Source organism: Salvia hispanica, chromosome 3 (genome assembly GCF_023119035.1).
Source record: "Salvia hispanica cultivar TCC Black 2014 chromosome 3, UniMelb_Shisp_WGS_1.0, whole genome shotgun sequence".
Lineage (NCBI taxonomy): Eukaryota > Viridiplantae > Streptophyta > Magnoliopsida > Lamiales > Lamiaceae > Salvia > Salvia hispanica.
Genome location: NC_062967.1, coordinates 47,933,477 through 48,004,385, shown reverse-complemented (window position 1 = coordinate 48,004,385; position 70,909 = coordinate 47,933,477). Strand labels below are relative to the sequence as shown.

Sequence of the window (70,909 nt, the reverse complement as noted above, 5' to 3'; positions counted from 1 at the left end):
CAAAGACATCTGCAACGTACAATTTCTTCTTCTTTCAAGTTTAACCGTGTTAACAGTACTGTCACAGATCAAACTCTTAGTACACCTTTTTGAAGAGGCATCTGCACAATCATTCAATAGTATAAGTTAAGTTCTTATATTCTATTTAAAATAAAGAAACACATTCACCTACAGATTTAATAACAAAATATTGCTCAGCACTTAAGGAGCGTATTTAGAGACTTTATATGAGAAATGGTTTAGGAGATAGTGATATAGGGAACCTAAGAAACACTTTATTTTTTCAAACTTTTCAACTTATACAAAATTATACAATCCACCTCTATTTATAGACACTCACTTACTCTAGAATTCTTTACTCTTTTCCTTTATATTCTATACCTATTTATATTAGAACATCTAGATATTCTATTACTTAATCTAGAGAATTCTAAAATATCTTGATATCTGTATCATATTTATATACTCCCTCCGTCCCTAGATCTGCCCAAGTTTTACCGAAATCGTAACCGTCGGTTACGGTTTCGAACCGAAACCGTGAGAATTTATCCGAACCGAAATCGTCGATTTTTGAACAGTGGTTCGGTTCAGGGTTCAAAATTTTTTGAACCGAAACCGTGCCGGAACCGCTGGTTCCAAACCGGAACCGCGAAAAACCGCCGAAAAACCATGAAACCATACCGGAACCGCAAAAAACCGACGGTTTGGAACCGTGAAAAACCGTAAAAATACCGCTGGAAAACCGCTGGTTTGAAACCGAAACCGGCGGTTTTGGAACCGGAACCGTAACTGCGAAACACCCTCGCGGTTCGGTTCTGGTTCGGCAATTTCCAAAACCGGAACTGGCGGTTCCGAACTGTAACCGCCGGTTCCGGAACCGTAGGCACCTCTATCCGTCCCACAAAGTTTGTCTCAGTTTGACCCAGCCCGAGTTTTAAAAAATTGTATAATTTTGTATTAAATGGAGGTGTGTAGTGGAATAAGAGTCCTACATTGAGTAGAGTGAGGGGTGTATTTAATGTCTATTTTTGGAAAGATTTCAATTGTGACAAACTTTGTGGGACATGCGAAAATGGTGAAATGTGACAAACTTTGTGGGACGAATGGAGTAGTTCTACAACAAAATTCAAATTATTTTATATCAATTAGGGATAACTGAAAGACGAAGAGTGTCACAAAATACAAATATTCTCACAAACAATCACCGAAAGACAAAGAAAGCACTTTGTTTTCATCACCGGGATATACAATGTGATTTAATTCATAGGAATCAAGATCCACAAACCAAAAATAACACTTTGTTTTTGTCACCGAGATATATGAATGTGCTTTAATTAATAGGAATCAAGATCCACAAACCAAATTTCACTCGTGTCTTTTCTAATCCAATGAGGCATACCACTATAGCAAAGCAAGCTATCATTGTTGCATATACTCCTAGATTCTCTAGAGTGAGCAATAGCTTTCCAAACTTTATCCCTAACAGAATGAATTTTCAATACACAAGAAGCTATCATTGTTGCATATACTCTTAAATTCTCTAGAGTGGGCAATAGCTTTCCAAACTTTATCCCTAAAAGAATGGATTGTCAATGCACCAAAAACTACAAACTTCTCATCGATTCTAAAACTTTTCTAGCAAAAATGCCTAAAAGGATGATGAGAACGAGGAGGGAGGTATCATCAAACACTCTCTTGATATGGATTACATGGGTCAAATGCTTCCACTTTACCTAATACTCTCTTGTTCTATTCAAGATGTTCACCTTTCTTTTTTAATTTGTCATACTCAAGATGTCCTTCTATATTTAGAAATAAATCTCTCTCATTTTTCTCATTAAAATATTCAACCATTTTTTTTTTTTACTTACTCCACCTAACAATTAATCTTAAAATATTGTGACACTCAAGATGTGTGACAGAGGGAAGGGAGAATATAGCCACCATATGAGTTTTAGATAGGCATATAGAATTTCATTGCAAGATTAATTCCCGACGTAGGCCTAAAATATTGCTGATCGGAAAAATCATCGTACAGAACTACAAATATATCCATTTGGTATTCCATTAAATATTTACTTCATCTTAAATCACATATCGAAATTATAACTCCAGGAACTGACTAACTTATGGATTTGCTTTGACTTACTGGACAAGCTTTAACATGGTTGGGAGAAGTAAGGATGTCTCCCCAACCCTTGCAGATACTTCTGTAATATGCATGGGTGACAGAATCGAGACGGGCAAAAACATTCAACAACAAATCAGTAGGTAGATTTTTGATTGATATTTTGACACATCTCTTCTTCAAATGCCCGATGATAAAAATCCTACGTCGGCACTTAATGATTAGATTGTAAAAACAGTTAAACATTCAATATGAGAATAGTCATCAACTAAAAACATTCTAAATAGTTCATCAATCACAATATGGGCTATGCACAAAAATAGGCTATAACTAAACCAAAAATAACTGAGCATTTCAAAGATATGTGTAATATGATATTCGAGGTCCAAACATGGACTGTATAAAACGACATAAGCCTTATTGTGTTAACAGTAGACTTAGAAATTAGAGATGGTATTGATCTCTAAAATGTAAGGAATGCTTATAAATATGGATGAGTTGTACCTAGGGGTATGTATAAATACCAAAAAACGTTATATCTATTGTATCGTACGAAAATGTACCGAATTTTCACTATACCATAATTTTCAATACGGTACGATATTGTACCTTACCACAAGTTTTCGATATGGTAATGATATGAATTTTCTTATACCGTGGTATACCGACAATATTACCGGTATATACCGATATAACGAATATTACCAAACTCATTTCCAAGTTATATTATGACACATTAATAGACCGAGGTGTGATCCGTTGCTAACTTGCTAACTCATCAATGCAATGCATTAAAAATGTCAACACTATGATATTGAAATGTCAACATAAACTTAAGTTGATATTTTAATAAATTATGTTGACATTGATATTTAAATGTCAACACAAATATGTGTTGACTTTTTAATGTCATCGTGTAATACACTACGTTGATGAGTTAACAAGTTAGCAATTAAGGAAGTTAGCATTTTAATACGCCCCATAATTGACCTTTGTAAATATATTTGTCTCTAGATTCAACATCAATAATAAAATAAGTTACTTATCCATCCTATATTTCTCTCTTTTCTTCTGTCAATCTCACATCGAGTTCTGCACGTCTCCCCTTTTCATGTTGTTCGATCGTTATGAAGAATCTTCATATCTTGGGTGTCTGAAAAATGTAATACGGTCCGGAAAAAAAAAATCAAATTGAATTGATAAGATGTAGAAAATCATAACCTTTGCTATGGAGCTATATTTTTATCAATTTGAACACATTTAATTTGACAACTATGGAATGGAGTAATGCTGTGAAGCAGCTGGATCCCTTTTAAATTAATGATGAGTATCTATAATTCAATTTTTCAAAATTTAATTCTGTAAAATTCTAATTCCAGTTAAATTTCAACCCTCGTGTATTGAAAAAAGGCCCAACAGTATTAATATTACACTAAATGTGGCCCATCTCTTTCCGGCCTTCTTCCCCTAAACCCTAAACCCTTTCTATCTCAAATTCCTTTTCTTCTTCTCAAAATTTCCGGTTAAACTACGACCGCCTCAGCCCCTTTTCTTCTTAATTCTCCGCCGCCTGAGCAAGCTCCCCGCTGCTGCCGCCGTGAATTTGTGAATTCAATTCTCTTGCCGAAGAAATTAACCAAGTACTCACATGCTATGGAGCAGCGGTTGGCCAATTCGTGGCGGATGACCGTCAATGAGAAGAACTTCATTCAAACAGCCCTGCTCTCTGACCTCCGAATCGACGGCCGTGGCCCTTTTGATTACCGGAACCTGACTATTCAGTTCGGAAGGTAAGATATCATCTTCGATTTTACCAAAGTAGATATTATAACTTGTGATTGTAGTTGGCTACAACTATACATCTTAGTAAGGTTAATCGTGTAATCTCTTGATTAGACTACTTTAGTTTAGAACTCACGTCTCACGCTAAATCTATTTATGCTGAGTTTTATACTGGAAAGGTTCTTGGATAAGTGTTTAAGTGATCTTTTATTTGTTTTCCCTGTGATAAATCACTAACTATGAAAAAACTAGAACTTTAAATTTCCACCATTGGGAGCTTTTATCACTCTGCTTTATTCTCTTTTTTATCGCTGGCATCTCCTTGACAGTTTGTTCATTGCTTCAAGAATGGGTAAAATTAAGGATAGTGGTAGTAGTTTTTTTTTGTAAATTTTTCATGATAAGGTTCATTGATGCCTGGACTTTCTTAAGCAGCGAATATTTTTTACCACTTGTGGATAACTATATTCGATGTTGAAATGTGTAAAACGTTTGAGTTGTTGTTTCTTATATAGTTCTCTTTGTGCTCTTCAATTTTAATTTAAATTATGTTCATGATTTAGAGATAATTTTGATTGTGGGAGTTGAAATAAAATTGCCAGCTTTTTGGTGTCTGAACAGTGAAGATGGCTCATCAGAAGTCCAGCTGGGCCAGACTCGCGTAATGGGGTTTGTAACATCACAGCTAGTGCAACCTTACCGCGATCGCCCTAATGAAGGTACTCTTGCCATATTTACTGAGTTCTCACCAATGGCAGATCCTTCTTTTGAAATTGGTCGTCCTGGGGAATCTGCTGTTGAGTTGGGACGGATAGTTGATCGTGGGTTAAGGTAATTTTATAACTCAGCATTTTCCATTTAATTGACGAACTTAATCATCTGGAGTTATTTAATGAAGCATAAATGATATTGTTATGACTAGCAGATAGTGTGAAATTTGATATGAGGTTTCATGCTGAAACATGAAATGTGTTTCACAGGGAAAGCAGGGCCATTGACACTGAATCACTTTGTGTTGTTGCCGGGAAATGGGTGTGGTCCATCCGTATTGATCTTCACATTCTAGACAATAGCGGGTAAGCTGCACATCTATGCCTTACTCAAATGGACGATCTACGTGCTTCTGCTGGCCATCATAGACTATTTTATTGGCATCTCTGTTTTCCTTGAAAATAGGAATCTTGTTGATGCTGCCAATATTGCAGCCTTGGCTGCGCTCTTGACATTCAGAAGGCCAGAGTGCACACTGGGAGGGGAAGATGGTCAGGAAGTTATAATACATCCACCAGAAGTTTGTTCTCTCCTCTTTATAGATGATCTCTAAATATTTTGCACCCCCTCAACTGTTTGCAATTTTGTCCTGCTAGCACGTTTCATGTTTTATTTAGGCCATGCAATAAATTTGTTTTTAAGTCAATAGCTTTGTCACCTTGCCCCTCTTACTAATATAAGGTGAGTTTTGGTGGGTGCTGAACTGTTTATTTTGCCTGGATGGCCTGTGTAAAAAGGAGATTATAGATATTGAACTTCAAATTTTGTTTTTGTGCTATGGCAGGTCAGGGAACCCTTAGCATTGATTGTACACCATCTCCCAATAGCAGTAACATTTGCATTTATTGGAAATGAGAGCAGAGTGGTAAGCTTATCATGAACGTGACTTTTCTCCCCGAGTTCACATGTTTGTTGTCTCACATTGATTCGTTAGATTTCTGATACACTACTCCCCACATATGTTGCTAGGTTATTGATCCATCGCACTTTGAAGAAGCTGTTATGGGTGGAAAACTGACTGCTACTTTGAACACAAATGGTGATGTCTGTGCTATTCAAAAAGCTGGAGGAGAAGGTGTAATGCAAAGCGTTGTTATGCAATGCTTGCGGATAGCATCGGTGAAGGCTGCTGATATTACTGGAAAAATAAAAAAAGCTGTCAGTACACATGATTCAGCAGTTGCTGGCACTTAACTAAGTTTATTCTTTTGTTTCTATCTCATAATATATTATATAACCTGGCTTAGTGAAATATTTTGCAATTATTTACTTGTTCTGCAGGTTGAATCATATAAAACAAAAAGAGATTTAAAAAAAATCAAAAGACACCCTGATTCAGTAGATATCAGCAATATATCAAAGGACATGGAGAAGTCTAAACTGGAACTTGAGAAAGGTCAAAGTGATGACATGGAAATTGAGGGCCACTCATCAAAGAAAGATGAAAGCAGTTTGAGACACAGCAAGCATAAAGCCAGCATTAGTGGACCTTCTAGTTGGTAAACTTATTCTACTGACTTTGTCAGTGAAGGAAATTATTCTTACTGTGAAAAGCCTTTTTATGTTCACTTATTGTTTGTATGAGTTTGTTTGAGCATGTTTATTATATCTGAATATGTCAACATATGTGTTTCACTTCACAATGAACTGGAATGTTTTGTTTGCACGTGCAATTTTTTTTATCGTGGAATACATCATGGTCTGAGTAGTATTACTGATGTGATTATGTGCCTATGTCATCATTGGTCCAATTGGATGAATGCCTGCACGGACTGCAAAATCGTCAAATTATTTAATATGGTGGTCTATTTATTGTTGCTATCAAGGAATCTATGCATCCAAGTCTTCAAAATACATCACCATATTCCTGGTCTGAATTGTTTATTACAGACATATTCTTGATGTATATTATATGTGCTTGCAGGGATCCATACTCAAAGATTGCAGATGCAGATGAATTAAAAGCAACTCTAGCTTCACGAGGTATTCTATTGGTAGTTCTGTCATCTTTGTGTTTGTTTCCGTAGACCAGATTGACCAATGATGGCATAGGCAGATAATCATTCACAAACTCTCCACAGAATTTCAAGCCACAACATAAACTGTCAAAAGATCTTGGGATGATTAGTCTTTTATTAACAGTTTGTGCATTTGATGAAAGGAGTGATGAAACTCTATTATTAGCTCTGAAAGTTAGATAGTAAATAAATTTATTTCAAGATCTGTCTTGCATTTACTTTTTTTATTGCTATTACTTTTTAAATATTGGCATTCTAGGTTTTAGACTCTAAGAAATAAGAATTTCCCCTAGTACGAATTCTTGCTGGTTTGTAATTCTCTTCCTGATGCCATCTTACTCCCTCCCAGAAGGAATTACTCTTGATCTTTTGTTCAATGAATATATTTTCATGCAATTTGTGTCATATTTCTTGTTGTTCAGAACCATGATTTTTCTTATATTTGGACACCCAAGTGCCTCGCTCTCTGAAATCAACTATATCTGATTCTTAATCATCAAGTCCCTCTGTTTTATTCCTTCAATTGTTTGTGGTTCTATATTTTCAGAATCTGGTAATTTTTATATACTGTATGTAGTTTTGGTAGTTTTATATTTTCAACTGGGCATGAGCTAACTCTTAGATGCTTCCAATCTACTTCTTTCACAAGAACCAGTCTCCGTCCTTAATTGATATTCATATTACTTTCCAGCATATTTAAGCATGTGCACTATATGGATTTAGATCCATAGCAGCTCGGATCTATTTGGTTTCGCTAGTTCTGTAGATAGAGATATAAATCATTTCATATCTTGCAGCTGTAGCAACACCAAATCTGAAGATGGATGTAATGCCACCTGAAAAGCAACAGTTGAATGTAAAGGATGAATCCCATAGAGATGCAGATCCATCACCTCCGTTATTGGTGGCAGCTGAAGCTAGAGAGGAGAAAAACAAAGCCAAGACATTATTGGACGCTGTGAAACCTAAGCATAAGAGAAAGAAGAAGAATGCATCAAATTCTAATGGAAGTTAAAACATGGGTTTCTAAAGAATTCCCTTTTGACTTGGTGAATGCAGTCTTGAGATCTTCTACCTAAGATCAAAACTTCATGTAGCATACTCGTGAAAAGGTTCTCCAATGATAATTTATGGCGCAAAGACATGCTACCCTTGGCAGCATCCAGAAAGGAAGTTGACATGGCTTAACTGCTAATGATTTGATGACGAGGTTGTTGACTTGTAATGTACCATTTACTTTCTGGAATTGGAACTAGGAGCAGCATCTCCTCTTATATCTGGTTAACATTATGCCCCTTGTAGGATTGGGCGACATAGTTAGGTTTTATGAAGAATTTCTGCTTTTTAGATCAGTTTTCATGAGCAGATATGGACTGCTGCTAGAATCGGCATGTAGTTTGGGTATTGATTTTGCTTTGTTGTAAAAAATTTAAATCGGAAAAACTTAGCTCTTCTTATTACTCCTTCCGTCCTGGATAATTCGGGTCACTTTGACCGGGCACGGGTTTTAAGAATTGTAATGAAAAGTTGGTTGAAAAAGTTAGTGGAATGTGGGTCCTACCTTTATATATTAGTTTTATAATAAAATGTGAGTATGAATGAGTTAGTGGAATATGAGGTCCACTACTAAAAATGGTAAAAGTGAAGTGGGACAAATTATGCGGGACGGACCAAAATGGAAAATTGGGACGAATTATCTGGGGCGGAGGAAGTACTATTTTGATTGGATTGTCTCTGTTGTGACAGAAATTTGAAATGTTGATGTAACAACTTAACAATGGGTTTTTTATTGAAAGTTTTGAACTAAATTGTGAATGTGGGTTGTTACTTCCTTTTCGTCCCAAATGAGGTATGGGGATTTCAAATTTCGCTGAGGATTTAGAGAATCAGATTTTGGTTGTATTTTACTGACAATGAAAGAAGCATCTTTAATATGGTGGATATAAAGACCAAAGTTCTTCGACTCAAAATATAAACATGATCAATTAATAATCAATATTCTATTTATAGTTAATTAACAGAATTTGAGCACTATATATACTAATGAATTGATTTAATAAAATAAAAAAGAATTGATTTAATAAAATCTTAAATATTCTATTAGAACTACATAATGCATCTATCATTTTCCAATCAAATGCTAGGCATAACGACACTTTTTTTATTTTTTAACTAAGAAAACAGTTGATCAATGATTGTTATAATTTCAACAAACTTTGTTCAACACTAATTAAAATTTTAGCCAACCCCTACAATGGTTTCTCCCTTATTTCTCCCTTATTTCTCCCTAACTCAACATTTCATTTTTACATCATCACTAATTTAATTGTTTTATTTTTATATATAATAAAGCTAGCTTATTTAATTTATAAAGATAAATCAAATAAATAGTAATAAAGTTCGTTGTATTAAACACGGGTACACATTACAACGAAGAAAATTAAAAAAAAAAAAAAAGTACACGAATGGAAATAAAAAATCAAAAAAAAATTCAAAGAAAAAAAAATTCAAGGGCGGTGGGCGCGGTTTCTATTTGCCCACAATTCTTCGATGATATCGTGTTGTAGTGCTTGATGGGCCTCCTTCTGGTGTATGTCCATGAACGCCTGGAACCGTTCATGTTCGTTGTGCGGTACACCCTGGCGGGCGGACTCGGTTGAGACACCGTGACTCGATGATGCAACACTTGGGTCGTTGGTGACGTCGAGGACGCCTTCGTGTTCATCTTCGATGATCATGTTATGCATGATGATGCACGCATACATGATATCGGCAATATCCCCCTGGTAGAAAAAGCGCGTCGGACCCTTTACCAGTGCAAATCGCGATTGGAGCACCCCAAATGCCCTCTCCACATCCTTGCGCGCAGACTCTTGCGCTCGGGCAAAATACCTTCTTCTATCTCCGAGTGGGCATCTGATCGTCTTCAGAAACACGGGCCATTGCGGATAGATGCCGTCAGCCAGGTAGTACCCCATGTTATGCACATTGCCATTGGCCGTGAATTCGATGGAGGGGCCTAATCCGTTGATCCGCTCGTTGAAAAGGGGCGAGGAATTGAGAACATTTAGGTCGTTGTTCGACCCGGCTATACCAAAATAAGCATGCCAAATCCAAAGCCGTTGGTCGGCAACGGCTTCAAGAATGATGGTGGGATGCGTACCTTTGTAGCCGGTAGTAAACTGGCCTCGCCACGCGGTTGGGCAGTTCTTCCACTGCCAGTGCATACAGTCGATGCTGCCGAGCATCCCCGGAAAGCCGTGGGTCCTCCAGTGCCAATCCAGGTAGGAACTGGCAGTCAGCTGCGTCCGGCGAGCGAAGGTAGTGCTCCCCAAATATCTCTCGCACGCCCTGACAGAAATTCTTCAGGCACTCGTTGCCCGTCGTCTCGCCGCATTGCAGATACTCATCGAACATGTCGGCGGACCCTCCATATGCCAAGTTTGCCGGATGGCAACGGTGCATTGCAGCGTAGGGGCGATAGTCAGGCTTCCCTGCTGCGTCTCGCTTGAGGCGGAACTCGGGGTAACGTAGCGGACAACGCATTAACAATGCGCGAGGAAGAGGGAGCGGCGCATTCCGAACCGGCGACGAAATACATCTGCCGGATAACGTGGTTCCTCCGCGCGAAATAATCGGCGAAGCAAGCCGATCGTGCGCACCCGATGTGGTTGCGAGGATGTATCGCGCCGCCGGCGGATTGGCCGTTGGGGGTGGGCTGCCTGCATTCGAGCGATCTCGCTTTGTATGCGACGCGGGAGATATAGTTGTTGATTGGGTTGTTGGCGAAACCCGCTACATCCCATCCGGTGGGAGCGGGAGGTACCTCTTCTTCGGAAGAAGAATGTGATATTTCCTCGTCGGACTGAGCACGAGACGATGAATCAGAACTCATTTAATAAAGATGGAGAGAAAAAAGATTGAAAATTTGTGTGAATGAAGTTTGTGGGTGATGAATGGAGGAAGAGGATGAAATATTTATAGGGGTGGGATAAAATAGCCGTTCGGCCAAAAAAAAAAAAAAAAATTTTAAAAATCGCCGATTATCGCCGAGCGTCGCCCACAGTGGCCGGCGATCGCTCGGCGATAATCCGGCGATAAATCGCCACTCGGCGAAGCAACGGTAACATTATCGCCGAATTGATTTAATAAAATCTTAAATATTCTATTAGAACTACATAATGCATCTATCATTTTCCAATCAAATGCTAGGCATAACGACACTTTTTTTATTTTTTAACTAAGAAAACAGTTGATCAATGATTGTTATAATTTCAACAAACTTTGTTCAACACTAATTAAAATTTATAGTACAAAATATAAATGACTAGCACTATATACTCTGTGAGACTTGAGTGGAGGAATGGTGAGTGCCTGAGTGGTGGGGGGATTGAATTATACGATTGGGTATTCCAAAGAGAAATCGAAATCGTCACTGCAACCAATTTTCTGGTGATGAAAAAAATTTGATAAAAGAATCCTAAATGAATTCCTCAGAAAAAACATGCTACTAGTAAATATCTCAAAACAGCTTTATATGAAACAATATGACAAGCGATTTTAAATTTCTCCGGCAAAGTAAGGGTAGAATGAAAGTGAAATTAATTAAGAAGTAGGAGTATATGATAGTATGTTTTTGTATGGCAAGCAAGGTCCTTGCTCTCACCGACTAGTCGTCGTCTTTGTCTTCATCTTCGTTTTCATTTCCTGATACTCTCACCGCTGGTGCCTGCTATCGGCTCCGCTGAATCAACTCGCTTCTTCATATATTTTAAATCAGGTTGGAGATTTCTTACTCTGCGCGCCACCAAGCTTTGGAGGGCATCAACAAAAATATTGTGCAACTCCGGAGACCAACAACGCCTTTGTTTCTTCTGATCTTCCATCGTCGCTCAAATCAGCCTCACTCTTTTCATTCATTGCTCTCTTGAATGGCGAAAATGCCCCTCCTTCGTTCCTCACCAAACTCATTCCTATTGCCCAGCCCTTCCGCGAATCTCTGAAATCCTAACCTATTTTAAACAATGCAAAACCAATAAAAATGAATGACAAATATGGAAGAAAATTTTACTGATTTCAGGGGAAAAACAGAGGCTTGATCACTTGACATCGGTGTGCAGATCTGAACAGAAGTCCTCCAATCTTCATTTGACGCTTGTACCCTTCCATCTCTTCCGCTCTCTCTGCCTTCAACCTTTCAATCACTGCAAAATTAATAAAATCAAAACAAATGTAAACTAATGAGAGAAAGAGACCATGTTTGAGCAGGTGCATGCTGTGAGGAAGTTCACATTTGAAAGCTTCAATCTTAGAGCATCCGCAGCGGGCTCTTGTCCGTCTGTGCCAGCGGCACGGCACTGCTCTTAAATAAGAGCACATCCGTGCCGCTGAGAAGCCTTATGTGTCATGCTGTGATTGGCCAACGGCTGGCAAATTTTATTTTTTCTTTTTTAAAAAAAAATAAAATCAAAATTAATTAAAAAAACGTTTTTAAATAAAAAAATATTTTCCCACTTCCCAATAAATTATATCCGTTTTCTACATACTTTTAATTTATTTTTCAATTTATTTTTCCCAAAATTCACATTTTCATCTATAAATACTCTCACTTCAACAAAAAAAATTCACATTTATTTTATTAGTATGAAATATGCTTGTCTCTATAAAAAAAAATACAAAAGTACTGATTTAGAGACATAATGTCTCTATGTCATAATGCCCCTATGTCACTTTGTCATACACTTAATTTAAATATGGACTAATATACCCTTATAGTATTATTTTGGAAAGATATATCTTAGTTATGATAATTAAATTAAAATATGCTTATTATGCACATTTATTGTATTCATGATTTTATTTAAAGTATTTGTAGTTATAATTAGAGTATTTTTGTACATACTATTTAAAAATGATTATTCTTATAAAAATATTACCTAGTTTATTAATAAGATTTATAAATCTTGTGAATAAAAGCTATTAATATTATTTCAACTAATAAAATTTACTGTATTCTTTTATTAATAAAATTTATTATCTTAATAAATAAAATATATTGTTATTTTTAAAAAAGTTACTCCCTCCGTCCCGCTTTAGCAGTCCCACTGACTTTTCTGCACTCGTTTTATAAAAATGATAATAAATAGTTAAAATGGAGAAATAATAAAGTAAAAAAAAGAATAATGTAGAGAAGAGTCTTATCTACATTATTCTCTTTTTTACTTTATTATTTCTCCACTTTAACTATTTATTATCATTTTTACAAAACGAGTGCAGAAAAGTCAATAAGACTGCTAAAATTATTATTATTCAAAATAAAATTTGTTGCTATTTTGAATAAAATAATTGTTTTTAAAATTAAAGTTGGAGAGGAAGGACGACGTTTCTGGGACAATGCGGATGTTTGGACGAAGCACTGCGTGTTTTCAAGAACTCAGCTGCGTGGAACGCTGTGATCGCAGCTCATGTGCAGAACAACAGATTTCATGATGCCATTGACGAAGCCTCCGCTGCCGCAGCCTCGAGCATCAATTCGCCATTGACGAGGGAGTACACATCAAACTACTTTTTATCTCAAAAGTGTATTTTTATGAGTTGAGGGTTAGTTAATCTAGTTCCTTTTCTGGAAACTGGTATCACTGTACAGAGAAACAAGACAAGAAAATCTGTCTCATCATCTAGAATATTGTCTTATCTTGCCAACACACATCCAAAAACTCTTCTTCTCTGATCCAAAAACTTTGATTTTTTGATTTTCTTTATCTGACCGCATCAAACTTTCTTTTGTTACTGATGCAATATTTTCTGTATGAAAACAAAAACACAAAAATTTAAAAAGCAAACACAGACAAAAAAAGGGAAACACCACGGAAATACAAGTCTTTTTCCTCAATGCCTGACCGTTTCCACGCTCAGCTCAAAGCAGATAACTTTGAAACAGTCTACAATTTGACCAAAATCTAGAAGAATATTATGTTTGCAATGACAAAGAATCAACCATGAAATGAAGAGCCAAGATTTTATCCCTCTGCCTTACTGTTTTCTTGAATAGCTTAGCATACACATTTTTCAACAAACATATCCATAATAAAAGGGCACATTCACAATCTGCAAGACATGGTTATGGAAAAATTGAAATGTCAATTGAACATATAGATGAAAAATAATAAAGTGTACATGAGGCAACCTACATAACTTTGCAAATTCTACAACACTATCTGCTTACCTACTGCAGCTTCATCTAAGCACTAGAGTTGGCTTTGGAATCTCTACTCAATCATCTAAAGACTAGACAGTAGCTGTTACATAGTTTGCAATACAAAGAAGACAAAGTTGTGTGAGCAAATAAAAACCAAAAAAAAAAAAAAAAGTAAAGAGGAAGAGTACAAAGGCTTGAAACATTTTCAAGATTAAGTCTTGTATTGCAGTCCACATCATGATCCCTGAAGGAGAAGCTGTGCTCGAGTCTCGACTAAACCGTTATTGGTTCCTCCATCTTGGACTGGGTACAGGGAAGAAACCCGAAGGGGACAAAGGAAATCCGTAACCAGGGGAGGGAGGTGGATGAGGTCCGGGACCTAAAATTCCAGAGAACGAGAAATTGGGTGAGATCGGGGGAAAGTCAAACCCTGGAGAAAGCAACGGATAAGGTGATCTCGGAGATAACAAGTTTACGAAGCCTGTAGGCGAAGGTAAGAGGAACTGCGAAGTTGGGGAGGGTAAAAGGGGCGGAGGTCCGTTTGCCCTTGGTGAAGGAAGAGGGGGCATTGGCCCATTCATACGAGGCGATGGAAGAAGGGGTGGAGGACCATTGAAACGAGGGGATGGGAGATTCGTGGGAGGTCCATTTCCTCTCGGAGGCATGGCCGGGTTAGGAAATGCATGAGGCTGTGGTTGATTTTGTGCAGGAACTTGATGCTGCATTTGGCCTTGTGGGTAAGGATGGGGTTGTCTGGGACCTGAATCAATGATCGAGTTTTGAAGGTATCTCATGTAGGCAGAAATGGGAGACTCAGCAGTGTTTCCCCATACATCAGGAGGAGGGGATGGTAGCAACATGTTGGGGGAACGCTGATCAAACTGGGCCGGGGGTGGAGGTCTCCCTAGGTTATTCGGGTAAGGCATGGGAGCTTGTGCAGGCATTCGCATTGGGGGCTGAGGATGAAAGGGGAGCTGAGGCCTACCGGTCGATGCCAGGGGTGGGGGGCGGACTCTCTGTAACCGGTTATTGGGGGGTTTCGGGTGGGTTTGGGGAGGCCTAGGGGGCTGGTCGCGTAATGGTGAACCGGTGAGCTGCTGAACTATGTCGCGAAAATCGTTCTTGTTGATATTGTAGACTTGGGGCTGAGGCTGCTGCCTTCCAGCAGCACTAGCAAAATTAGGCTGATGCAAGGGGCTTTTCTTGATGTTTTTCCCAATCTTGTTCACACCTAAATGATCAGTTTGCCTATTCGAAGGTGGCTGATTTGGATCCATTTTTTCAAGACTAGAAACTCCACTTTTTCCTCAGCAAAAACCTAACTACTTTTCCTTCTTCTTCAACAAAAAAACCCCAAATTTCAGTAATCAATAATTCCAAAACCTCAAGGGTTAAATTCAAAAATCTCAATTCTTCCACCGACAAAGCAAAATCCCTAGATCTTCTTGTCAAGCCTCAAACCCAAGAAGCACTAACAAGACAGATAAATCCTGAATCTATCTGCTGAAATCCAGAACCTTGATTCTTTCACCCAGAGAAACAAAATGACAACTTTCCTCGTTGGGACCTCAAAAAACTCACAACTCCTCAATCTTTCCCTCAAATCCCCAGATAAAAAGGACCAGACCTTATGGAAATGGAAAACAAAAAAAGGAAACGAAATTGAGACCTTGAACTGCGGGAGAATGGTGTGGAGCACGAGCAATTTCTTTCTGCAGCTGAAGAATCGCCGGTGAAACCTTTTGGTTGGTCAACGCGAAAGTAAGAAATGATTAAATTAAGACAGTTTTATTGAGAATTGAAGGCAGCGTTTGACAATCACCAATTTAATTCCATTCAGTTACTGTCACTGTTAAATGATTAAGCAGCTGGATCCATATAATCAGCAATAGATTACAGATATTTGTGTTTTGAAATTTCAGTTTTATAACTTGCTTAGTTCAAAAGTCAAAACATTATTCAAAATGAAATTTCAGTTTTCTCTTAAATTAAACATTTTAAATTCTATCCAAGTTTGTATTTTTTACTGTATTCATTAATAAATTTTGCAGTTTTGTGGTATTAATCACTTTTATAAATTATAAGTATGATTCACTTGAATCTGATCGGTAACATTTAAAATTATCGTGAAATGAAAGTAATCTCCTTATTTTAAAAATAAGGACTCGTTTCATCTTAATTCATCTCTTAGATATAGAAGCTTTCAAGCTTTCTATTTTAGGAAATCTTTGAACTCCTAGATATCAATTTCTTTACCACTTATATCGCTACAATTAAGTGATCCCACGATCCACTAACATTAACTTCATTATTTTTTCTCTTTCCTTTCTTATTTTATAAAATTTCTCTATTTTTTTTACTTTATCAATTTTTCTCTTATTTTCTCTTACTTTACCAATCATATATTAAAACTTATATTGTTTTAAAAGTTTTTATTTTTAAAATATGCAGATAGTATACTATTCACGGTCCATAATTTTTAGCCTAATCTCAATAAGGCAACGGCCTGAATAAGAGCATCTGTAATGGGCGGACTTCCCCGACGCCCTTCCCAAATACACCTCCTGCCACATCATACGAACTTCTCACCCTCCTGCCACGTCATAAGGACTTCTCACTGCACAATCCGCCCTTCTCATCGCCCTTCCCGCAATTAAAAAAATTCACAAATTCACAAATATTCAATTTACGTTACAAAATTAAAATTTCGATATGGAATCGTTACGAGAAAAATTTCGATATGAAGTTCAACGGACCGTATATATAGAGCTTTAAAAAAAAAAATTAAAATACGGGACATCCGCGGCGGACGTCCGCGCCTCGCCACATTGGCGGACGTCCGCCCACCCTTTCCGCGAAGGCCGTGCCCTTCCCGTGTCTTCACGGGACGTCCGCGTCCTCCTCTCCGTGCCACAATGGCGCCCTTCCCCCGACGAACTTCCGAAAGCCTCTCCGAAGGGCGACGGGAAGTCCGCCATTGAAGATGCTCTAAGTCCAATTAGTTGGCGGCCATTGTACATGTATACCTTCGATCAAGATTATTTGAATCCTAAATTTGTTTCTAGATTCTTTCAAAACATTAGTTTGAAGAACACTTTAACCAACCTCAAATTTAACAATGAATCCTAAAATGGGAATGCCAATAGTATTAATGTTACAAAAATCAGAACATCAATCGAAGTAATGGAACTATTAGTTCACAATTTAATCTATGAATCGATGGAACTTCTAATCAAACTAAATTGGAGTAGGCTGAGTGCATGGTCTTTCATCAACGGCGAGCTCGTTGTGTGTCGAGCTGACAGCATGAGCTGCTTTTAGCTAAGAGCATCCATCGTGGATGCTCTAATGATATTTTTATATAAAAAAATACTTCCTCTGTTCCACATTTGGAGTCACATTTAGTTATGACACGGATTTTAAGAAATTGGTAGAGTTTGTAATGAATGGAGTGAGATGGTGGAGTGAGATGGTGGAGTGTGTAATAAATGAAGTGAGTTGGTTGAATGTGAGTCCTTTTTTTGACTTTTTGGTTTTTTATTTTTGTTTTGGTTTATTTTAATGTAGATAATGACATTTTGACGTAATTTTGATAAACAATGGGTAAAATTGTATGACCAAACATGAAAAATTCTAAATATGACTCTAAAACTGGGATGGACTTTTATGACAAAATGTGACTCCAAAACTGGGACGGAGGGAGTAGCTCAAATGATATTAAATCGAAGTTGACGAACATATTTTCAAATGTTATAAACCAAAAATGAAAATTTGACAAAGTTTGCGGATCCCTTTTTAATTTATACTCCATCCGTCCCTGAAAATTTGTCACCTATTTCATTTTTCGTCCGTCCCTAAAAATTTGTCACCTTTCACTTTTACCATTTTTGGTAGTGGACCCCATATTCCACTAATTCATTCCTACTCACATTTTATTATAAAACTAATATATAAACGTAGGACTCACGTACCACCAACTTTTTCAACTCACTTTCTATTACATTTCTTAAAATCCGTGCCGGGTCAAATGGTGACAAATTATGGGGGACGAGGGAGTATATCAATATCAAGTAGTTATATCATACCTAAACACAGTTATCAATAAATTTTTTTTATCCTATACCGGTAGTAGGAGTAATTTATATAGGGTTGGCACGGTACGGTATACCGCACGGTATATGCAAAATCCATATCTTTACCGTACCTTAATCTACCGGTAAGGTATCATACCGTACCGAAAAGTGCGGTATACCAAAAATTCGTATTTTCGGTATTTTTTCGATATGATAAGTGCGGTATTTCGGTACGTTTTGCCAGCCCTAAATTTATAACAAATCGAAGGTTATCTTTAAACAACAAAAGTTGGTGAGAAAGTAAGATTACCATAGAGTCGCCTAAATTAAAATGAATTTGTTATTTTTAGGGGAAGTTTGACTATATCAAATTATGAACCCAAGAAATTCTCCGTAAAGCAACTGAAATTAGCTTTGCCCAACACCAATCCCATTTCTCGATCGTCCATCTCCTCTTCTTCAATCTTCCGGCTTAGCTACGGCGGTCTGTTCATGGTGTTTCCTGGTAGCTGTTTTTTTCACCGGGGAATCTTCAACCAGGTAAATTTTTCTCTTTTTTTTTTGTGCAGGCGTGGTTGTAGAATTAGGGTGTTTTGTGATTTCTATATACGCAATGCATAGATATGTAATCTCGATTGATTACTAAATTTGTTGCTTGATATGTATATGTATACCTCCTGAACGGATTTTGCTGTGAGATCATGACTAAGATTTTTATCTCTGTGAAATGGGGAATCTGAGCTTTTATTGTTGATTAACACATTTCTTTGCTAATTCATTAATTTATTATGCTTATCGCCTGGCTTTATGTATTCATTTGAAAATAATTAAAGTAGGGAATTGATGAAGAAAGTCTCAGGAAAATGACAATTTACATGATATATCAAATAAGAGAAACTTAGGTAAGAAAGTGCTGTTGTAACATGTGTCTTAACTAAACTGGAAATAAATGGCTCGAAATAGATCATAACAGAGATCTAATAACTTCATATCTGTGAAAGGGTAGGGCCCGGTGCGAGCTCTGATGATTTCGTGATTTTGATTATTGGAAAATACTACTGTAGAATGCATGCAAGTTAAGATCATCAAAGGAGACGTCGTTAGATTGTGTTCCAGCCTGAGCAGTAATGCTAAAATGGTAAAAACAAAGCTCATTTAGCTGTCTTCAGTCTTTAATTAATTTTTAATAATGCATGACTTCAACTCCTCTAGCAATTCCCTCATAGAAACTGTGATGGATCTTGTGAAGGTGATGTGTTTGATAATTTCTCGTCTCTGGCTCTCTCTGAATTTGTTATTTGGTGACTATTGGTGGTTTTGAACAAGCATCGATGTTGAATAGTAGTATAAGTTTATCTGTCCCTGTTAGACAAAATATACAGTTATGTTTTGTTTCTTGATCAATCTAATAAGAGAAATCATCTAGGGATCAATGATTAATTCATGTGTGGAGGAGCCATTATAAACTAGTTTTTGATGCACATTTAATTAATCCTGATAGTCTGATACAGAAAACTCCTATATGAAGAATTGGAAATTTTAATCACTGTCAGTTATATTCCCCTAAGTTGTGGTGTGGTTATTCAAAGACTTCCACAGAGGACTAGAAATCTTCTTGTATCCATAACTTCTAAATTATGATACATGTGTGGCATGAGGCGACAGGGTGCTGGCCTCACTATTCGGGCGCACTTACAGTTCCAAAAATCAGTTACTCTGCACTAGAAAGAGAAAATCCTGTGTGGAAGTCACTGGGATTAATTAAGAAGACACTTACCAAAAGTTGCAGGTGGAATTCGGAAACAAAAACAAAAGTAACCTTAGAAATATAAACAAAAGTCACAGGTGGAATTCGAAACATGACTCAATTTCGACTGGATTGTTTCCATTTCTGGAAATATTCTGGGAGAATGTGAGTCGAATTGAGGAAGGATTTGAAAATTTTCAGTCGAACTCGAAGAACAAGGAGGAATTTGAGTAGAAGAAGAATGCTGAATATGAGCCGAGCCGTATTCAGAATTGTGGATGTGACAATGTGCTGTATTGTGGAACATTCATTGTTTTTAAAGGAATGTTAGAGATTATTTTTGGAGATTTGAAGGGATTCTGTCAGATTTCAATATGTTCTTTGTATTTAGGAAAAAGAGATTTATGACATTTGAGGGTTTTAATGCTTAAAGATTTGAAAGGTCACAACCGCCCCAGATTCGCCCAGCAGTTCCTGGCTCGCTCTGGCTACCTTGGGGCAGTTCCAGCCAAGCGGCGTGCACCCTGCGCCCCAGGCTCGTTTTTGACAACATCGTGTGTGATGCTAACAGTCTGGGCATTCACACATGCAAGTTGCAACGCATACTTATGGTGTTGTTAATACTCCCTCCGTCCTTCAAAAGTGTAGCACAATTACTATGATTGGCATTCACACATGCAAGTCAAATGTGCTATACCTGTGAGGGATGAAGGGAGTATCGTTTGTGAAAAAACTAGAATCAGTGAATCAAGTGGCTAACATTAAGTCAATAGCACTTGGGAACTAAAAGAAGAAATAGGATATCTTCCACTGAGTTAATTCTCTTCAGCTGTACTAACAACCTGTCTGAAAAATAATAAGGCAGTGATATATGGAATTCTATAGCTTATAGTATCATTTAAACCTCTGAAGGGTTCATTTACAATAATTAAATGCAAACCCAGGTGATTCTTACCTTATGATTTTCTGTTTTTTCAGAAATCTTGATTTTAGCCCCTTTGTTGCTGAAAATTCCGAACTCTAGCTCCCCTTAAGTCAAGATATATTTCTAGCACTGCCTCTGATACGTACCACCAATTGAACTAACTATTGGAGTTATTCCAGTCCACCATGAATAGGTTCCAGGCCATCATTGAGAAAGTTGCAAGAAAGAGTGAGAAGGAGGCTCTGCATAGTTTAAGATAGCAAGAATGATATAATCATCTTAAGAGCTGCCCGGGTAAAAAATTACTAGTGAAAGTTTCCCCTAAAAGCGGTTGTTTAAAATATGATGCTAGTGCTACCATCAGTTTTAGTGTATCTTCAAGCCATATCTACTGCTACCTACCTTTTAGTGGTTTATTTCTTTCTTGCTCAATAATATCTCTTGTCAACTGAATATGTCTACTGCCGAGCTGCATTGCTAAAAGTGTTCCATAAAGATTTATCAGCCAATGACCACCTTCATTGTACCCTCTTTTCTAACTGTAAACTTTACCTTTTGGTGGATTTAAAGTACTGGGTCATCTATATTTGTGTTGTAGCTATTGCAATTTTGCATGTGAAGTGTACATGTGGTCTGCTTTGCTGTTTCTTATAGGCTCAAACATACTTTATTAAAAGATAAGGAGCTTTGGAAAAATTCTCTCTTTTAAGTGCCTACCCTCCCTAGCTGGTCAGATGAGTTGTAAATATTGTGTATGAGTTCCTTAGTAGAAGCTATAATTCTTCATCTTTCAAGGAGAAAATCTGATCTACATTTTGTTGTTGAATACATCTCAGGTTCAAATTTAAAGGATTTCCAAAGTATATTCGCCATGGAACTAACTTTGGTTATTAATTTAGACATGCATCCAAACTCTCATTCTCTCAGAAACTACAAACTTATATGTTCCTATATGAGAGGATCTCCTAGTCTCCATTACACCTATATATTGTTCCTCTAATTGGAACAGTTTTTACGTTTCTGTGCCTTTTATCCCTTTACGCGTGGTGACTGCTTACAGACAAATAAACCCAGTTTATTTGTTCATTGCTGAATTAAAATTTTATTGAAAATCAATATGGATGAAGTAAATTGTGCAATCAAGAGTCAACCTGGTTGAAATCCCTGCACTGAAGGATACTTTCTTCAAAAGGCTTGGGTTATAGAGAAAGCTGTTTTGGGCTGGAAATTACTTGATGTTCTTTTGAAACACATGTCTTACTAACCTGTATTTTACTTGTGGTTATTCCAGGATGGATGGTTCTCTGTTGTTACATCATGATGAAAAAGAAGCTGCTAGAAGTCCTGATGACATTTCGGTTCGTCGTTTGAAGAATAGGGAGAGGCAACGTAGATATAGAGCTCGTAAGCGTCAAGAAGCTGATCTAAGGAAGGCGTCAAGTATTGATCAATCAACACCTATGCATTATCAGCAGCTGCATACTGAGTTTCTATCTGTACCTCTGGAAGTTGATATTTCAGTAAGCGGAATTGCCCCAGATTACTTGACCCGTATTCATTGTCAGAGAGATTGGAAGAAAGATGCCAGGACAGCCCATATGCACAAGAACTCAGACACATGTCCTTTGAATAATGGTGGCACTGTAATTTCAAGCGGAAGTTCAGCAACCTTTGTGGATGGTGGCGGCCATCAAGAAAATCCACTATTAAATCCTTCAAATACTCAAAATTCGGATAATAGTGCAGCAAATGGATCCAGCCGAAGGCATTGGAAAGCAGAGGCAAGAAACAAGAGAATTTCTGAGTAAAGAAGACCAAAGAAGTGGGTATGTCTTGCATATCATATCTTGTTGGTTGCAGCAAACTCGTATATTTCCAGAAATCAATCAGACCTGTTGCTGATAAAGTTAGTTATCGATGAAGGTTTATTATTCTAGCGTTATGATTAACTTTCAGTTGTTGCTTTTGCAGAGCTGCATTTTTTGTTCAATACAGAGGAAATACTTGTAGAAGTATCCAGTATCCAGTATCCAAAGCACTTGGATTAGAGAGGATTACTGGTGAGTGATGTACAAACATTTGATACCTTTATAGGGTGGAGAGTTGTAGCAGAGTTAGGTTAGTGGTTTTGTTTCATCTATACACATTGCTTTAGTTGGTATAAAACCTGCATCATTCTCGACAGGTCATTCGAGTAATGTTAATTATATCAAGTTCCAATAACTAACAAATTTATCCAGAGTCATGATAAGAGTTCGCCTTCTTGCTGTTTTCATTTTGATTTCATAAGTCTACTTTTCATTCAGTCGTAAGCTACTTTATCGGTCTAAAGTTATACCGTAACCTGTACCTTTGTTTTTCTGGCTATAATCTGCAATGAGACCCTTAATGTTTCTTGCAACTAACAAAAGTCTGAAATTTTGATTTATGTAGCAATCACAAATACGGAAGGTCATTGTCAGATAGCACGGAGTTCATTATTACTCCCTCCGTCCCGGCTAAGATGACACATTGCTTAGCCGGCACGGGGTTTTAGGAATTATTGGTTAAAGTGTTTAATTGGAGAGAGAAGGTGGGTGTAAGTATTAAACTAGAGAGATAAAGAAAGATGAATATTTTAATAGGAGTGAGAAAAAGTGGTTGAGTCATGAGTGTATTAATTGGAGAGAGGAAGTTACCAAAAAAGGAAATGTGATATTATAGTTGAGACAAACTAAAAAGGAAAACGTGTCATCTTAAGTGGGACGGAGGGCGGGACGGAGGGAGTAGTTTGTTTTTAGTTCATTAATTATTTCGTATGCAATATGTTTGATACTCACAAGATAGATGAACCATAACACAAAATTTTCGTGTTATCTAGCAATGATTATGGTTATGCATTTTCCATTTAAAACTAGTTTTACAGTTATAACATAACCCAAAATGGGAGTTTGACAATAAAATGAGATTTTTCTACCACTAACTTTTATTTTTTATAGTCAAATAATTTCTAAAAATAAGCATCAAGCCAAAATGAAATTTTAAATTGTGGACAGATAAAATATCAATATTTTAAGAGAATGATCCTGAGGGGATAAGATACAATGAAGTTTCAATATTTTTAGAGAATGAGTAATAATTGGGAGGAAAAGATACAATGAAATCTGAATAAATACTGGTGATATTTTGGGAGACTGAGTTTGTGTACAATGTTTATTTTGTTTTCTTCATGAAATGCGACGAGTGAGTAGCGACGACTCAGTAAGTGAAAGTCCTGTTTACGGCATTTTATACAAATATAAATTGAAAATTATTAAAAGTAATATTAAAATTCTGCTTAATTCTACACACCGCGTTGATATAATATAAGATCATCTATTGACCTATATATTGTCTTTATTTAAGGTCAACTATTGACCGACATAGTCTTTTTTTATATAAGTAACTTTTGACCTACATATTGATTTTATAAAATTGTTTCGTTGTTAAATCGCATGCATGCAATATTCGCCACCCAACTTGTCTGAATTTGGTCTACCTAATTTCTTCCCCTTCCCATTCCCAATTTTAAAACCAAACTCAAACAACAATGAGTAGTCAAATATGTCTCCTCTTGATCCTGGCCATCCTCACCAACCTCTCCGCCTCCGTAACAGCCCAAAACTACGGCTGCTTCGGCGGCAACTACACCGCCAACGGCACATACAGCGCCAACCTCATCTCCCTCATTTCATCCCTCCCACCAAACATCACCGACAACGGTTACTACAACGCCACCGCCGGCCAAGCCCCGGACCGAGCCTACGCCAGCGCACTCTGCCGAACCGACTTCCAGCTAGAGGAATGCCGCAGCTGCCTCCGAGGAGCCATCGCCCCACTTCTCCAGTCTCTCTGCCCCAACCGGAGACAGGGAATCCTCTTCCGACAAATGTGCACGCTGCGCTACTCCGACGAGCCCATATCCGGCGGCGTCGGAGCTCAATCATACAGTGTCCTTTCCGGGAGCGTCCGGAACATGAGCAGCCCCGAGCAGTTCAACCAGCAGCTGCGCGTGCTGCTCAGGGAGCTTCGAGGCCAGGCGGCCGCGGGAGGGCCGCTGATGAAGATCGCAGCGGGGAACGAGACAGCCCCGGATTTTCAGACGATGTTCGCGATGGTGCAGTGCGTGCCGGACCTCTCGGCAGCGGGCTGCTCCAATTGCCTGATCAGGGCGGAGCAATTGCTCTGTTGTGGTAACAATGCACGGATTGCTTTGTATATGCCAGGCTGTTATCTTGAATATTCCATCCAACCCTTTTACAATATTAGTCGGATTGAGCAAGTTCGAGCGATGATAACAGCGCCCTTGTCTCCTCCGGTGACACGGTCATCGTCGAGTAATGCATCGATTAACTCAGTTTAATACTCTCTCCGTCTGCCATCAAAATGTCTCAGTTTTCCCCTTTTAGCCCGTCCACCAATAAATGTCTTATAATGACAATTTTGCCTGTATGTAAAGCAGTTTGTAATGTGGATTTTGCAGGCAACGACGATGGTAATAGCACTCGAACCGTGACCATTATTCTTGTTCCAATTGTTGCGTCTCTGCTTATTGCTGCTTGTGTTGGCACTTATGTCAGAAACAGACTGAAGAAGAAAACAGAGCACATTACATTACAAAGTAATCCAATTATTTTTGTTTATTTTTAAATCATCATGTGACTATGATGCATGCTAGTTTCTGACATATATTTACATTTTAAATAGGGTTAGATGAGGAGGAGGATGTAAGCGCAGAGCAGTCCCTCATTTTCGATTTTGAAGAGCTTGTAGCTGCCACCAACAATTTCTCCAATAGGCTTAAAATTGGTCAAGGAGGATTTGGTGCAGTTTATAAGGTACGTAAATATGAATACCATTAATCTAGAGGCAAAATTTGGGATTAATCATCTTATAATAGATAGTTTAAACTTTAAACCAAATTTTCATATTCAAGAGAATTATGGAAAACTGCAATAGTGCATAGTTTGATATACGCATGAATTCTATAGGGAAAACTTCGGAGTGGCCAACGAATTGCAGTCAAAAGGTTATCAATGAGCTCAAAGCAAGGTGAATTGGAGTTCAAGAACGAAGTGGTGTTGATGGTCAAGCTTCAGCATATAAATTTAGTAAGGTTGTTGGGATTCTCACTACGAGGAGCGGAGAGGCTTCTCGTATATGAATTTGTTCAAAATGGAAGCCTAGATTGCTCTGTTTTTGGTAATTTCCTCTTTCATTTTGGCCACTTGATAAAAAACATCCTAATTCTGCTAACTAAAAAATTGATGTATATATATATGCACTTATATTGTTGAGAAATAGATCCGATGAAGCGTTTGGCTATTAATTGGGACAGCCGATACAAGATCATAAAGGGCATCGCCAAGGGACTTGTTTATCTGCACGAAGAGGCTCGTCTTCGTGTAATTCATCGTGATCTTAAAGCGAGCAACATACTCCTAGATGAAGACTACAACCCTAAAATCTCAGATTTCGGTATGGCAAGATTGTTCACAGAGGATGAAACACGGGCCAAAACGCGCAGAATAGCTGGAACCTAGTAAGTTATAAATGTTCTTTTATAGTGCCTTCTTTTCGGTAGCTTGAAAATATATCATATGTACATTTGGCAGCGGGTACATGGCACCAGAATATGCACGAAACGGGCATTTTTCGATGAAATCCGACGTGTTTAGCTTTGGAGTGCTGGTGTTGGAAATCATCAGCGGACAGAGTAATAGCTCTTTCAAGAATGTAGAAAATGGAGAGAATGTAGACTACATGCTTAGCTTTGTAAGTTCAAGTATTCTCATTGATTAGGAGTGGTTAAAACATCAATAAAGATTTGGTAAAATCATGAGTATTTTTATAGGCTTGGAGAAATTGGCGTGCCGGAACCGCGAAGAAGATGATCGATCCGGCATTGATGTCTGCTTCGGCCTCTCGGAATGATATGCTGAGATGCATTCATATCGGTTTGTTGTGTGTTCAAGAAAATGCAAGTGATCGGCCGACGATGGCTTCGGTTGTGGTGATGCTTCACAGCTTGTCTTACACTTTCCCGGTGCCTTTGCAGCCGGGGTTTTTCGTGCCTAGTAGCGACGACGAGAACAAAGCAATTGAGTTTTCCAGAAATGAAGCAACGATCAGTGAGTTGTATCCGCGTTAAACATGTGTGAACACACGTGTTTCAAACACAAATTTAGTTTTGTTGCTTCATTCATTTCTTTTATTGTTTCACTGATACATTGTAAAATTTGTGAATCTCATTTTGTTAGAAGGGAAAAGAGTATCATGCTATGAATGTCAATTTAAACTATTGTGATTTGTGAATGCCAACCAGCAAAACATACAAGTAGGAGATATAATAGCACCATAACCTTTCCAGACGATTAATCTTTGCTTTTTACTGAATTTGGAACAATTGTGGGAAGCTAATCATAGGAAAATTTTCCAATTCAAGGTCAAAATGGGGAAAGTGAAGTAGTATAATTTTGTGAAGACAGTGGCATTTGTTTAATTATGGAAAGTTGACCCTGACTCGTTACTCATATACATCAATTTATTTAAAACTTATACCATTATGACCCTCAGTTACAACTCATTGAACATTAACAATAATGTGAATCTCACTATCCACTAACACTATTTTTAACTAACTTTCTTCTCATCTCTCTTACTTTTCCAATTATGCATTAATTCTCATGTCATTTCAAATACACATATTTTTATGGGACGGAATATGTGTTTTAACTATCCCATATTGATTTTAGAGCCCTCATATATTTAGAGGTTAAATTGTTTCATGTAATAATTAAAGTGGACAAAAGATGAGTGGTAAAGCTCACGCGCACGCCACTACCTTGCCTCACCTTGCGGATGCAGAGGCCGAGGTCGTGAGCCGTGGTCCATGGTCAGAGATGGCCGCTTCGCCAACATAACAAGGTGAAGCAAACGTGACTGACATATAGAAGTCCTCATCTGTGAACGAATCTAGACGTGAGGTACGTCTGTCCAGGTTCAACTCGAGCACGCGTCCCTGAGTGGCGCGTGTAATGTCTGTAACCCCCGGTGGAGTAATTTCACTCTAGCAATCATGACAGACTTAAGTTGTGTTAATATCAATTGCCTCATGCAGGGGATTACACCTATTAATATGGTTGTCAAGTCCATGCATACAAAACACCAAAATCTCTTCATTCACAATATTCAAGTTGTCAAGCTCTCTCTCTCAGTGCCTAGTCTTTTGTTGAAATTATGCCTTTATCCAGTTCGATGGTATTTTGTCGCTAGCAGTGCTGCATCTTTATTTTTTGTGGAAACCCACATTCATTACTTCAGCTGAGTACATAATACATTCTCGTTCAAGTGTAATAGCATGCAAAGCCTAAACATCTTTGTTGGGTGTTACTCCTCCCGTCACATTTTAAGTGAGACATATTTGTTTTTAGGCCGTCCCACTATAAGTGAGACATTTCCTTTTGTGACAAAAAGTAACGTTCTATCTCTTTCTTACTTTAATCTCTCTCCTACTTTTTGTCTTTACTTTTTTTTTCACTCCTAAAAACCTGCGTCCGAAAGAAATATCTCACATGGAATGAGACGGATGGAATAGTTTATAGGGACAAGATGCGTAAATATCTTTCGTTCTTTTTTTCACATGGCTTGAATGCCTTTCATGGTTATAGACAGTGGTTCACAAATCACAAGTACACTAGGTGCAAAATTCCAAAACCCCCCAATGTGCAATGACCAATAACATGCGCCATACTTTTTTTTGCTAATAAGAGCATCCGCAACGCTGCCTCGTTGCGGTCTCGGTCTCGTCTCGACGAGACGAGACGGCATCGAGACAGCGTTGCGGCTCCCGTCTCGTCTCGACGAGACGAGATGTCTCGACGCCCGACGCGTCCCGGCGAGGCAAGCCTCGAGCTGGCGAGACACGCGCCCGGCGCCACGTGGTGCGCGCGGGCGGCTGGCATGACGCCCACTCGCCGACCCGCGAGTGGGCGTCGGATTTATGACGTCATAATTCAATTTTTTTTAAAAAAAAATCAGATTTTTCAAAAAATTAAAAAAATTTTTTTTTAAAAAAAACGGTAATATGACCGTTGAACGGTCATATTTTTAATTTTTTTTTTTTTTTTATATTCTATATATACTCTTCTCCATTCTCCATTTTACACACAAACACACATCTATTCTCTCATCTCTCTTTCTTTCCTCTCCAATCACTTCTATAAAATCATTCCTTTATTTTTTTCTTCTCCTAAATTTAATCAATTATGGATCCATTTGAGCAAATGCGTCGAATAATGGAAGAATCGCTAGAAGAAGATCGACGTAGGGAGGAGGAAGCCGCCGCGCCTCCTAGGCGACGCCGGACATACATCCACCGTAACCGGGAGGAAGCCGCCGCAAGGTTGGAACGTGATTACTTCAGTCCGAACCCGGTGTGAGGAGATATCTACTTCCATCGCCGTTTCCGTATGTCATGCCCGCTATTTTTGCATATCGCGAGTACATTGGCGGCACGAGAAGAGTTCTTCAGAGAAGGGTTCGACGCTGTTGGCCGTCCTAGCCACACGACGCTCCAGAAATGTATTGCGGGGATCCGTCAGCTTGCTACTGGACAAACGGCGGATGCGTTCGACGAATACCTGCACGTCGGAGAATCCACTGGGCGACTTTGTTTGTTGAACTTCTCGCAAAGGCGTCCGGGCAGCCTTCACCGCCGAATTTCTGAAGAAGCCAACCACCGTAGATTGTCAGTTTCTGCTCCGTCTTCACGAACAAGTGTACGGATTCCCCGGGATGCTCGGGAGTGTCGATTGCATGCATTGGCAATGGAAGAATTGCCCTGTGGCGTTGAGGGGGTCATACACGAGCGGCCACAAAGGCACCCACCCCACCGTTATACTCGAGGCCGTCGCCGACTACCGGCTATGGATTTGGCATGCGTATTTCGGGTCCCCGGCTCGAACAACGACGTCAATGTGCTCAACAACTCCGACCTCTTCAATGAAGTTCTGAATGGTAAAGCGTCGGCCATCAACTTCGTCGCTAACAATCGCCAGTATAAAATGGGGTACTATCTTGCCGACGACATCTATCCGAAGTGGCCAACCTTCGTGAAGACGTTCAACAGGCCTGTGGACGAAAAGCAGTCTCTTTTTGCGTAGAAGCAAGAGTTTGCTCGCAAGGATGTGGAGAGAGCGTTCGGGGTTCTCCAAGCTCGATGGAACATTATCAAAGCCCCGGCTCGACAGTGGTTTATGGAGAACATGGTCGACATCATGTATACGTGCATAATCTTGCACAATATGATTGTCGCCGACGAAGGACCTGAGGCGGGAAATTGGTTTGACCCTGAAACCCCGGGAAGCTCAACCGCAAGTAGTCCGCCTCGAACGGGAGTGCGTTCGTCTTTGCAAGAGCGGTTGTCTATTCGGGCAAGGACACGTGATTCTACCGCCCACGCCCAACTCCAGGAGGATCTAATGGAGCACATTTGGGCAAAATTTGGCAACCGTTAGATGATCGTCACTAGAGAACTCCTTCTTCTGCTTCTTTGCCTCCATTTTTTTTTATTTGAGTTTAAGTGTGCAATTTGTAATTTCTAGTTTTTTAATTATGTCTTTTTTATTTTTTTAGGTATTTAAATTGTAATTTTATTTTATTTATAATGAAGTGTGTTTTTTATTAATTGAATTTGTTGGAATTAAAAATAAAAAATGAAATTGAATGAATAGTTAAGAGATGGTTAAGAGATGGAGGGATGCAGGTGTTGTCTCTTAGTTAAGAGATGAGATGAAAAGTACAGTGGAGCCCATGAATAGTAAAGAGATAAGACGGTTAAGAGACGGATAAAAGATAGCGTTGCGGATGCCCTAATGTGCAATGAGACCCTCGATGTTTCTTGCAACTAGCAAAAATCTGAAATTACACCCACACATTGAGTGTTTGTTGACATCCTTTTACAACTATAGTTTCACTATCACATTCCTATATAGCATAATCTATTGCTAGCAGTTGCATAGACTAAAATGGTGTTTGGTTGAGCTAGAAGCTAATTTGGGCATCAGCAATGCGGAAGTTTCGTCACGTCCTATGGGTGGGGACACACGGGGGAGGGAGTTGATATGTTATTCTAAAGTGAGAATAAATCTCAGCTTTTCTTTTCTGAAAGCCTTTTAATTTTAATATTTCAAGTGAACTATATAAAAAGTCTCTAATATTTCCGTTTTTGTCACTGCATGCTCCTAATAAAAACCAAATATCGCCAGACAACCCTAACCTTAAACATAATCACATATCGTATATTTGTAGCCATATTTTGGACCAAAATGCCCAAATACCTTCAGGGACATTTTAGTCAACTTACCAAAACCTGTACACCTACACTGCAGACCTCCAATGCCTTGTACTATATTCGTCAATAAAAGAATTATTGTAATAAAAAGTGTTTCTTTAAATTGAAAGTTATAATTCTAAGAAATAAAAATTATTACTCCAATAAATAAAAGTTTTTATGCTTGTAAATAAACTCTATTATTCTTGTAAATAAAATTACTACTTTTTTCGAGTAAAATACTGTTATTGTAAATAAAATTTAGTAATATTATTTTCTAACAAAAGTGACTATAAGTTTAATAGATAAAAGTTAGTATTATTTTAATTAATTAATTTTGTTCTATTGGATGGTGTTATTTTTTTGAATAGAAGTTGTGAACGAAAATTAACTTTTTTGCGAATGAATAAAGTTATTCCACAATTCTAGTGAATACAAGTTTGTGTGAATAAAAATCTAATTTTGTGATTTTTTTTTAATTTTATGCATAAAAGTTGTAATAATTAAAATTCGTTGCTTTTGCAAATAAATTTTTTTTGTGATTTTTGTGAAAAACGTTTACGTTCTTATAGATAAAAAAATTTGATCATAATGGAGTATAAAAAAGTTATTGTTCTTATAGACAAATAAAGTGTGATAACTAATATTGATTAAATAGCTTAGATGCTTAATATAAATTTAAATTACCCTAATTAATCAATTAGTATAAACTAATAACAGTTTTTATCCCTCCGTCCTCCATAATTTGTCACCATTTGACATGGCACAGGTTTTAAAAAATGTACTCGAGTTGATAAAGTTAGTGGCATGTGGGTCCTACTTTTATGTATTAGTTTTATAATAAAATGTGAGTGAGAATGAGTTAGTGGAATATGAGGTCCACTACCAAAAATTATAAAAGTGAAAGGTGACAAATTTTTAGGGACGGACGAAAAAGGAAATAGGTGACAAATTTTCAGAGGCGGAGAGAGTAATATTGGAGAGAAAAATCAATTTTTTTTTGTAAATAGTGAAAAAAATCAAATAGAAAGTGAAAAAAATAGAGCACACTAAAAACTATTTTTATATTAAATTATTTTCACTAAAATTTATAAAGACTAATTTGATTTAGAACTCATGTATGTTAATATATAAAGACAACAAAATTATACTAATATTTTATATTTAAATATGTCCAATCGTCAACCATCACTTGTGTCATGAACAGTAGAAGTCGCAGCATGCAGGCCGCCATTGTCAGGCGGTTCACTGAAACGACTAGAATGCCCTTTTAGGGCTTAAGAACTATATAGTCAGAAAAAACACGATATGTGATTATGTTTAAGGTTACGGTTGCGATGTTTTTTTTTGTTAGGGGCCTGCAGTGACACAAAGAGAAACGTAAGAGACTTTTTACGTAGTTCACTCTAATTTTTATTCTAGAAATATCACGATTTAATAAATACTCTATATATTAAACTGAAAATTATTTATAACTTTCAATAAGCAGCAAAACTATTTAAATATTAGTAGTATTATTTACAATTGATTATAGTAAGATTAAAGTGGAAACTAACTTTAGAGAGAGTAAATATAAATTATTGGCAAATACTCCTTTCGTCCCCGATTAATTGTTACTCTTTTCCATTTCGGTTCATCCCTCAATAATTGTCACACTTCATTTTTACCATAAATGGTATATAGGTTCCACATTCCACTAACTCATTTCACTCACATTTTATTATAAAACCAATATAAATAAGTGGATCTTTTCCAACTAACTTTTCTTTACATTTCGTAAAATCCGTGTCCGGTCAAAGAGTGAGAATTAATCGGGGATGGAGGGAGTAGTATGCAAATGTTAATTCTGCAATGTTAATTCTACTTAATTCTCCGCACCAATCAGTTATGGGCTACATATAGTTTTCTACTATTAGAAGGATATTTCGTCGTTACATCGCATGCATACTTTTATGCCACTAGCTCTTATAAAAAACCCTAATTGTCTGAGCTAGGTCTACTTAATTTATTCCCATTCCCAAATTTAAAACCAAACTCAAACGACAATGAGTAGTCAAACATGTCTCCCCTTGATCCTGGCAATCATCCTCAGCAACCTCTCCGCCGCCGTAACAGCCCAGAGCTACGGCTGCTTCGGCAGCAACTACACCGCCAACAGCACATACAGCGCCAACCTCATCTCACTCGTTTCGTCCCTTCCAGCAAACATCACCGACATAGGTTACCACAACGCCATCGCGGGCCAATTCCCGAACCGAGCCTTCGCTAGCGCGCTCTGCCGAACCGACTTCCAGTTAGAGGAATGCCGCAGCTGCCTCCGAGGATCCATCGACCGGCTTCTCCAGTCGCTCTGCCCCAACCGGAGACAGGGAATCTTATTCCGAGAAGCGTGCACTCTGCGCTACTCTGACAAGCCCATATCCGGCGACGTCGGAGCTCAGCCATACGTTGTCCGTTCCAGGGGCATCCGGAATTTAAGCAACCCCGAGCAGTTCAACCAGCAGCTGCAGGTGCTGCTCAGGGAGCTTCGCGGCCAGGCGGCTGCGGGAGGCCCGTTGGTGAAGATCGCGGCGGGGAATGGGTCAGCCCCGGATTTTCAAACGATGTTCGCGATGGTGCAGTGCGCGCCGGATCTATCGATGGAGATCTGCGCCGATTGCTTGATCAGGGCGGAGCAATCCATCTGTTGTGATTACAGGGTACGGATTGTTGTGAATATGCCGGGCTGTTATCTTGAATATACTATCTACCCCTTTTATAATATTAGTCGGATCGAGCAAGTTCGAGCGATGATAGCAGCTCCCCTGTCTCCTCCGCTGCAGACTCCCACCACACGATCATCGCCAGGTAAATAATACTCCGTCATTCGGTCATTAACAGTCTCATTTCACCTTTATAGTTTAAATGTCGCATTTCAATTTTTACTAATTTTGGCAAGTGGCCTCACATTCCTCTAATTCAATTCATTCACATATATTTGGGACGGGGAAGTACATAGTTTTGAAATAGTGCCATGTATTTGAGTTTTTGCTACACTTATGCTCTAAAAATAAGGGTTATGGTTGATTTTGTCCTGAGGCGTGTACTGCAAAAAATGTACCACTGATTGGGTAATTACTACTTATCACTTAGTACTCATCATTTTATTTTAGCAAAAGGTTTTAGTGATTGTAACACTTTTATCCCAAAGATGTCACGAATTCACGATAGGTACTAAATGACAATTTTTCCTACATGTAAAGGAGTTTGTAATGTGGATTTTGCAGGAAACGACGATGGTAATAGCACTCGAACAGTGATCATTATTCTTGTTCCAATTGTTGCGTCTCTGCTTATTGCTGCTTGTGTTGGCAATTATGTCAGAAAGAGATTGAAGAAGAAAACAATGCACATCACATTACAAAGTAATCCAGTTATTTTCATTTATTTATTCATCTTGTGATGCGTATTACTCCAGTTTCTAACATATTCTATTTCATTTATCTGGTTTAACTATTTTAAATAGGATTTTTTATAACTATTTTAAATAGGATTAGATGAGGAGGAAGATGTAAGCACCCTCATTTTCGATTTTGAAGAGCTTGTAGCTGCCACCAACAATTTCTCCAATAGTAATAAAATTGGACAAGGTGGATTTGGTGCAGTTTATAAGGTAAATATTGTAACCTACTTGTTATATATAGCGCCAAAATTAGTCTGTCGTTATAAATTGTGAAATCAAATTTTAGCCATCAATTTAAAATTACCTGCATTGTTTCAGTATGACCGGTATAAGCAATCTATGTTCGCCACGACTAGAACGAATAGTTCTTATTCATATAAGTTGCAACAAGTTTAAATTTAAGTCTCTTCGTATTGAAATTACCTAAAATTCACGAAAATTAAGGAGGTAGCTAGGCATTAGATTTCCAACATCTAAAATGTACTACTATCTCTTACTAATCAATTATCAATTTGTAAAGATAAAAGATAACAAACTTCATTCTTTTAGTTTTACCCATGTTATTATAATTTGATTTATGCAAGAATTTATTTTAGGGAAAACTTCGGAATGGCCAACAAATTGCAGTGAAAAGGTTATCAAGAAACTCAGATCAAGGAGAATTGGAGTTCGAGAACGAAGTGGTGTTGATGGCCAAGCTTCAGCATAGAAATTTAGTAAGGTTGTTGGGATTTTCACTACAAAGAGCGGAGAGGCTTCTCGCATATGAATTTGTTCAAAATGGGAGCCTAGATTGCTCTGTTTTTGGTGATTCCTTCTTTCATTTTGGCCACTTAATCAAAACATCCTAATTCTGTTAACTAAAAATTGATGTATATATATGAATATTGTTGAGGAATAGATCCGATGAAGCGTTTGGCTATTAACTGGGACAGCCGATACAAGATCATAAAGGGCATCTCCAAAGGACTTGTTTATCTGCATGAAGACTCTCGGCTTCGTGTAATTCATCGTGATCTTAAAGCGAGCAACGTACTCCTAGATGAAGATAACAACCCTAAAATCTCAGATTTTGGTATGGCAAGATTGTTCGCACAAGATGAAACACGAGCCAATACACGCAGAATAGTTGGAACCTAGTAAGTCCACTCATCATGTTAAACTATTTACTTAAAATTGTTCTTTTATTATGCCATCTTTTTGGCAGCGGGTACATGGCACCAGAATATGCACGAAACGGGCATTTTTCGATGAAGTCAGACGTGTTTAGCTTTGGAGTGTTGGTGTTGGAGATTATCAGTGGACAGAGTATCAACTCTTTCAAGGATGTGGAGAATGGAGAGAACGTGGAATACATGCTTAGCTTTGTAAGTTGAAAATTTCTCATTCATTTTAGTAGTTAAAATGTCAACATAGATTTGGTAATATCATTAGTATTTTACAGGCATGGAGAAATTGGCTTGCGGGAACAGCGAAGAAGATGATTGATCCGGCAATGATGTCTGCTTCAGCCTGTCAGAATGATATGCTGAGATGCATTCATATCGGTTTGCTGTGTGTTCAAGAAAATGCAAGTGATCGGCCAACGATGGCTTCGGTTGCGATGATGCTTCACAACTTGTCTTCCACTTCCCCGATGCCTTTGCAGCCGGGGTTTCGTGCCTAGAGGCAACGACGATATCAAAGCAACTGGGTTTTCCAGAAATGAAGCAACGATCAGTGAGTTGTATCCGCGTTAAATTGTTTCGAGCACAAATTTAATTTTGTTGCTTCATTCATTTATGTTTCTCTTTTCTGTTAGCACCATAATCTTTCCCAACTATTAATCTTTGCTTTTTACAGAATTTGGAATATAATTGTCGGAAGCTAATCACAGGAAAATTTTCCAGTTCAAGGTTAAAATGGGGAAAGTGAATTACTAGTGTAATTTTGTGAAGATAGTGGCATTTGTTTCATTATGGAAAGTTGTCCCCAACTCATTACCATATGGCCATATTTATTAATTTATTTAAAACTTATACCACTAAGCAATTACAATATATTAAACATTAACAATAATGTGGATCTCACTATCCACTAACAATACTTTTAACTACTCTTCTTAATTATTCGTTTTCTTATTTTTTTCAATTGTGCATTAATTCACAGACGGAGGTAGTACGTGTATTAACTATCCCACATTGATTTTAGAGCCTTCATTAATCTTATATTTAAGAGGCTAAATTATTACATATAATAATTAAAATGGACAAAGATGGGCGGTAAACCTCACACGCATGCCGCTGCCTCGCCTCGCCTCGTGGATGCAGAGGTCGAGGTTGTGAGCCTTGGTCCGTAGTCAGAGGTGGCCACATCGCCAATATAACGAGGTGAAGCAAACGTGGTCATTTCACTCCAGCAATGATGACAGACTTAAGTTTTGTTAACCTCAATAACCTCATGCAGTTGATTACACCTATTAAATGGTTGTCAAGTCCATGCATACAAGATACCAAAATCTCTACATTCACAATATTCAAGTTGTCAAGCTTTCTCTCTTCCTAGTCTTTTGTTGAAATTTTGCTTTGTCCAGTTTGCGGGAGCTCTGACGCTAGCGGTGTTACATCTTTATATTTTATGAAAACCCACCCACATCCACTACTTCATGAGTACATAATACATTCTCGTTCATGTGTAAGAACATGCAAAGCCTAAACATCTTTGTTGGGTGTTATTTTATAGGGACAAGATGCGCAAATATCTTTCATTCTTTTTTTCAGAAGGCTTGAATGCCTTTCATTGTTATAGACTTAGAGCATCTCCAATGGCTTTAGGCCAGCCATAGGCTAGCTACAGGCTAGCCACTCTCTCTCTCTGTCACGTCATCAGCACTAAAAATCCACCTGACACATCATCATTTTAATCAAAATTCGTTATTTAACATGCGTTATTTTATTTTTTGCTAATAATTTGCAATTACACCCACATCTTGACTGTTTGTTGACATCCTTTTACAATTATATTTTCACTATCACATTCCTAACATAATCTATTGCTAGCAGTTGATAGACTAAAAGGGTGTTTGGTTGAGGTAGAAGCTAATAAGGCATCCACAATGTGGAAGATTCCGTAGAAAATAGATAATTTGAGAGTCTCAAGATCGTGGGAAAGAGTACCTTTAGGGTATAATTATTATGGTAGACTCACAAGTTCATAAGTCCCTAGGCACATTTACTTCTCTAGTCCTATAAATAAATAGGAATGTATAATGTATTTCAAACAATTCAAGCCATTCGATATATTATTCTAAAGTGAGAATAAATCTCAGCTTTTGTGAAAGCATATTAATTTTTTTTCTAGAAATATCACAATTTAATAAATACTCCATATTAAACTGAAAATTATTTAGGCCCAAATTTTGTTTGGAACATATATGACTTTCAATAAGCAGCGAAACTATGTAAATCTAGTGGAGTATCATTTACAATTAATTGATTACAATAGTATTAAGATTAAATGGAAACTAACTTTACAGAGAATAAATATAAATTATTGGCAAATAGCATGTAAAGGTTAATTCTACTTAATTCTCCGCACCAAGTTGTAAGTTGTAACATCAGTTATGGGCTACATATAGTTTTTATATTAGAAGGATATTTCGTTGTTACATCGCATGCATGCATTTCTGCCACTAGCCCTTATATAAACCAACTTGTCTGCTATTGGTCTATTTATTTCTTCCCATTCCCAATTTTAAAACAAATCTCAAACGACAATGAGTAGTCAAACATGTCTCCTCTTGATTCTGGCCATCCTCACCAACCTCTCCGCCGCTGTAACAGCCCAGATCTACGGCTGCTTCGGCAGCAACTACACCGCCAACAGCACATACAGCGCCAACCTCATCTCCCTCGTCTCGTCCCTCCCACCAAACATCACCGACAACGGTTACTACAACGCCACCGCCGGCCAAGCCCCGGACCGAGTCTACGCCACCGCGCTCTGCCGAACCGACTTCCAGTTAGAGGAATGCCGCAGCTGCCTCCGAGGAGCCATCGACCCACTTCTCCAGTCTCTCTGCCCCAACCGTAGACAGGGGATCTTCTTCCGTCAAGCGTGCACTCTTCGCTACTCCGACCAGCCCATATCCGCCGGCGCCGGAGCTCAGTCATACTATGTCCGCTCCTTGGGCGTCCAGAACTTGAGCAGCCCCGAGCAGTTCAACCAGCAGCTGCGCGTGCTGCTCAGGGAGCTTCGCGGCCAGGCGGCCGCGGGAGGGCCGCTGATGAAGATCGCGGCAGGGAATGGGACGGCGCCAGATTTTCTGACGATGTTCGCGATGGTGCAGTGCGTGCCGGACCTCTCGGCGCCGGGCTGCTCCAATTGCCTGATCAGGGCGGAGCAATTGCTCTGTTGTGATAACAGGGTACGGATGGTTGTGAATATGCCCGGCTGTTATCTTGAATATACTATTGCTCTCTCTCCCTTTTATAATATTAGTCGGATCGAGCAAGTTCGAGCGATGATAGCTGCGCCCCTGTCTCCTCCGCTGCAGGCTCCCGCCACACAGTCATCGCCAGGTAATTTGTCGATAAGCTCAGTTTATTACTCTCTCCGTCAGTCATTAAATGTCTCAGTTTTTTCTTTTAAAATAAGTTGGATCCACTTTACATTAACCTTTTCTATATTATTAATTTTCTTTTACATAGTCAAACAATTTTTTTGAAATCCGATTATACAAGTACATAGTTTTGAAATAATCCATGTATACGAGTTTTTTGTTTCACTTATGTGATAAAAATAAGGGTAATGGTTGATTTTGCCCTGTCGTTTTAGGAGTGTATTGGAAAATGTTTTAGTGATTAGATAAATACTAGTATCACTTAGTGCTCGTCATTTTATTTCAGCAAAAAGTTTCGGTGATTGGATCACTTTAATTCAAGAATGTAACGATATGTATTGTATGAAAATTTTGCCTATATGTAAAGGAGTTTGTAACGTGGATTTTGCAGGAAACGACGACGGTAATAGCACCCGAACCGTGATGATTATTCTTGTTCCAATTGTTGCGTCTCTGCTTATTGCTGCTTGTGTTGGCACTTATGTCAAAAAGAGACTGAAGAAGAAAACAGAGCACATCACATTAGAAAGTAATCCAATTATTTTGGTTTAATTTTTAATCAATCTTGTGATGCGTATTACTACAGTTTCTAACATATAATTACATTTTAACACATTTATGTGGTTTAACTATTTTATATAGGATTAGATGAGGAGGAGGATGTAAGCGCAGAAGAGTCCCTTATTTTCGATTTTGAAGATCTTGTAACTGCCACCAATAATTTCTCCGATACTCATAAAATTGGACAAGGTGGATTTGGTGCAGTTTATAAGGTAAATACTAAAACCTACTTGTATTATATAACTCCAAAATTAGACGGTATAAATTGAAAATCAAATATTAGCCATCAAATTAAAATCACTCTTAGTTTTATGCAGTTTTCCCTGTTAGCATATAGATCCAATTTAGTTGGTAAGAAAAAGAATTATTCATACCAAACTACCAATAGTAACCTGCACTGTTTTTGTATGATTGTATAAGCAATCTCAGTTCGTATCAGAATATCAGGTGTACTATGCTCGAGTTGTAACAAGTTCAAAATGACATTTAAGTCTCTTTGTATCGAAATTACCCTAAATTCATTAAATATAGCTAGGCATTTGATTTCCAATATCTATACCATTGACTCTATAATATACTAGAATCTCTTATTAACCAATTATCCATTTGTAACGATAAAAGATACTAGCAAACTATTCATTCTTTTAGTTTTACACATGTTATTATAATTTTATGTAGGGAACACTTCGGAAAGGCCAACAAATTGCAGTGAAAAGGTTATCAAGAAACTCAGAGCAAGGAGAATTGGAGTTCAAGAACGAAGTGGTGTTGATGGCCAAGCTTCAGCACAGAAATTTAGTAAGATTGTTGGGATTTTCACTACGAGGTGCGGAGAGGCTTCTCGTATATGAATTTGTCCAAAATGGGAGCCTAGATTGCTCTGTTTTTGGTAATTCCCTCATTCATTTTAGCCACATGATAAAAAACATCCTAATTCTGTTAACTAAAAATTGTTGTATGTATAATATGTATATTGTTGAGAAATAGATCCAATGAAGCGTTTGGCTATTAACTGGGACAACCGATTCAAGATCATAAAGGGCATCGCCAAAGGACTTGTTTATCTGCATGAAGACTCTCGGCTTCGTGTAATTCATCGTGATCTTAAAGCGAGCAACGTGCTCCTAGATGAAGACAACAACCCTAAAATCTCAGATTTCGGTATGGCAAGATTATTCACACAGGATGAAACACGAGCCAATACACGCAGAATAGTTGGAACCTAGTAAGTCCACTCATCATGTTAAACAATCAAGTTAAAATTGCTCTTTTATTATGCCTTCTTTTTGGCAGTGGGTACATGGCACCAGAATATGCAAGAAACGGACATTTTTCAATGAAGTCGGATGTGTTTAGCTTTGGAGTGCTGGTGTTGGAGATTATCAGCGGACAGAGCAACAACTCTTTCAAGGATGTAGAAAATGGAGAGAATGTAGAATACATGCTTAGCTTTGTAAGTTGAAAATTTCTCATAGATTATAGTAGTTAAAACATCAACATAGATTTGGTAAAATCATTAGTAATTTTCAGGCTTGGAGAAATTGGCGTGCGGGGACAGCGAATAAGATGATCGATCCGACATTGATGTCTGCTTCGGCCTCTCGGAATGATATGCTGAGATGCATTCATATCGGTTTGTTGTGTGTTCAAGAAAATGCAAGTGATCGGCCGACGATGGCTTCGGTTGTGGTGATGCTTCAAAGCTTGTCTTCCACTTTCCCGGTGCCTTTGCAACCGGGGTTTTTCGTGCCTAGTAGCGACGATGAGATCAAAGCAACTGAGTTTTCCAGAAATGAAGCAACGATCAGTGATTTGTATCCGCGTTAAATTGTAAACACAAAGTAATTTTTTTCCTTCATTCATTTCATTTACTGTTTTTATTGATATATAGTGTATACTAAAATTTGTGAATCTCATTTTGCTTACAACGGAATAGACTATAATAGTCTAATGCTGTGAATGTGAAACATCTGAAATTCTGAATCCAACCAAACATACAAGTAGGAGATATATATGGAAACAGAAGAGTAAATCTGACCTTAGTAACCTATAGCTAGCAAGATGAATAAGGGCATCCGCATCGCTGCGCGATGCGGTCTCGATCTCGTCGAGACGAGACGAGACGGCATCGAGACAGTGATGCGGGATCCGTCTTGTCCCGACGAGACGGGCTGTGTCTCGACGCGTGACGCGTCCCGGCAAGACACGCGCCCGACGCCACGTGGCGCGCGCGGGCGGCTGGCGTGATGCCCACTCGCCGACCCACGAGTGGGCGTCGGAATTATGACGTCATAATTCATTTTTTTATAAAAAAATATTAATTTTTCGAAAAAAAAAAATTAAAAAAAAACAAGTAATATGACCATTCAACGGTCATATTTTAATTTTTTTTTTAATTCTATAAATACTCTTCTCCATTCTCCATTTTACACACAAACACACATCTATTCTCTCATCTCTCTTTCTTTCCACTCCAATCACTTCTATAAAATCATTTCTTTATTTTTTTCTTCTTCCAAATTTAATCCATTATGGATCCATTTGAGCAAATGCATCGAATAATGGAAGAATCGCTAGAAGAAGATCGACATAGGGAGGAGGAAGCCGTCGCGCCTCCTCAAAGGTGACGCCGAACTTACATCCATCGTAACCGGGAGGAAGCCGCCGCAAGGTTGGAACGTGATTACTTCAGTCCGAACCCGGTATGGGGAGATATCTACTTCCGTCGCCGTTTCCGTATGTCACGCGCGCTATTTTTTCATATCGCGAATACATTGGCGGGATGGGAAGAGTACTTCAGAGAAGGGTTCGACGCTGTTGGTCGTCCTAGCCACACGATGCTCTAGAAATGTACTGCGGCGATCCGTAAGCTTGCTACTGGACAAACGGCGGATTCGTTCGACGAATACCTGCATGTCGGAGAATCCACTAGGAGACTTTGTTTGTTGAACTTCTGCAAAGGCGTCCGGGCAGCCTTCATCGACAAATTTCTGAAGAAGCCAACCACCGCAGATTGTCAGTTTCTGCTCCGACTTCACGAACAAGTGCACGGATTCCCCGGGATGCTCGGGAGTGTTGATTGCATGCATTGGCAATGGAAGAATTGCCCTGTGGCGTTGAGGGGGTCATATACGAGCGGCCACAAAGGCACCCACCCCACCGTTATACTCGAGGCCGTCGCCGACTACCGGCTATGGATTTGGCATGCGTATTTCGGGGTCCCCGGCTCGAACAACAACGTCAACGTGCTCAACAACTCCGACCTCTTCGCTGAAGTTCTGAATGTTAAAGCGTCGACCATCAACTTCATCGCTAACAATCGCCAGTATAAAATGGGGTACTATCTTGCGCAGAAGCAAGAGGCTGCTCGCAAGGATGTGGAGAGAGCGTTCGGGGTTCTCCAAGCTTGATTCAACATTATAAAAGTCCCGGCTCGACAGTGGTTTATGGAGAATATGGTCGACATCATGTATACGTGCATAATCTTGCACAACATGATCGTCGCCGACGAAGGACATGAGGCGGGAAATTGGTTCGACCCTGAAACCCCGGGAAGCTCAACCGCAAGTAGTCCGCCTCGAACGAGAGTGCATCCTTCTTTGCAAGAGCGGTTGTCTATTCGGGCAAGGACACATGATTCTACCGCCCACGCCCAACTCCAGGAGGATCTAATGGAGCACATTTGGGTAAAATTTGGCAACCGTTAGATGATCGTCACTAGAGAACTCCTTCTTCTGCTTCTTTGCCTCCATTTTTTTTATTTGAGTTTAAGTGTGCAATTTGTAATTTCTAGTTTTTGAAATTATGTCTTTTTTATTTTTTTAGGTATTTAAATTGTTATTTTATTTTATTTAATGAAGTGTGTTTTTATTAATTGAATTTGTTGGAATTAAAAATATAAAATGAAATTGAATGAATAGTTAAGAGATGGTTAAGAGATGGAGGGATGCAGGTGTTGTCTCTTAGTTAAGAGATGAGCTGAAAAGTACAGTGGAGTCATGAATAGTTAAGAGATGAGACGGTTAAGAGACGGATAAGAGACAGGGATACAGATAGTCTTAAGCCATATTAAAGAGACAATGAAATGTACGCTGAAGTTATATAATGTCAATAATTGTGGTAAATTCCTTAATTTCTATTACTCTTTTAACCTAAAAATCGCATCATATCCAAATTATAAATTATTGGAAGCTAATCACAGGAAAATTCCCAATTCAAGGTCAATATGTGGAAAGTGAAGTATAATTACGTGAAGACAGTGGATTTTGTTTCATTATTGTGAATTTGTAGATTATATTTCTCCTTTGCCTCAAAATGCCAAGGATAGATATATTATTCACTTTGAAACAGGTAAAACTTTAGGACCGAAAAGGTTCTTTTGTGCAAAATTTTGGGGCAAAAATGGACTCTTATGTAAGATTTGACAGTTTTCGGAGCCATTTAATAATTTACTTCTTAAGTTGAACAAATTAAATTTCTGTAATCATTATGAATTGCTAATTAATTTATAGTGAACTAAATCAAATTTTATCATTGCAGCATGTTTTAACTCCTTGGTAATTAATTTATGTTAGGAGCATTTAGTTCTTTAGAATATGACTACGAAAAGATGAATAAAAATTCAATGGCATGGACACATTATCATGTGACGTGTCTAGTCAATTACTGTTACAAAATTATTTTATCTCCTCATTTTCTCTTTTTCTCTCTATAATTATATTTGATTGAATACACCACTTCACAATACTCATTTAATGCTTCGTCAACAATTATAGTTAAACAAAAAGAAAGCTAATGATGAATCCAAGATAGATAGCAATCATAGTAACATCAAATTTAAAATTCAAATACAAATAATTTACTCACTACTACGACGTAGTATGTCGGAGAGATCTTCTCAAATCCTCCTCGGCCTTATAAGCTTCCGGCGGCGTACTAGGTGGCGCGCAGACGTGTCGAGATTGTGATTGGTCAGAATTTAGAATGTTTGAAAAGGTGTGAGAGGGAGAGGTGCGGGTGGATTCAATGCATGCAGCCTCAAAGATTTGTAGAAAGTCGAGAGATCTTAGAGTGTGAGATAAGGGCATAAGGCCAAAGGAGAAGAAAACAACTTCACGTGTAAAGTTGTATCAACACTACATATATACGAACGTTCATGTGTGTTTTGTTCCCACACTTTCAATCGTGTGCTTCGAGATGAGATCAATCAATAATTTTTTTGATTTCGACGTCGCTTTCCAAGATTGTACTCTATTTAATTAATTATTTGGTTAGTTTAACTATCTACTAATTCCATGGAGTAAAACAAATAAAAATTTGGTATGAATATGATGAAGTAATAACGGTAAAAGGACATGTAATAAGGAGTAATTGACGTGAATTAAAATGTAGAGGTGTCTCTGATGTGGCAAACAACAAGGATGAAAATTTGTTGACTTTGATCCCATAGTTGACCCCAAATTTTGACTTTCAATTAATTTGGACCTCTTTTGTCAGTTTAATTGAATTGATAGTCCAATAAATTAAACTCAACCCAAAATCTATTATTCTTGTCACGATTCCGAATTTAATTACTATACTTTTCAGTATTAATATAATTTCCTGTACTTTAATAATTTTTTTACTTTTATGTATCTCTTGTTTTACTAATTTTATTAATTCCAAATTCTTTATTTTAAAGGTATACTTTGATCTATTATTTTTATGGGCAAAAGTAGTGTAAAACAAAGAAACATGGAACATTTTGACGCATTCTCGTCAAAATGTTAGCATTTACTTATTAAAAAAAAGAGACTACTAAAAATGGAGGAAATACTAGTTCCCAGTAGTGACCGGAGACGCAAAAAGTATATGACAGTTTCTCCCCAAATTTAATAATTGGGAAATCTTTGACCAGAGCATGCATCCAAGTCAATATTGATGATTTTTCTATTTATTCACCGTAATTATCAGGAAAGCCAAAGACTTTACTTTAAAAAAATTAGCTTTTATGAGTAAAAATTGAGGTATAATTGATATATAATCTATGATGAATTTGATAAACTTGGGAGAGATATAGTTGTGACTATAGTTTCGATTAGATTTATTACCTAACTGTGATGTCATATCTATTGGTGTTTACACTTAATAAGAAACAAACATTTGCATGTGCTAAGCCCTTTTCTGTAGGCTGCATTGATAATAACAAGAATCGCCTCGTCCAAATCTAAATATAGCTATGCTAAATGAGACATTAATTCTGAGGTCGTGATCCCATCATCACATATTTTATACTATGAAATAAGTAATACGCAAACATACTCATTAATAATGTAGCTTGAGATCATACTTGCGTTAGATTTTTTTAATGAATTTTGTCAAATAAATTGATAATTTGGTATAGAATGAATATTATATTAAAAGAAATTGGTAAATTTATAAGTATGTATTAGAAAAAGGATACTGACACTGCCGTAGTTATTTGTATAAGAAATTACTATTTAAATGTTATAATGTATATTTTTTATTTGTAATGCTAAAAATAGAACTTTTATTACTAAAAAAGTAAGGGCATCCACAGTGAGACGGACTATAGCCCGTCCTAAGCGACGCCCTATGCACCGCCACGTCATCATTTTATCCTTCACCACTTTCACCTGCAATGAGGCGGACTATAACCCGCCCTAAGCCACCCCCTAAACATTTTACTTCTATTTTGTATTTATACAATTTATGCAAATATATCAAGCAAAATAAATTTAATACATATCAAGCAAAAGTATTTTATTTTTTTACAAATGGCCGGCATCGTTTTATCCTATTGAGTCGACACCGGAAACATAGATTATCCATAAATAAAATCCAATATAAACAGCATTTCAAACATACAATCTAAAGTAGCATCCAATTTAAAATTGCATTGCAAACATACAAAGAAATACAATTAAATCATGTATATACGAAATTAATTATAACACTTCTTATCAAGATGGTGCATCACTAAATTACTAATCATTGTATTTAGCCTGTCACAACTCACAAATATAAGCAAAAATCTAACTAACATTGAAGATATGCAGTCAGCTGACAATTATGACATGATGTATCCTTATTTGACTTACTAAACTAGCCAGTATATGATAAAAAAAAATTAGAGTGTGTGAGTCCAAGATTTGGTATTTCATGACAGGTACACAGTTAAATACGTTTAAAACTAGTAGGAGTATAAATTTTGATAATGTCTCGACAGCGATATGTGACTTGGAATCATCTTAATGATTTTATAATTGCCATAATTAGTCTTTACTCTTATTGCTGGACGACATAGCTAGGAATCTAGCAATTTCTAATTTAAGATCATTGATGTTTTTGTTTTTATTTTGATAGGAAAGATCATTGATTTTGAATAATGAGTATCTCCTTCATTATATTGATATATACGGATTTGACAAATTTATACCACTAAACTTAATTGATAAAATTCGATTTAATTAAAAGCTTGGTTTGCAAGATTTGTCACATAATAGATAATTTGACTTGTACTCTAATAATCTAGTATGATGATTACTTACGACCAAAAAATTGGATTGATATACTACTCCTATTATTTAATCGTCTTATAATCCCATCAATCTTATGTCAGATTATTGAAAAGATGATTATTTACGACCAAAACTAGACTGAATTGTAATTGATAGCAATATAGAATAGATTGACAATATCATTGATATTACTTCCTTGTATAAAAAAGAATCCTCCATATTAGTCTCTTGATTACCATCTTTAAAATCTTATTGATTATTTTCATCATACCAAACGCTTGTTTAGATACGGAGAAAAATATGTCAAATTTAACATCGTTCATGTTGAATACTTAGTACATATTCTCAATTTTATTCATTATTAGAATTGCAAGTCGAATATACGAATCAAGAATTAACAAAATTGATACTCCACAATTTAAAAATATTCTTTCCTCCAATTTTGTTTAGGTAGTTTCTCTCCCTGCATTTCTCTCTATGACCAAATATTCCTATTTTTCTATTTCTTTGACAGTATCAATTTTAATGATGATGATGATAACTGTAAATTTGTTTCCGGATTGAAAAGTTGAACTTTTAGGTGGACCGAAAAGCCAACGTAACTATCATGGAGTTATGAGATTAACATTAATTCATAATAAAATTAAAAAGAATAACATCATAACATGTTAATGTAAAGTAAGTCAAAGTTTACACCTGTTGAAGAATTTCGATGACCAATTGAAGTGCCATTAAAGTCATACACATATCAAAAATTAGTTGTATTCCTTTGACATCCAGATCACAAATTAGTCTGCATTCCACACATATTCCCACGTAGCCAAAGCAACCTTTATTTCAGAGATATTCACACATACTACTCCTATTATACTTTTCAATAATTAGTAGTTGAAGAAAAACATGTTAATAGTAATTAGGTGAAATAAAATAAAAATCAACCTCTCCGAAAAGGCGATGATCGATCTTGAACGACAACCTTTGGCGTCTTGGATCTCCGAAACACCTTCATCGGACTCGGAAAACGCCAGAATTTCCCCCTCGCCGGCGACGCCCCGGGTTCATCGCGTCGGCGGAACATCCCCGACGCCATCGCCGACGTGGCGCCGCCGGCGTTGACGGATCTAGATCTCGACACCATCCTCACGTAATCTTCAATCCGATCATTGCTCTCCAATTTCACTTCCACACTCTGCTCCTCGCTCTTCTTCGTCTTGCCTCTGTTTAAAAAGGAGAAAAACGACGGCGTTGCGGCGGTGGCGGTGTTGCGGAAGAAGGGGACGGCGAGGGATCTGGAGCGGCGGAAGGAGGGCTCGCCTTCGATGAGGTTGGAGACGCGGCTGAAGGAGGAGGAGGACGAGGAGGAGGAGGAGGAAGCGGAGCAGGGGCAGGGGCGGGAGTTGTGGCAGATGGGGCAGAGGTTGCCGAGGCGATCGCGGAGGCAGGTGGGGCAGATGCCGCTGCGCCTACGCTTCGAGGGGTGTTTTGGACATTTCCACACCTCCTCTTCTTCCACGTATACCGCCATTGATGTATCAAATAAAATGGGTTTAGTTTACTCTGTGTTTGTGATGCGAATGCGATAGTGTGTGTGTTTACATATATATATATATATATTGAGAGAGAGAGAGAGACTATATATATACATACGTGTGAGTGGGAAAGGGATAACGGTTGACCGATTTGGGTGTGGGATTGGTAAATTCTGGCTTACTTTTAAGGAACGCGTTTAGTTGGTTTTAGAGGTTTAAGTTAGGGAGAAATAAGGGAGAAATAAGGGAGAAACCAATGTAGCAGTTGGCTAAAAACTGGGGATAAATTTTGACCGATTTGGGTGTGGGATTGGTAAATTCTGGCTTACTTTTAAGGAACGCGTTTAGTTGGTTTTAGAGGTTTATGTTTGTGTTTATTGTACAACTATAAAGTGTGCTATTATGCCTAAACAACAATTACTGAATTGATTAGGTTGTTAAATAGCCACGTGATAAGGTTAAAAAGCATTAAATTACGCTATCAATTGATCACCCAGCCCGGTTAATATTATATAGGCTTCAATTATAACCTATATACTTTAAAGTCATCCTTGATGGCCTAATTTCCATCAAGTACGGTGTACGAAAATGTAAAAACTAGGACTACTGTATTTTAGTTCATAATTAAGTGAAGTTAATTTTTTATGATTTAATTTTTTAACTAAACAAGAACTCCCTCGGAGGTCTAATTATCTTATCTTATGACATGAAGGGTGCGTATCTGGTCCAGTGCAGCTCGCTCACAACGCGGCCATGTTAAATGTGCACTTAAAGCATCTGAAACATAGTAAGATTATGTCTAGAAAAATAATTTGATTCTTTAATTTTTAATTAATCTGAAAAAGTAATCAGAATCCTAAAAATAAGGATAGGAGTAGTAGCATAATCTTTCACAATTCTGATTTCCTAGTTTTTTTAAATAACTATAATTAAAATAATTTTATTATTCATTATTGCTATATTATGTTATTAATTAATAATTTACCAAGATAAGTTTTATGTGATCATTTTAATTATGAATAATACTAATAATGACGTATTATCATAATATAATTCTTTTGATTCAAGTAATTTTAAAATTGTAAATATTACGTATACTAAATTATAACAATAATATTATATATTAGTATTTATTGTTGTGATTATTATGTCATTCAAATAACTTCTTTAGAAAATTTTAATATAATACGATCATATAAATCAATAAAATAATAATAACAATTATTATTATAATTATTGTGTAACTAATTAAAATATCTTACTTCAATTATTAAAATAGTTAATTCATTCATTTATTAAATCAATTAGTTAATTGAATTTATTTAATTAATATAGGTTCAAAATCCAAACAATTATACTTATTATTGTTATTATTACAATTATTATTAATATTATTTAAAAATTAATTATGATAGTTGTATAATTACATGCATTTCTCTATCTTGTAGTAATAAGGTGTCTCTCTACTAGTTACTGGAAATTTGCCTAACACTTTCCTTGTCGAAAATTTTGGTTATTGTTGGATTGCCCTTACAAAATTAAGCAAGGTATATAACGAGTTACAAATTGAGATTTTGGAAAAACAATTGTGGCTGGATTTGATTATAAATGCAAGCGTTGATTAGACACAAAATTGAGTGAAGGAATAAAATAGATAGAGTCATAGAGAGGACATAGTTATTTATCCATGGAGGAGGAGAAGATAGATATAGGCACGAGGGAGATTTTAACCTTTATTAACCATGAATGAAATTTATATATATGACATGTTCTTGCTTGGAAGCTTGTTGTTTTCATATTATAGTGAAAAGGCTCAAAAGCTTTGCAGTAAACAGGACTGACAACACGAGCTTGCACTACATGTTAAGGTAGTGAGGACAATTTACAACAGGCCGCAATGCATCACCAAGAGTGAGCAGTATTTAAGGCACATGCATGTTTCTACGTTATAAGTGAAATCAATGTCTTGGTATGGGAAGAAACAAGAGACTATGAAATGTATTACTATTATTAAAGACTGATAACCCCAAAAATTGGGTGATAAAGATTTTGATAACTATGTGGGTGGGTGGGGAATGTACTATGTAGTGCATAATTTTACACTTCATTACCCTACTTATCACCTAATGGAGATGCCATATTCATGGTAAACAACAAATAAAGAAAACAAGGATTTCAAAGAAGACATTAGCAAAACAAAAGGAAATAGGAAAAAGAGTTTCATAGAATTCATGAATGTATTGAATAAATATGATGCACATATGATGTATCTATGTGGAGTACTATATTTTTTTTTTCTGTTGAAGATTGAGTATTGTGGGCAACTATTGAGACGAGTGGGGGCATTTTATTTAACTTTCTATACACTTTTAGTAATGCGATATGTGGTGAGCAAAAAAGAGTAATGGGCAAACGAGAGCAAGTAGACAACAAAAAAGAAAGTCATATGATGATGATCAGGAAATTCATAAAGTCCTTTCAGACTTCCACATCCAATTTAGAAATGAAGAATGATCCATGTCTTAGGATGCATTTTCAATCTTATAATTACAATCCTTTTTCTTTTTTAATTTAGTTGGGGAGGAGTCGGGAGGAATGGGGATTGGATCCAACTTTCTCATTCTAATTAAATTGGTGAGGAATACAAGTACTAGACTATGGAAAGCTAGTTTTTGTAATAAATATGGAGTATATATAAGTGGGTGACATGCATAGTACTCACTCCGTCCCACAAGAATATACACTATTTCTTTTTTTGTCTGTCCCACATGAATATGCACTTTTTAATTTTGGAAAATCTTTTTTCTCGTGTCACTCATTCTCCACTAACAATATTTTAAATATATTTTCTCTCTATCTCTCTCTTATTTTGTCAATTTTACGTTAAAATTCATTAGATATTTTTTTTGGGGGGAGGGAGGGGAGTATTTCATTTGAGCGACGGTTAGTTTTTTTACTAATAAATATGGAGTACATATAAATGGGTAGCCTAGAATAATTGTAGTTGAAAGCCCAATTTTCGAACTTTAGCTCGAATGTTTGAGCCCACAAAAAGGTGTTTCAGCGTGACCGTTTTGAAAGTCCAAGTTTTAGCATAGATCAACAATAGTCAGTACCTATTGGCATCTTTTTTTCACCTTTTAGGTGACGTTCGGTTGTCATGACTAATAGTCATGAGACTATCCATCTAAAATTAAGTTGTTGAATTATTTTAGTTGAAGGGAGAGGCTATAACTAATTATCATGAGACTATCCATCTAAGATTAAGTCGTGGGGTTTAATCTTATGAGCCAAACATGATACATATTTAATCATGAGATTTAGTCTTGCCAACCGAACACCCCCTTACAGTACAATTAATGCTTTTATTCGTATACATTATAGATATTTATTTTCCATGTTTAAATAATATTTTATCGAAATCAAAATTGCCGTTCTTAAATAGAACTAATAAATTATGTGAAATTTGCAAATAATTAATTTTTTTGCAAAAATAAATTATGTGAATTTAACGCTAAATTTCATGGACTTCCAAATACTATTTGTAACTCTGCCAACTTTGGGAATATAATATTATTGAAGTTTAGCCTATAACGTTATTGAAATTAATTTATAATATAAAATATGAAATAAAATAATATTTATTAATATTTTAATTGCTAAAGTATAAGTAAACTATTCCAACGAGATGAGAGTTGAGGGTAATATTATATTAGTTGGGCCATAGTTTTATAAAAAAGGGGGAAATGTAGAAAGCCCACGTTTCGGCCAACAGTTGAAGAAACCGTCAATAACTCCACCAATATATATACTACACAACTTTCGACTTCAACCGCGTTCATCTTCTCTTCATGAAGAGGAATGCCAAAGCTTGAAGCTTCAAGGTCAAATCCAAACTAAGCTCAATACCTTCGTAGGAATTTAACGGTCAATGTCCGAGCGATTACAAATTATTTGACAAAATTCGATGTATTCATTCCACATCATTTTCAGATTTCATTCAAGAACATAATTAAAAATAATTTAAACTTGGATTGCTGAAAAACCAAGAGCATAAAAGTACTTAAAGTAGTATACCGTTAATAATGTATGTTCACTATTATATACAATATAGAAATCTAAAAATAATAATTTGTGAGACGTTGTCCTTCAATAATAAATACGAGTGATTTATCTAATTGTGAATTCTTTCATTGCTATATCATATACTAATGTCCCTCGTCATTGACTTAACCACTTAACCTAATACTATTCCTTTCATATATATGTTGAAAAATTGTTTACTTTTGAATAGAAACAACTAAAGATTATATAGAGACAACGTCACTAATCAATATCTATATATATATAAAAAGTGAGTTTTGTCCTTAATTTGAATACTTATAAATTAAAAGTGAGTTTTGTCCTCAATTTGAATACTTATAAATTTTGAGTATAAATATGAATATTTATGAATTTAGGGTATGAATTTAAATATTTGCAATCAATAACTATATTCAAATATAATAAGTCACTACCGTTACAACTCTATTTAAATAGAGTATAATTTATGAATAATTAAATAATACTGATATTTTAATATATGTTCCTATAAATCAATTGAATTTAAAGTAATGTGTCAAAAACCGAAATTATATAAAAACACGAAAAAACCGAAAAACCTAAACCCGAAAAAACCGAATACTTTAAACTGAAAAAATGAAAAAAAAAACAGAAAGAAAGTTTCAACAATTACAATCCAAAACATTGATAATATCCATAATCCATCAAGGCATCAACCAACAAATACAAATATACAATCCACATTCCAATAAAAAACATCAATCAAAATGTCTTCAATTGAAGCTGTGGAGACAACAGTGTGAAGTTGTGGAGAGGCGTCTGCGTGGTGCGTGAGACAAACCTTCTGAGTTGGGTCGGAGTTGGAGGGGCGACGGGCGACGGCTTGGAGGGGGGTTAGTCCGGAGCTGGCCGATGGAGGGGCGCCAGGCGACGGCTTGGAGTTGGCGGTGGATTGGTGGAGGGATTTAGGATTAGAGAGAGAGGAGAGTGGCGGATCTGTTAGAGAGAGAGAAGAGAGCGGCGGATCTGTTAGAGAGAAAGAGAGGAGACCGGCAGATTTGTTAGAGAGAGAGAGAGAGGAGAACGGCAGATTTGAAACTGATTCACAAAGTTGGGTTTCAAGTTTCAATTTAGGGCTTCATTTTGATTATGATTAAATAATAAATATATATATATATATATATATAATATAAATAAATAATTAAATATAATTCGGTTTTTCGGTTTTTTTTCCGACCGAACCGAACCGAACCAAAAAACCGAAATTTTCCAAATTTTAAAACCGAACCGAACCGAAAAACCGAATAAACCGAACCGAATTTTAAATTTTCGGTTTGGATCGGTTCGGATATTCGGTTTTCGGATTTTTTGCTCACCCCTACCCGAATTGCATAATTTAAAATGTTAAAGTTGTGTTTTGTTTATTCAAAATTGTCATTTGTTATGTAATAAATGTGACTGTATGTATTATTATGCTAAATAGGATACAAGTAATCAATTTAGTGATAAATAGGATTAAAATTGACATGTAGACAACCCGGGTTTCGTCGTTGACCCGACAGGGAAAAATCCTAACGAAATGAAAGTTCGTGGTTTTAAAAACAAATCTTATAGTTCATGGGAAAAACCTGAATTCGGGAAAAGGTTTTGGTTTAAAAAGCCAAAAACCCTTAATTATATTATAATGATTGCATAAATTAGTATAAATCAATTGAATTTAAAGTAATGCTGTTACTATCATTGCCATTACTATCGGGGAGTTATTTGGTTTGAGGCACTAGTTTGAATTACGTTAATATATTATAATGATTGTATATGTATGAATTATGAGCAGCCAACGCCTCAGACGACAATGCGGTCGAACCAGCCACGACAAAGTTGACTCCTTTCCCGAACCAAGTCCCCATGTGTTTGTACGGTGGAAGCAAAGGAAGCCCAACCGCCATTGCTGTTCATCATATATTAACAATTATGATTGTAATTATATTAAAAGCAACTATAATAATTAACCAAAACAAATGAATTAATCAAAACAAATTAATATTAATTTTACCAATAGTCGATCATTAAAAGGCCATTGGAGCAACGCCCTGTAGCTTCCTCAAAGAACGTTTGACCGTACGATAGTCTCGCGAAATTTGTGGAGGCCCCGACAGGGTACTCTTTGATCAAATTTCCGACATCGCTCATCGAGTCTCTAAGTTGATAAATTTCATTAAAGTGACAATATCCCAAAACGTTACGATAAGCACCAGCAGAAAAAACCAAACAAAAAACAACCAAAACACTGAATATAACTTTAAACGCCGTCGACAAAAACCAAAAGTGGATTATCACAAGAAAAAAACAAACACTAATGCATATAAGAGGCTTATTGAATTCCAAGGTATGACAAGAAAAAGACACACACCAATATTTTATAAGAGGCTTATCGAATTCGAAGTTTGAAATAATTAGCAATGATATATATCGAGCAGTTAGATTTTTTTAACGATATATAGTATTTAATTTCATCATTACTATAAATAATCAATTACGTAGTTGGATTGCTTCGTATAATTGATTTGAGATTATCAAGAATAACGATTGTCTCTTTCTTAATGATATTAATGCCGTTATTCTTTTCAATTATTTTTATTTTTGTTTTTATTTTTATTTTTATCATTTTATGATTCTCAATAGTTACATAAACCTTAGTTAACATTTTATTTCATTTAATATTTCAACAAACTTTAATTGGAATAATATTAATAAGTAAAATATAAATGATACTTAAATTTTAAAAGTAAAAATCACAAGCTAAATGTACGTTTGAGGTCTAGTTTACAAATTGTTTAATTTTATTGAATACTATTTACATATATTAATATGAATTTAATTATTTTATTTGATTAAAGTAAATTATTGATAAAATGTTATGTGGTTAATATGATGAAAAAATAAACTCTAGAGCGAGAGAATGTAAAATAAATAGATTATTTTGTACTTCATAACATTATTTTACAATATGAAATAAGTATGAAGAAATTAAAATGGGTCGTGCATCGCACGTGGGTTAACACTAGTTTAATTTTATGTTGAAGATAATAGTGTATATTAGTATTATTTTTATGTGTATTACAAGGGATCGTGAAACATTACGGACTAAAAGCGTACATAAAAGTATTTTAAAAAGGAAAATAAATCTTGTAAGTACTCCTTTTCAGAAAGAGTCCACGCGCAAGGTTAATTAGCCGTCAGATTTTAAATACTAGTTAATAATTAGCTGTCCGAATTTTAATAGGTTAAATATATTTGAGTCTAATTTAAATACCAGTTAAAGCCTATCTATAACAAACTAGAATTCTAGCAACAATAAAACAACTAAACCTTGAAGAAAGGGATGTAGCAGCAGCATTTCACAAGTGAATCTGAAGTAATAATTCCTAACAAAGCAGCCCTTGAGAAATTCCTTAGCCTCCTTTGATACTCCAATATTGTCGATTTCAATCACTTCACGCCCTTCTCCTATCTTTCTCAGAATCTCAAGCTCCTCTTCCTTCCCCTTCAATGGCGATTTCCCGGTCAGCATCTCGTGCACAATGCAACCAACGCCCCAAACATCGGACGGAGCCTCCTGCACGTGATCCTTGACCGCCTCGGGAGACAAGTACATCGGAGTTCCTTCCCAATTTGAGGCTTCAAATCGCAATGCACAAATCCAAGCTCGCGGATTTGACGGCCCAAAACTCCCTCTTCCGATCATCGATGACCTAACCCATGCAATTCCATGTCCGTATGGATTCAAATTCAATGCCTCTTCCTCTCCTAACATTGCCAACAAATTAAGTTGAAGAAGCAATGATATTCAAGGAAAAGGGAAAGTAATGAAGATGGCGAGGGATTATATATAGTTTAGGTTTAGCAATTGAAGAAGAAAAGGGGTTTTGTTTTCTTCTTAAACCAAATTCTGAGCGGCGTTGCTTTGCGTTGTGATAAAGGAAACCCATTAACGGGAATAACTGTCATCTCTATTTCTATATTCTTTTTTAGTCAAACTTTTTATTTCCTCCAAATTACACTTTCAAACTTATAGTAACCCACCGCTAGAGAGAACACATAAGGTAGGATAATGGAAGTCAAAATATATTTTAGTTATAATTTTATGTAATTGAATTTGAAGTAATAAAATTTTAATTATTTAAAAATAGATTAATATCCATTTAAATCATGAAGTTTGATCAAAATGAGGTGTGTTTAAATTTGAAATATTCAATCACTAAATTTAAATCATAAAAATCAACTTAAATTTGACGTTGACTCTTAATTAGACTTAATATACTAGTTGACATACGAATAGTATAATACTATCAATCTAAGATCCGTAAATATTTTTTAGTGTGTCATTATCCTAAAAATATCATAATATAGGAGTCTATATAGACATAGAATTCCTTCTGACACCTAGTTTTGAATATATTTCTTTAGTTAGTTATAATTGTTTGTGAGCATGCCGAAAGTAAATAGTAGAGGAATGAGAAAAAAAAGGAGTAATGCAAAAAAAATATCCAAAAACAAACTATAATAAATTTAATTAAGTAGCACAAAAATTTGGAATCGAAAAATAAAATGAATGGAAAAAAACCAAGAAATTGAAAAGAAAGTGATGAATAAGCAAGCGAGTTCACTAAAGAAGCGTGGTATTAACCATGCGGCCATGTGCTTGTAGCTTTGTTGAGTCATGTGGATGCCGTCCCAACTCAGATGTCGATCAACATCTTCACACATGCTGACATTAGCTCCTCCACACATTCTCTCCAAATCGAAGTTATATTTCCCTCCTATTCCGCAACAAGCCTTCTCGACCTCATATCCTCTCTCTTTTCCCTTTCGGAGGAGATCTAGGTAAGCATTGTAATAGTCGCTGTAGACTATGACAATATTAGGATTCTCTTGTTTGAGTTTGAGGATGGCTTCTTGCAGAAGCTCGTTGTGGTACTTCGCAAATTCATTCAACTCCGTCACGCAATTTTGGCCGTCAAGGGGTGCATCATGGAATGCAGTTTTGTATATCGGAAGGCAACCGATTGGGAAGTTTCCGGGAACAACCAATCTTACAGCCCCCATCTCTATTGCTCTCTGCAACATTATTCATATTCATAACTTTCAATACCATAACTAAAATAGCAAACTAAAGCATAACTTTTATACTTTAATTGATTAAAATATTAATTAAATTTGTTTGTATTTTTTATGTATCTTTTAGCAATATATCTTCAATATGAATCATCTCATAATTTTCCAACGTAATATAGAACAATACAAAATTTTGGATTAGAAATATTAATCAGGAATAGTAAAAAGTAGAAAAGTGATGATTTTGTTTGATGATTTTGAAAAATGACAAGTTTCTCTAATTGATGCATGGCAATATGCCAACTCACCTTAGTTCCATTAATCACGGCTTCAACCACTTTAGGAACCATGCTTATCAATTCCTTCATTTGTTTCCCTTGAAAGATTGCGTAGTTGTAATCATTCCCACCGGTTTCTCCCATCATAACCAGAGCACTTCGGAGTTTCTTGAAACGATCTATATATACTCACCAAAACAAATACTCCATATTAATTATTCTACTACATATATAATATAGAGTACATAGTAAAACAATGGGTATATATGGTTTACCTATCTCATCAAGGCTGGTGGAATTGAATTAAGAGTCCATCCAATCCAATTGAACGCCAAGAGAACTATTTGTCACCGGATTCGTTACGTTATGAGCAGTCAACGCCTCAGACGACAATGCAGTCGAACCTGCCACGGCAAAGTTGACTCCTTTCCCGAACCAAGTCCCCATGTGTTTGTATGGTGGAAGCAAAGGAAGCCCAACCGCCATTGCTGTTCATCATATATTAACAATTATGATTGTAATTATATTAAAAGCAACTATAATAATTAACCAAAACAAATGAATTAACCAAAACAAATTAATACTAATTTTACCAATATAGTCGATCATTAAAAGGCCATTGGAGCAACGCCCTGTAGCTTCCTCAAAGAACGTTTGACCGTACGGTAGTCTCGCGAAATTTGAGGTGGCCCCGACAGGGTACTCTTTGATCAAATTTCCGACATCGCTCATCGAGTCTCCAAGTTGATAAATTTCATTAAAGTGACAATATCCAAAAACGTTACGATAAGCACCAGCAGAAAAAACCAAACAAAAAACAATCAAAACACTGAATATAACTTTAAACGCCATCGACAAAAATCTAAAGTGGATTACCACAAGATAAAAACAAACTAATGTATATAAGAGGCTTATTGAATTCCAAGTTATGACAAGAAAAAGACAAACACCAATATTTATAAGAGGCTTATCGAATTCAAAGTTTGAAAGGATTAGCAATGATATATATCGAGTAGTTAGATTTTTTAAATGATATATAGTATTTAATTTCTATCATTACTAAAAATAATCAATTACGTAGTTGGATTGCTTCGTATAATTGATTTGAGAACGATTATCTCTTTCTTAATGATATTAATGCCGTTATTCTTTTCAATTATTTTTATTTTTGTCTTTATTTTTATTTATTTTTTATTTTTATCATTTTATGATTCTCAATAGTTACATAAACCTTAGTTAATATTTTATTTTTCATTTAATATTTCAACAAACTTTAATTGGAATAATATTAATAAGTAAAATATAAATGATACTTAAATTTTAAAATTAAAAATCACAAGCTAAATGTACGTTTGAGGTCTAGTTTACAAATTGTTTAACTTTATTGAATACTATTTACATATATTAATAAGAATTTAATTATTTTATTTTATTAAAGTAAATTATTGATAAAATGTTATGTGGTTAATATGATGAAAAAATAAACTCTAGAGCAAGAGAATGTAGAATAAATAGATTATTTTGTACTTCATAACATTATTTTACAATATGAAATAAGTATGAAGAAATTAAAATGGGTCGTGCATTGCACGTGGGTTAACACTAGTTTAATTTTATTGTTGAAGATAATAGTGTATATTAGTATTAATTTTATGCGTAGTACAAGGGATCGTGAAACATTACGGACTAAAAGAGTACATGTAAAAGTATTTTAAAAAGGAAAATAAATCTTGTAAGTACTCCTTTTCAGAAAGGGTCCACGCGCAAGGTTAATTAGCTGTCAGATTTTAAATACTAGTTACTAATGGATCCAGATCCTCTGTTGTGGCTTATGCCACAGCACACCCTGCAGTGTCTAATACAATATTAAAATAATACATCAATATTCAAATTATTTTATATTTTTTATTTGATTATTTTATTTGGTATATCTAACAGCAGCTCCTGCATTTAGCACAGCAGAGGATCCCCTTCCTAATAATTAGTTGTCTGAATTTTAACAGGTTAAACATATTTGAGTCTAATTTAAATACCAGTTAAAGCATATCTATAACAAACTAGAATTCTAACAACAATAAAACAACTAAACCAATAATATAAAAGCAACCAAGAGAAATACAGCATGGACGATCCATATGAGAAAAACTCTCAACAAAGGCAGCGTATTACTCAACCTAAGCCTCATGATCATGTAAAATGTAAAGGTAAACAAGATTTAATTAACGTCCTATACACATGTGTTGATCTTGTTTAATTATGTAGGTTTTGAAGAAAATTCAGTTATAGAACCAAGTGTTTCTTGTGCAAACTGGATGTTGTACACACGGCTGGACAAGCGAACAAATCTGACGGCTGTCGCTGTTCATCCCTGCGGCCATATATTTCATGACACCATTGCTTGAAACAAATCACTCCTCCACAAGATTCCAAAACTCCTCCTTGCATTCCTTGTGCCCATTATATTCTTGTGAATATTTAGATATGTCAAAAAGGAGAGAAGTTTAAAAGTCTATACAATTATCTTTTGACAGTATCAGATTTAACTATATTTGATAATATTGCTTTGAAGATCAAATTTTGATCTGTTTTACATCACTTTCGTTCATAGACTAATTGTTGTTCCCTCCTTGCTTACATTTCGAACTCCTTACTCCATATATTGAGGATTCAAAATCCTTTCTATTCCACACATATTTGGGTTTTTGTCTCTTTCTTGTTTAAGTTCTATTGGTATAATCCAATATTTTCCAAACAAAAGATTATACTTGTTGTTATGACACATACATGAATTTCCACGATTAAGTACGGTGAATATCATGTCTTCGTGAATTCTTTGGAGAATCAAAACAGCAAGTTATTTATTTCGTAGAACTTATGCTTATGATTTATTTTTAAGTCCCATTATCTTCTTGTGAATATTTTGATATGTAAAAAAGGAGCAAAGTTTAAGACTCAATAACGATTATCTTTTAATATTATTACATTTCTGTTTGATAATTGCTTTAAATTGATCTGTTTAACTAATTGTTGTTCTTGTTCCCTCTTTGCTTACGTTAAAGTACTAACCGGCTGCGGTATGGAGAAGTGAGAAACTACAGAAAAACGCAAACATATTTTGTTATTACACATTTTATAATTTTAAAATGTTAATTATCTAATAATAATAATAATGGATTAGGGTTTTACTTGTCTTATTATGGTTTTACATACCAGCTTTAGATTTCACCTATAAATTACCAAACTTTTAATTTGTTCTGATTTTGTAACCAATCAAGACTTTTTCACTAATATAACTTAATATAAATCATAACTCAACAAATGAATTATTTACTCAAATATAATGCTTCATCCGTCTCATTAAATATGCAACATTTGGGAATCGACATGGGATTTTATGTAATAAAAGTATGTTAATGAAGAGAATATAAAATAAGAGAAATGCAAAACTAGAAATAGAGTTATTTCCATTTTAGGAAACATTTCATAAATTAGTATAAATCAATTGAATTTAAAGTAATGCCGTACTATTGAATTATAATGATTGCATAAATTAGTATAAATCAATTGAAGTTAAAGTAATGCCGTTACTATCATTGCCATTGCTATTGGGGAGTTATTTAGTTTGAGGCACTAATTTGAATTACGTTAATAATATATTATAATGATTGTATATGTATGAATGTATGAGCCGTTACATATAGTAATTCACTTTATGAAAAGTTATTTAATTCCTACCAATACTTTGTAACGTATCAATTATTATTAGTGAAATGCCCAAATAACTTCATGAGACTAATTTGGTTGAGAGGTTGTAACGTGACATCTTTCCTAAACCCTATATAAATATGTCTAATTTGCTAGCTTTTTATTCACTTTTTTGATTGGCTTCTCCTTTTATTATTGGATTTTCTCCAATAAGACAAATTAGAGAGGGAGAAAAGAAACGTGGGTCAAGGGAAATAAATTTTAATAGTTGGGCTGCTAGTTTATTTTGAGTTTGAGTTTGGGCTGGGAGATTAATTAAGTGCTTGAACTAAAATTTCCTAAGGAAGAACGAAACTTTAAAATGAACTCAACGTAGAATGCATGCATTCTTTTCAGTTATATGAGTTTTAGAGGCTAATTTAGCATTTATATTGTTTGTAAAAAGACTATCTCTGCGAGCATGTTGAGGTTGGAGTAAGAAATCTCAAGTTAGGAAATTTAAGCGAACGAGGTAGGCTTTCGTTTAAATAAAGAAAATATCTTTGAAGTATTTTGTTTTGAGCATTGCGATATGGATGGTTTACAAAACACCGACGATGAAAACGGCGTTCTATCAATGTTTTCTATGGCCTAACATTGAACAGATAAGATCAATACTCAAAAAATTTAGAGACCAATTTTAAAATTCAAAACCAAAAGTGAAAAGTTCTATAGTTTAAAGGCACAAAAAGTAAATACAACATTTTCATGGCACAAAAAGAAAAGAAAAAAAATTCCTCATGGGCCGGACCATTTTGGCCCATAAGCCTGTTGACATCCTTTTCTCTATAGGCCCATATATATTACTCCCTCCGTCCCGGCTAAGATGACACATTGCTTAGCCGGCACGAGATTTTAGGAGTTATTGATTAAAGTGTTTAATTGGAGAGATAGAAGGTGGGTGTAAGTATTAAAGTAGAGAGATAAAGAAAGATGATATTTTAATATGAGTGAGAAAAAGTGGTTTAGTGCATTAATTGGAGAGAGAAAGTTACCAAAAAAAATGTATCATCTTAGTTGAGACAAACTAAAAAGAAAACGTGTCATCTTAAGCAAGACGGAGGTAATACTACCTTAAAACTGATAACCTTTAATTGATCCTAATTGTAGTAGGTACACGAAGGCGATGTATGTGCCTACAACGTACAATATATATCTTACATTGATTAGGGTGTTAAATGTCATTAAAATTAAGTTTTTAAAAATGACCTAGCTCGAAGAAAAACCAATTGTTATTGGTGTGTGTCATTTATGGGTATATTGATCTAATTCCATTAATATGAGTAATTTTTCCATGTAGGACGTTAGAATTCACGGAACATTTTCCCGAATTTTACAAAGATTTTGTATAATGAAGATATGTAGAAATTATGGAAAGATGAGTGGTGTTGGTGGTGCGAAGTTTTGTATTTATGTTTCTCACTAGCCGTAGGTGAACTTTTCTGAAAATTATGGAGGTGCTGGATTTTTCTTTATGTTTTATTTGGGGCAATATGGATGGTTGATTATTTGATTTATTTGCATCGTACCATATTAATGTATTGTTTCAGTCCCGGTATATTTTAGTTGGTTTGTAATTTATGGTGGAGTACAAATTATATGTACAATAAGTCATTTGCTAAAAGTTTGTTATTTTTGGTTTCCCATTATGTATTTATGTATTTACCTATTAATGATTGGTTGAATAGTTCATTTTATCCTCTACCTAATTATGTATAGTTTATACGGTAGTAAGTTGAGTTTTTTTTTTTCATAATCTAAGTCACAACATGTATGAAATTAATTAGTTATTTTTTGTTTTGTGTAATGCAGATATTGCTTTATTTTTATAAATTTAAATTAATATAAATCAAATTAAATATATGTGCATCGGACAGGTGTGACACTAGTTGCTTATAATGAATGCACAAGACCTAAACTTATTTCTTCATTTAATATAAAGTAAAAAATAAAAATAAAAACAAATGCAATGTGACAGGAAAATATTTTTCTTCTCGTTAAACCATCTCCAACCATATACACCAAAAATGAGTTTTGGTGTAGAAATCTTCTCCAACCATACATCAAACTCAAACCCATTTTTTGTGTTTTTTTGTGAAACAACATCATATTTGGTGTTACTCCAAAAGTTTTGTGAGATAAAATCCCAAAAATGGTGTAAATCTTAAATTTGGTGTAAATGGTTGAAGTAAAATTATTTTTTGGCATGACATATACTCAAAAATGGGTTTGAGTTTGGTGTAAATGATGGGAGATGGTCTTAATATTAAAAAGAAAATTGTTAGTGCTTTCAATATTATGCGTTTAATTAACTGCTACTATTAATTTTACAATAATATATGAATTATAACTTAATTAAATCAATACATATGCATATAAATGATCCTTAATTGCATGGTCCTACAAAATCCATTAAAGTATTGATGAAAGAACGTATTTTGTTACTAATATCAACTTAATAAAGAATCCAATGCCATTCCCCTGAAAAGAATTTATAAATTTTTGACAAAATCAATCAGATGTGGTGACAGCATAAACCTGCATTTTGAGCAACGAATTTCTCCCCATGTTTCACTTTACATGCTGTCTCCCGTTGAAAAAGTTGAAACAAAGTGACAAACAACATCATATATTCAAAACCCTTTCCCACTAAACAACATTTCACTCTCTCAAACCTCCCAAAAAAGCCCTTTCTAATTAGGATGGCATTGAGCAACAACATCATCGGCGGCGCCAACTTCGTGGCAATGCTGCTGTCGATCCCGGTGATATGGGCGGGGATAATGCTGTCGTCCAAGGCGGACAACGCGTGCGTGAAGATCCTGCAGTGGCCGGTCATCATCCTGGGCGTGCTCATCCTTGTGGCCGCGCTGGCCGGCTTCGTGGGCGGCTTTTGGAGGATCCAGTGGCTCCTCATTGCCTACATGGTCGCCATGCTTGTCCTCATTGTACTCCTCGCTTGCCTGGTTGTATTCATCTACATGGTCACCAGCAGAGGCGGGGGCCACCCCGTCCCCAGCCGGACTTACTGGGAGTATGACCTCGGCGGCTACTCCGGCTGGCTGAGGCGGCGCGTGAGCAGCACGTACAAGTGGGATAGGATCAGGAGCTGCCTCAGCCACACCACCATTTGCGCCGAGTTGAATCAGAGCTATCGCGCCGCTCAGGATTTCTTCAATGCTCCCATCACTCCTTTGCAGGTAATCTCAATTGTCATGTGCATGACTTTCTTTTTAACTAAAACTTTTTTTTAAAAATGAAATTAGAGAAAGTGGGAGGAAAGGAAAAAATTGAGGTTATATGATAAAAATGGGACATAAAATTTCATTTCTAGTGTGTATGTGGTTTTGCTTTACTTGTATTTTGTTGTAGTTAATTCAAATTTCATCTTTCAAAAAAACCAAGAAAGTGAGTTTATGTGATTTAGTAGTAGAATTCAGTCCCCGACAATTTCTACTGTTTAGACCTGCAAAAGGTGACCTTATACTATAGCTTTAGTAAAAATTATTCTTAGATTGATTACCACACAAAACATGATTCTACAAACCATGTTACATAACTTTTCTTTGTGCTTGAGCAATCTTTTCAAACAATGGACTAAATTCGGATATCTATCTTAATGAAGTTTTTTTCATTTCTATCTTTTTAAATCGGTCCGACCGGTTGAACCATGAATCAATAGCTTTGTTGATTTACTTATTGGTATGGTTTTGAAAACATTGGTCCCCATGTTCATATTTTTCATTTTGACCACAAGGAAAATGGTAACGTAAAAAAAAACACACTCCCTTAATATAAGACGCATACTATTTTTTTTAAGATTTTTATAAAGAGTGTTTACTTTAAGTGATAAACAAGGTTCGTTTTAACCTAATTTTAAAAATGTGTCCATCCCGGCTTGCAGTCAGGATGCTGCAAGCCGCCGACAGAATGCGGGTACACGTTCGTGAACCCGACATACTGGATAAGTCCCATAAACAACGCGGCGGACATGGACTGTGTGCAGTGGAGCAACGACCAAACACAGCTCTGTTATTCGTGCGATTCGTGCAAAGCCGGATTGCTTGCAAATCTCAAGAAAGAATGGATGAAAGTAGACATGATTTTGATCATCACTCTTGTCGCTTTCATTGCGGTTTATGTATTTGGATGTTGTGCATTCAGGAAAGCCAAGACTGAAGATCTCTTTAAAAAGTACAAGCAAGGTAATACATACACTTGAAAAACTAACAATCTTTCATGAGACTGTTGTTATTAAACTTATTTACTAGGCAATTAGAGGTGATGTGCTTTGTATTACTCCTACTATTTGCGAGTTACTTCTTGAATGTGTATTTGGGGGACATTTTGATTTAGCTAGTTTGTCACTTGTTATTTAGTGGGCTTTGATTTATTTTGTTGGGATAATGTGTAAAATATGTGGCCCTTTAGCTTAAAAAACTTGCACTCTAATCTATATATGAACAAACTACTCTAATTAAGGGCACTTGATTTGTTGTCCCACTATCAATTTTTTAATTAATTTTCTTTTCTTTAATCTCACTATTGTGTGATTTAATTTAATTTTAAAATTTGTAATTCATATTCATGATTGAATTTGAATTAGAGCTAAAAGAAAAGGTGCATGCATGTGTGAACGCATAAGGAATATGCATTAGTTCTTCATATTTTTCAAAAAGCAGATTCTTAAATAACAGTGAGATCAGTAGTCAGTACCCCACAGATTGATATTGACGAGATTATTGGTATTGCTAATGTTATTGGGATTTTCATTATTTGCTGAATGCGCCGAAAGTTTCCGGATAAAGTGCTCCAAGAATGTCCAAACTTATGGTATGATTTGTTACTCCTTGTTAGCTTGTTGCTAACAAGGTTGCAAGTGAACTAACTTAATTAAAAATACTCTAACAACGGATTTCGTGATGATTTTTTCCATTGTTAAACCCAAACTATCAATAAATTTACCGACATGCATAAACAATGTCAATGTAAAACACGTTGAAAAAAAAAGTTACTGACGGATGATGATAGTTTTACCGTTAAACTACGGCGACATATGTCGTGTGAAACGTGAATCGACGAATAGACAAGATTATTGATAGAATGTTCATCAATAGTTACTAATAGAATTTTCCGTTGGTAATTTTAATAAAAAAATACCCCCTCCGTCCCTGAAAATTTATTACTTATTTCCATTTTCGTTCGTCCCTAAAGATTTGTCACATTTCACTTTTACCATTTTGGGCAGTAGACCTCATATTCCACTAACTCATTTCCACTCACAATGTTATTATAAAACTAATTAATATGTAAAAGTAGGACCCCACATGTCACTAATTTTTTCAATCCATATTCTATTACATTTTTAAAAGAATAATGTTTATTTTTGGTCCTTTAGCATATGATGATTTTATGATTTTGGTCCAAAACATTGTTTTTTAAATTATTTGGTCCCTCACAAATAAAAATGGGTCACATTTAGTCCAAATTTGACGGTTAAAATTTAATAGTCAACGAATTTTAATTTGATGTTGACCTGATTAAGTTAATAATTATGTTTCATTAATGTCTAATTAGAATTTTAATTTTTTTAAGAAAAGGAAAAAGATCCATCCATCAAATCTGTAAATCTGTATCCCAATTCCTCTGCCAAATCCAGCAATTCCTCCAGTTACTCTTATGTTTTAAGAAATCTCAATCACTCTCCACAAACGGGATACACTAATCAAACCAAAATCAAAATCTCGACGACCTCACATCTCTCCCCTCACCGCCAGAGAAAAATCGTGTTCAGCAAGCACGACTTCTTCCCGGGGCCCTCTTTCCAGAGCTCCTCCGCCTACCTCTCCGCCCTCTTTGCCTCACCACCGCCGCCTCCGAATCCGACGAGCTCATCGAGGCGAAGAAGCAATCCGAGCACGAGATGAAGAAGTGCCTCACCTGGTAGGACCTGATCCGGCTCCGTCATCTTCAGCATTACCGAATTGGAGACGCGCGACACCGCCTGCCCCGCGATCGTCGCTCCTACGCCGTCTCCGGCCTCTCCGCTCTCCTCTCCCGTCGCTGGTGGATCCTCCTCCTTCCTCCGCCTCAAATTAGGGGATTTCATCGCCGCCGGTAACATTTTGCTCGAAGAACTCGTCGGCGCCGCCGGATTAGGGCGAACCTGGTCCTCCTATCTCGCTAGCATCTTCAGGTAGTAATTCCCGAATTCCTCCGATTTAGGGTTAATTCCTTCGCCAAGGCTTCAATGTTGCTGCATCCCCTTGCTGTATTAATAAGTTTGTTAATTGTGAACGGAATCGCCATGCTGGAACCAAGCATTCATCAAATTTTCCCTCAGCCAAGAAATCCACCACGATTTGAGATCGATTTCCCCCTGCATTTTCCTCATTTTAAAAAAAAAAAATTCTAATATTAACTCTTATTCCGGTCAAAATGTAATTAAAATCTATTGACTGTTAAATTTTAATAGTTCCGTCAAATTCAGACCAAATGTGACCCGTTTTTATTTGTGACGGACCGAATAATTCAGAAGATAATGTTTTAGACCAAAATCGTTAAATCGCAATATGTTAAGGACCAAAATGAGCCTTTAGTCTTTTTAAAATCCCATTCCAGTCTTTCAAAATTAATTTTCAGATTTATATTGAATCCGATTATAAAATTGAATATTAAAAATAATTTGTAATAGTTAATTAAATAGTTTCATGCACTTTAACAGCAAAATTGAATATTAAAATTCTGAATAAATAATGACATAAAAAACAAAAGACAACAAGTTTCTTTGCTTTGACATACTTAACACAAAAGCATTTACGATAATGGGCCAGCTTATTGAAACTATGTAGAGGCATAAGAATATATTTTCATTGACTTAACGAACCTTATAGGCCTTTTGGGTTCGGCCCATGGACAATGGAATACTCTTGCTAAATGAATTCATCATCTCTAAAAAAGCAACTTACCAAATTTATTACCCCAGTAGTTTTATAACTTTATTAAATAAACAATGGAAATTGAACATTTGATCACACTCTTTCGAAAAATGATTGATTCCATCACTCGGATTTGTTGAATTTGGATATTTTTATATTAAACATTTATTATTCCTGCTACACAGTTGAAATATTATTACTTCGATTTGCTATACAATAGCGACAACAGTGACAGGATTTTTCTCTTACATTTTTGGGAATGTACTTAAACAAGATGGGTAAATGTCAAATCCGTGTGTAATCTGGATTGGTTATTGGGCTGCAGGCCTTCCTAAAAGTTGGTTCAAAAATGATTTGTTTTATTTCTCTTAATTAATTGTTAGGCCCAATAATATATTTTTAATACTCCCTCCGTCCCGTTTTAGCAGTCCCATTAACTTTTCTGCACTCATTTTGTAGAAATGATAATAAATAGTTAAAGTGAAGAAATAATAAAGTAAAAAAGAGAATAATATAGATAAGACTCTTCTCTATATTATTTCCTTTTTTACTTTATTATTTCTCCACTTTAATTATTTATTATCATTTTTACAAAATGAGTGCAGAAAAGTCAATGGGACTGCTAAAACGGGACGGAGGGAGTATTCGTTTTTATCGTCAATAAAACATAGCTTGTTCTTTGATCCATTCGCATCTTTCACATTGGTAGTATAATTGAGTAATTAAAATGTGAAAAGAACTTGGGATTTTGTTTAATAACTATTCCATTTTATCGAAATAAATCAAAAATTAGGGGTGTCGAAACGGGTAGCGGGTATCGGGAAACCCTCAACCCGACCCGCTACCCGATGATAATGAGAAACGGGGCGGGATTGGGTAGTTTGTTTTAAATTTTTGCGGGTATGGGTATAATACCCGTTACTTTTAGGATTATAATTTTCAAATATTTTGTTTTAGTTAGTTAGTTTTAAATCTATATATACTTCCCAATGATACACTTTATTTCCAAAATGAAGGATTGCAAGATTGGTGAAAGTGAAACTTTTATTAGTTTAGTGTCTTTATATTAGAGATTAAAAATATTTACACTTTTCGTTGAAGTTATTTATATTTAAACTTTTGATGAAAGTGAATTATTTTTTTTTTATATTAAACTTTTGATTGGTGATTTAATATTAGACATGCTTGATGTTTCTATCATATTTGCTTATTTGAAATTTGGATTTGCATTATATTTTATACGTAGTCATATTATATTTAAGAGATGAGAAATCACCATATTTGTGCATAGTTAATAGTTGGAAATTATGCAAATACAACTAAGTAAAAATAATACAAATCTAAAATCATAGTGTACCAACTAGCAACAATCCCAAAATTCATTTTAGAATTTCAAACATGTACATAAAATTATTGTATTAGATGACTAGCATTGATGATAAGCGTAAACTAAAAGCATAATACCATTGAATAATATAATACACAATTCAAATTATGTCTACGGGTTTGGGTACCCGCAACTGCGGGTTTGGGATACCCGATGCGGGTATGGGATTACCCGTTTAACTATACGGGTCGGGATTGGATAGTATAATATTAAAGTTTTCGGGTGGATACCCACAAAATCGGGTTTGAATACCCGCGGGTACCCGTTTCGACAACCCTACCAAAAATGACATTTGGCTACACGTTCAACATTCACTTGCAAACAAACTAAAAAAAAGTAGGAAAAGGTGGGGCAATCACATTTAACTTATATACTTCACTAGAGTTAAACATCCATAATAAAGGGAAACCTCGAGAATGTCTACCGAGCACAACTGTACATGCATCTGATCAACGACATCTACCATATTAAATAATAATAGAACTATGGAGATCATTCCACTTTATTTTTATGGTAAGTTTCATATATAGTGCTAGTGTAGTAGGACGTATATATTCGTCATGATCATATATTAACTTTGATATTTTATGGCCAAAAAAACAAAGGGGTGGGCAAGAAGGCAGCCAAAAATCATTTTTGAGTGGAGACTGATTCACATATCTTTCTCATTAATCCTCACTTTTTCAAGTGCCTCTTTACTTGGCTTTCACTACCCACAAAGTGAATACCAAATTTGACTT

General features: G+C 36.1%; 9 protein-coding genes and 1 pseudogene across 13 annotated transcripts; 6 read left to right on the top strand and 4 right to left on the bottom strand.

Annotated features, from left to right (window-relative positions):
* The first annotated feature begins 3,590 nt into the window (after positions 1-3,590).
* Positions 3,591-8,161, top strand: LOC125215314 (exosome complex component RRP45A-like). Its single transcript, XM_048116697.1, has 9 exons — positions 3,591-3,918; positions 4,532-4,741; positions 4,891-4,986; positions 5,087-5,201; positions 5,466-5,546; positions 5,651-5,839; positions 5,963-6,180; positions 6,606-6,664; positions 7,497-8,161. The coding sequence occupies exons 1-9, from the start codon at positions 3,782-3,784 to the stop codon at positions 7,712-7,714; spliced, it is 1,323 nt and encodes a 440-aa protein (XP_047972654.1). The 5' UTR covers positions 3,591-3,781; the 3' UTR covers positions 7,715-8,161.
* Positions 7,771-9,677, bottom strand: LOC125210377. The gene is made up of 2 exons (XM_048109933.1): positions 9,241-9,677; positions 7,771-7,774 (listed from the first exon to the last, which is right to left on the bottom strand). The coding sequence occupies exons 1-2, from the start codon at positions 9,675-9,677 to the stop codon at positions 7,771-7,773; spliced, it is 441 nt and encodes a 146-aa protein (XP_047965890.1).
* A 4,145-nt stretch (positions 9,678-13,822) lies between these two features.
* On the bottom strand, positions 13,823-15,672 carry LOC125216546 (protein HAIKU1-like). The gene has a single exon (XM_048118286.1). It carries the CDS (start codon positions 15,172-15,174, stop codon positions 14,179-14,181), a length of 996 nt encoding a protein of 331 aa, XP_047974243.1. The 5' UTR covers positions 15,175-15,672; the 3' UTR covers positions 13,823-14,178.
* Positions 15,673-18,336: 2,664 nt separating this feature from the next.
* LOC125216547 lies at positions 18,337-22,917 on the top strand. Of its 4 annotated transcripts, none has more exons than XM_048118289.1 (4): positions 18,337-18,510; positions 19,035-19,108; positions 21,934-22,468; positions 22,614-22,917. In XM_048118289.1, exons 2-3 carry the CDS (start codon positions 19,098-19,100, stop codon positions 22,448-22,450), a joined length of 528 nt encoding a protein of 175 aa, XP_047974246.1. In that variant the 5' UTR covers positions 18,337-18,510; positions 19,035-19,097; the 3' UTR covers positions 22,451-22,468; positions 22,614-22,917. The 4 variants fall into 4 exon arrangements, with proteins under 4 accessions (XP_047974246.1, XP_047974244.1, XP_047974245.1 ...); XM_048118287.1 differs by having other exon boundaries at positions 18,977-19,108; XM_048118288.1 differs by having other exon boundaries at positions 18,972-19,108.
* A 1,270-nt stretch (positions 22,918-24,187) lies between these two features.
* Positions 24,188-26,882, top strand: LOC125216544 (cysteine-rich receptor-like protein kinase 44). The gene is made up of 7 exons (XM_048118284.1): positions 24,188-24,997; positions 25,144-25,281; positions 25,368-25,498; positions 25,652-25,862; positions 25,965-26,202; positions 26,276-26,435; positions 26,515-26,882. Exons 1-7 carry the CDS (start codon positions 24,211-24,213, stop codon positions 26,809-26,811), a joined length of 1,962 nt encoding a protein of 653 aa, XP_047974241.1. The 5' UTR covers positions 24,188-24,210; the 3' UTR covers positions 26,812-26,882.
* A 6,133-nt stretch (positions 26,883-33,015) lies between these two features.
* Positions 33,016-36,420, top strand: LOC125216545 (cysteine-rich receptor-like protein kinase 6). 2 transcript variants are annotated; one of them, XR_007175426.1, is made up of 8 exons: positions 33,016-33,840; positions 34,260-34,397; positions 34,524-34,645; positions 35,032-35,242; positions 35,337-35,574; positions 35,643-35,802; positions 35,880-36,154; positions 36,278-36,420. XR_007175426.1 is itself a non-coding variant. In XM_048118285.1 (7 exons), the coding sequence occupies exons 1-7, from the start codon at positions 33,039-33,041 to the stop codon at positions 36,099-36,101; spliced, it is 1,893 nt and encodes a 630-aa protein (XP_047974242.1). In that variant the 5' UTR covers positions 33,016-33,038; the 3' UTR covers positions 36,102-36,420. The 2 variants fall into 2 exon arrangements, 1 of the variants encoding a protein (XP_047974242.1); XM_048118285.1 differs by having other exon boundaries at positions 35,880-36,420.
* A 1,745-nt stretch (positions 36,421-38,165) lies between these two features.
* LOC125216549 (cysteine-rich receptor-like protein kinase 44) lies at positions 38,166-41,507 on the top strand. The gene is made up of 7 exons (XM_048118291.1): positions 38,166-38,994; positions 39,427-39,564; positions 39,678-39,808; positions 40,275-40,485; positions 40,584-40,821; positions 40,890-41,049; positions 41,127-41,507. The coding sequence occupies exons 1-7, from the start codon at positions 38,190-38,192 to the stop codon at positions 41,421-41,423; spliced, it is 1,980 nt and encodes a 659-aa protein (XP_047974248.1). The 5' UTR covers positions 38,166-38,189; the 3' UTR covers positions 41,424-41,507.
* Positions 41,508-47,862: 6,355 nt separating this feature from the next.
* LOC125212430 lies at positions 47,863-48,711 on the bottom strand. Its single transcript, XM_048112603.1, has one exon. It carries the CDS (start codon positions 48,639-48,641, stop codon positions 48,051-48,053), a length of 591 nt encoding a protein of 196 aa, XP_047968560.1. The 5' UTR covers positions 48,642-48,711; the 3' UTR covers positions 47,863-48,050.
* Positions 48,712-56,044: 7,333 nt separating this feature from the next.
* On the bottom strand, positions 56,045-58,952 carry LOC125210376 (annotated as a pseudogene).
* A 5,466-nt stretch (positions 58,953-64,418) lies between these two features.
* On the top strand, positions 64,419-66,199 carry LOC125212848 (protein TORNADO 2). The gene is made up of 2 exons (XM_048113123.1): positions 64,419-65,044; positions 65,749-66,199. Exons 1-2 carry the CDS (start codon positions 64,547-64,549, stop codon positions 66,064-66,066), a joined length of 816 nt encoding a protein of 271 aa, XP_047969080.1. The 5' UTR covers positions 64,419-64,546; the 3' UTR covers positions 66,067-66,199.
* Positions 66,200-70,909: the final 4,710 nt, after the last annotated feature.

Coding starts and splice junctions, on each gene's coding strand:
- LOC125210377 (XM_048109933.1), bottom strand. CDS start 9,677: ATGGGGTACTACCTGGCTGACGGCATCTATCCGCAATGGCCCGTGTTT.
- LOC125216549 (XM_048118291.1), top strand. CDS start 38,190: ATGAGTAGTCAAACATGTCTCCTCTTGATTCTGGCCATCCTCACCAAC. Junction 39,565..39,677: donor AGAGCACATCACATTAGAAA/GTAATCCAATTA, acceptor TATTTTATATAG/GATTAGATGAGGAGGAGGAT. Junction 39,809..40,274: donor GATTTGGTGCAGTTTATAAG/GTAAATACTAAA, acceptor AATTTTATGTAG/GGAACACTTCGGAAAGGCCA.
- LOC125212430 (XM_048112603.1), bottom strand. CDS start 48,641: ATGGCGGTATACGTGGAAGAAGAGGAGGTGTGGAAATGTCCAAAACAC.
- LOC125216546 (XM_048118286.1), bottom strand. CDS start 15,174: ATGGATCCAAATCAGCCACCTTCGAATAGGCAAACTGATCATTTAGGT.
- LOC125215314 (XM_048116697.1), top strand. CDS start 3,782: ATGGAGCAGCGGTTGGCCAATTCGTGGCGGATGACCGTCAATGAGAAG. Junction 5,547..5,650: donor TTGGAAATGAGAGCAGAGTG/GTAAGCTTATCA, acceptor ATATGTTGCTAG/GTTATTGATCCATCGCACTT. Junction 6,181..6,605: donor ATTAGTGGACCTTCTAGTTG/GTAAACTTATTC, acceptor ATGTGCTTGCAG/GGATCCATACTCAAAGATTG.
- LOC125216544 (XM_048118284.1), top strand. CDS start 24,211: ATGAGTAGTCAAATATGTCTCCTCTTGATCCTGGCCATCCTCACCAAC. Junction 24,998..25,143: donor GGTGACACGGTCATCGTCGA/GTAATGCATCGA, acceptor TGGATTTTGCAG/GCAACGACGATGGTAATAGC. Junction 26,436..26,514: donor TAGACTACATGCTTAGCTTT/GTAAGTTCAAGT, acceptor GTATTTTTATAG/GCTTGGAGAAATTGGCGTGC.
- LOC125212848 (XM_048113123.1), top strand. CDS start 64,547: ATGGCATTGAGCAACAACATCATCGGCGGCGCCAACTTCGTGGCAATG. Junction 65,045..65,748: donor CTCCCATCACTCCTTTGCAG/GTAATCTCAATT, acceptor CCCGGCTTGCAG/TCAGGATGCTGCAAGCCGCC.
- LOC125216545 (XM_048118285.1), top strand. CDS start 33,039: ATGAGTAGTCAAACATGTCTCCCCTTGATCCTGGCAATCATCCTCAGC. Junction 33,841..34,259: donor CACCACACGATCATCGCCAG/GTAAATAATACT, acceptor TGGATTTTGCAG/GAAACGACGATGGTAATAGC. Junction 34,646..35,031: donor GATTTGGTGCAGTTTATAAG/GTAAATATTGTA, acceptor AATTTATTTTAG/GGAAAACTTCGGAATGGCCA.